Source organism: Nyctereutes procyonoides, unplaced genomic scaffold, assembly GCF_905146905.1.
Source record: "Nyctereutes procyonoides isolate TBG_1078 unplaced genomic scaffold, NYPRO_anot_genome, whole genome shotgun sequence".
Lineage (NCBI taxonomy): Eukaryota > Metazoa > Chordata > Mammalia > Carnivora > Canidae > Nyctereutes > Nyctereutes procyonoides.
Window position 1 is genome coordinate 4,249,369 of NW_026575117.1, and position 72,089 is coordinate 4,321,457.

General features: G+C 41.8%; 1 pseudogene; it reads right to left on the reverse strand.

Moving 5' to 3' along the window:
• Window positions 1-10,038: 10,038 nt before the first annotated feature.
• Window positions 10,039-35,799, reverse strand: LOC129515159 (ras GTPase-activating protein-binding protein 1-like; annotated as a pseudogene).
• Between the last annotated feature and the right edge of the window lie 36,290 nt (window positions 35,800-72,089).

The window sequence follows — 72,089 nt, forward strand, 5'->3', positions numbered from 1 at the left end:
GAAAAGAGTGCATCTGGTTTTTGCAAGCTTCCTCTCCACAGGGAAGGCTAAGAGGAAGGGGTGGTGGAGGAGAATGAGATGAAACAAGCTTCCATGTGCCAGCTCCTGGGTTCATGTTCCACCTCCGCTGGATCTGCGTGCAAATAATCCAAGCCAGATGCCTGGCTACCCTCCCTGCTGCATCTAATTGAATGTGGATTTGTGTTTACTCCATTCACGATCCTTGAGCTCCAGTATTTACAGAGTTCACAGAACAGGCAACCCTTGAAGACCTATAGATTCTCCTGGGTAGCCTCCAAAGTCAGGATGAAGGAAAAAGCATAACTTTAAGAATTGTTTGGGTGCTGAGATTCAATGTGGTTTTATATCCTTAAAAACCTACACTAATTTCATTGAAGAGATGCAGGCTGGCACGTGAATTGTAGTTAATTAATAGGGAAAGTGGATTAACGTATTCAACTTTTCACTTTAAAAATGCTAACATTAGCATTTATGACATTAAGGAGAAAATTATACTATAATTCCACCACCTGCCCTCTTAAAGCTTATTTTACTCTCTGATTTCTTTCAATGTTTACTTAAAATGTGTAGATATTTTTTGCATAAATACTGTCATAGCACATGATTTTGCATTCTATTTTTTTTTTTTTTTTGCTAAATGTTATTTGAGTTGGGAGATTTATCTTAGACCTAATCAAATCTCTTCTATTAGCAATATATATTGTTCTCCCATAAAAGAAAGCTCTTCTAGGGTATACGTTTTTGGTTTTTTTTTCTGGTTTCCTTGAGGTATAGTTGACAAAAGTTGTATCTATTTCAGATAGATATTCTGTACAGTGTGATATTTTGATATATGTATCCATTGTGAAATGACTGTCACAGTGAAGCTAATGAGCACATCCATAGGATGTACATATTGTGATGCAAACAAGCACTTTCTCAACATTTCTACATCTGCTTCTTGTTCATAGAAGAGCCGGGATCTGTTTGAAAGTTGATGCGAATCTTGGTCTTGTACTTGTAGAGGAAAATAAACTATGTGACAAGAAATACTAGGTCACTAATATGCAGATTGTTCCTTTACTTAGATGATATTGAGACAGGAGACAGTGAGATTATGCATCTTGGATTAAATTACATATTTGCATCATAACAGGAAAATAAATCAACTGCTAGTCTCTATGATTACTCAGCTAACTCTGCTTTTAAGGAGAATCGTGTTTCTACAAATAAACTATGTATCTGCGTCCTTTCCAACTCTACAGTCTCTGGATTAACAAAACACTCCTCAGATTTCACCTTCCTCTCAGAAGTTTTATGTTCCTTTGGATTTTGGATGGGGCCAAACTTCTTGGGGCTATTGTGCACTCGGCTAGATGCTGCCAGTCTAATAGGCACCTGGATTCCGGTGAGTAACTGAGTCCAGAGAGGAGGTTTCCTAACTTTGCTCGCTGGAGTCAAGCAGATGAAAGGAATGGCCATAGGAAAGGGTTCAGCAACCCTAAGGCTCTACCTCAGGGTTATGTAGGCCAACCGAATCTCAGTAAAATCCTGTGGTGTATTTAGCGATCACCCATTGAGTGCTTGCTGCATGCTTAACTGTCTACCTTTGAAAAGCTCAGGCTCATGAGGGAAAAGACCATACAAATGAATAATTACAGGTCAACGCATTCAGTCATGTGCCAGGAATATTCCTGGGGAGTGAAATGCCCTGGTGGGAGTGTGAGGGGGCCACTGTGGCAAAGGGGATGAACTACATAGAGATGACTCAGACTTGAGAGGCCAGGACAATGGTTTTGCCCAAACAGATACAGAACGCGAAGAAGTAAGAGGAGGAGCAGGACTTCCTTGGCACTGGGAACAGTGTCTGGCATGACTGCAGGGCATATCCGTGAAAATGTTCACGAGGCCTTCAGATGGATGTGCTGCTCAAGAGGTAGGTCCGGACTGAAATGATAGATTTGAGGCAATTGGCAGGTGGATGATAGTGGATGCTCTAGAAAGAGGTGAGAATGCCAGGGGGAGTATGCAGAGTAAAAAGTGGCTGAGAAGGAATGCTTAGGGGAAACAGAGGGACAGGTATGGTCTGGTCTCTCAGTCCAGGAAAGACGCTGGGACTGTGTTGCTGGACTCCTTTAGTTAGAGTGGAACCCAGTGTGCATGTGTGTGCATGTGTGAATTTATTTAAAATAGCAGAGAAGGGGATGAATATGACTAGTTGAATTTTGTAAATGGTAATTACCATTTAAATCCCTCCCACTGGGGCAGCCCGGGTGGCTCAGCGGTTTAGTGAGTGCCACGTCCGGCTCCCTGCATGGAGCCTGCTTCTCCCTCTGCCTCTCTTTCTCTCTCTCTCTCTCTCTCTGTGTGTGTGTCTCTCATGAATAAATAAATAAAATCTTTTAAAAAAATAAATCCCTCCCACCCCAATGATTATATTTTCTGTGTCATTTGCTCCTTCTAAATATTACCAACACAAGAACCTACTGCAGAGCAAACTGTTGTTGGTTTTCATGGGGTAAAAATGCATCATTTTCTCCCCAATTTCTTGTTTTCAATCACATGGTTTCTGATCCCCCCTTCCCCCACCATGGGTGTTTACCAACAACACCCATGATATAAACAAACATGACATAGTGCTATCCTGAGGTTTTGGTATCTACTTCTACCTCTCCCTGTGAATTCTTCATTCTCATGACTTGTATTAGAGGGTGACCTGGTCACAGTGAATGCTTTGTCCTCTGTAGTGAGCTGGTGTGCCATCTTACTTTGTCAAAGCCCTGCCCACAGTCAATCCCACGGCATTCGCTCATTCCACAAGTATTTCTTGAGTATCCACCCTGTGTGTACATGTGTGTGTGTCTCCTCTGGACTCTCACGCTAACTTATGAGAGCCAAGAGCATATTCAGTGACTGTCTGAGGTTATCAATTATTGTTATCATTATTGGTTATCACAGGCAATATAATAATTGCATCTCAAGACTCTTTTCCTAACATTCCTTCCAATAGATAGGCTTAGCAGCATAATATAGGAATCAGAGAGATGCAACTTGGACTGCCTCCACCATCCCACACCATCACCACCCTCACCACCACCACCACCACCACCAACAACAACAACACAAGCTACATTTATTGAAAACTCCTATAGGCCAAGTACTTTGCAAATACTTTACCCACATTATCCTATTTATATTTCAGTTCCCATATAAAGAAACCAAGACTGAAAGTTTTAATAATTCACGAGAAGACATACCTACTATTTGTGGCACAATAAGGGTAATGAAATGACATGAGTGTCTTAATAAGGTTTACTGAACTGTAGTGTGAAGTGGAGGCAGACTGAGCTCAGGATGAGGTCATGGAATTTCAGAGTGAAAAAAACCCATAGGCAACAAACAAATATTTGTGTGATGCTGAAGGGGGGGTGATTCTAGAGAGGATACTGTGAGGATAAAGCTCTTATCCCCATTTTCTTGGAGACTTCATTATTCCCTAACCCTATATGTCCCATTCATACAGTGAATGGAGATGGTGCTAAGACCCACTGCAGCTTCTAAAGGCTATTTTTCCATGAATTGGCTTGCCTGAGGTCACATCGCTAGAGGATGACATTACAGTGAAATGTTTTCCCTTGACTTTTATTATAGAAATGTCCCACATATAGCTAGAGATGAAAAGGCAGCAAAATGAATGCAACAAAACAAAATGCCGTGAGGGAAAGAATGAGTAAATAAATGATTTTCAACTGTCCTTACTGTTTCCGGGCTAAAGCAGAGGCAAAGCAAAATTATAATAGGAACGCAATGAGCTGCATTTTATTTTTCAAGGGATATTGATTTCAAATGTTCCTGTTCCCAGTTCTTTGGGCAATTGCTGTTTTTGAGTGTCCCAATTGACCACCTTTGTCACCTGGCCCCCAAAATGCTTAAAGGAATCAGCCTCGGGAATGCTTCCATCAAGCAGGGCACTGCCCTCATGGTGACAAAGAGACATATTTAGCACTTGTTTTAACCTTTCTTCTGATTGAAGTAGGTGCTCAAAAGGCTGGGAGGACAAAAGTAATTGCTTTAGGTTTTTCAGCACAGACTGTTACCGCATAGGGGAACGTTGACAGTGTTTGTAGGATACAGAATGATCTCAAGCCCCTGGAATTGCTTAATTGACTTCTCTTCTCTGAAATCACCTACGGGGAATCTCGGTCATCATTGCATCTTAAATATTCCTTAAAGAGGTCATGCTCATCAGGAGATCCCCTATATTCACGCTCTCTCAGACGATTGTCCCCACAGTGCCTTTCCCTCTCCTCACGTATTTTATATTGTAGGCTTTGATTTTCTTTTTTTCTGGGAGGGAGATTGCATAGTCCAAATCCAGGACATTTTTACGTGGATGGCATTATTTTATTTGGTCTCTGGTGCCATTAGGTGCTCACTGTGTAACTCTCATGGTGAGCTAAGTTGGACACTGGGTCTAATTGAAGATAGGAAAGAGACTATGCTGTGTATTTGTGACTAGTATGGACTGGAAGTTACCTTGATAATCTTTTCCAGCTCTTTTTAGGAGCCTTTTTAGGGTGTGAGCTGCCCTCACCCTCCTGTCTCACTGGTTCCAGGCTGCATTTTCCATTTGTACCTCCAGAACTCTTTTCCAGAGCTTATGTGTCTGTGCCCTGAAGGCAGACCTTCACGGGCAGCAGTATCCACCTGCCTTGCCCTCTGGTTTCTACTTCCACCAGTGGGAAGCCCTGGCAGGAGGTCCAGGGGCAGAAGGAGAGAAGGGTTGGGGTGTTTTTCTTCTGACTTACCTCCCTAGTGCCTTTGGTTGACTGGCTTATCCCTTCATGGAAGGCTGTGGGCATTCCCTAGCTCCTCATATGGATTTCTAGGGGCCATGCCTTCCCCTTACTCTTTCACCTAGGAAGGGTACGACTTCCCACTCTCTCTATTATTTTGTTACACTTTTATGTAAAGTCCCCTCACTGGGATCCCTGGGTGGCGCAGTGGTTTGGCGCCTGCCTTTGGCCCAGGGCGCGATCCTGGAGATCCGGGATCGAATCCCACGTCGGGCGCCCGGTGCGTGGAGCCTGCTTCTCCCTCTGCCTGTGTCTCTGCCTCTCTCTCTCTCTCTCTCTCTCTCTCTGTGACTATCATAAATAAATTAAAAAAAAAATAAAGTCCCCTCACTAAACTTTCTTAAACTGCCCTTCCCCCTCCCTTTTTAAAGATTCTGTTTATTTAAGAGAGGGAAAGTGAGAGAGCACAAGCAGGGGAAGGGGCAGAGGGAGAGGGAGAAGCAGGCTCCTGGCTAAGGAGGGAGGCTGATGTGGGGCCCGATCCTAGGACCCCAAGACCATGACTCCAGCCAAAGGTGGATGCCCAACCGACTGAACCATCCAGGCACCCCTTAAGCCACCCTTTTCTGAGGGTGACATCTGTTTCTGCTGAGACTCTGACTGATACAGACACAGAGAAGTAAGCGTTAGCAAAGTATCCCCCAGATTCCCCAATGATCTCAATCTCTTTCCTCCAGCCACTCCCTGTTGGCCAAAGGCTTGCTTAGAAAGCACAGCATTTTAATTTTTTTATAAATTTATTTTGTATTGGTGTTCAATTTGCCAACATATAGAAAAACACCCAGTGCTCATCCCATCAAGTGCCCCCCTCAGTGCCCGTCACCCAGTCACCCCCACCCCCTGCCCACTTCCCCTTCAACCATCCCTAGTTCGTTTCCCAGAGTTAGGAGTCTTTCATGTTCTGTCTCCCTCACTGATATTTCCCGCTCATTTTTTCTCCTTTCCCCCCTATTCCCTTTCACTATTTTTTATATTCCCCAAATGAATGAGACCATATAATGTTTGTCCTTCTCCGATTGACTCATTTCACTCAGCATAATCCCCTCCAGTTCCATCCACGTCGAAGCAAATGGTGGGTATTTGTCGTTTCTAATGGCTGAGTAATATTCCACTGTATACAGAGACCACATCTTTATCCATTCATCTTTCGATTGAAAGCACAGCATTTTCAAAGAGTGATATCCTACGGGGCGGGGCCATCTTCATGGGCAGGCAACTCACAGAGCCTGGCACTCAGAGGGCTCTGGGCTTTTGCCATTTTGAAATTCTTAGAAGCTTTGACTGAGAGGTCCTGCATTCTCATTTTGCATAGGGCTCCGCAGAGTAAGTAGCCAATCCTGTGTGGGAATGTGGAAGGGAGGGGAGGACAAGCTCTTAGCTATTCTTCTTATCCAAAGGAATGTGCTTCATATTTTCTCTCTTATCCCTCACACAAAGCAGAGTACGCTAGTCTGAGTCTAAGGTTGTGGCTGGGAACCACTCTACTCTTGGGAACAGGCAAGGGATCAGGCACAGGACTTTCTTCCCCACTCCCTGCCCCAGCCGCTCTTAACCTAAGGACCAGGTCTGTCTGTCTGTCTGTCTATCATTTTCTCCTTCCCAATGCCCTTTGCATTTATTTTACAAGGCCAAGACTATAAGACAAGAGCCTGGCACTGAGAGCTCTCTCTCAGTTTTACTCCTTCAATGTTCTCAGGTACTCCTCTTTCTTTGGCCTCCTATCCTTGTGGCTAGCTGGAAATCTGGGTGTGGGCCCAGGCAGGAAGGGGAGGAGGCTATTCAAACCCATCTTTGGGCCTTGGGTTTCAGTCCGTTAGCAGAACTATGATTTGGAGTTTCAGCCCTGCTCATAAGTTGGTACTTTGATTTTCTTTGCCATTGTTTCCTGTGAGTTCTAGAATAGAATAGGGAAAGAATATTAATTGGCAAATGGACCAAAATGTGAAAACTCTCCTACCTCTCCTCTACTTCTCATTTCCACTTGAACATTTGGGCATACATCCTTCCAGACAGCCCCCCACCCCCATTAACATTCATATATACAAATTGACACGCACGTTTTAAAAAAATGGAATTTTTAGGTCTATGCTGCACATTTCCTAACTATACCATATTTTCCATTCTTTGAATGTTATGCACGTTCTGGGGAGAATTGCATGGCGTTATCTGCCGGCATGCTGATTCACTCTTCAGCTGTGTACATTGTGTTTTTCAGCCGATTACAAAGTTCAGCTTTATACTTCAATTCTTTACCTGTTAATTTCTTATATCTCTTTAATTAGTTTTTTTAAAATTTAGTTTATAAATATACCCTTTTAAAGCATACACTTAATGAGTTTTGAAAAATATGAAGAATTTTTCTTGCCGTCACTGAGATCATGATATAGAACGTTTTAATGACTCCAGAAAGTTTCTTCATACTTCTTTGCCATCAGGCCCCACTTCTCACCCCCAATCCCTGGCAACCACCAATAATGATTTTTGTCATTAGTATCTTGCCTTTTCTAGAATTTTTTATAAGGGCAATTATATAGTGTGAAACATTTTGAGATTGGCTTTTTTCCACTTAGCAAAATGCTCTTAAGATTCATCCCTTTCATTGTGTATTAAAGTGGTTTATTCATTTTATTGCTGGCTAGTGTTCCAGTGGTGGATGTACCACAGGTGTTTATACACTTGCCAACTGATGGTTGTCTGGGTTATTTCCAGTTTTTGGTGTGAACCTTTGTGCCTTGTCGATGGCTGCTTTTGCTCTACAGTGGCCAAGTTGAGTAGTTGTGACAGAGACCATCTGGCCTTCACATCCAGTAACATATATTATCTTGCGCATTACAGAAAGTTTGCCAACCTTCACGTAGAGTATATTTAAAACAGCTGTTTTAATGTCCATCATTGTTAATACCATTGTGTCTGTCATTTTGGGTCTTTTTTCTATTGATTACTTTTCTTCTGCTTAAGGTCATATTTTCTTGCTCTTTTCATGCCTGGTCAGTTTTTACCTGGCATTGGAATTTTATTTTAATATGTGTTGAATTTTGTTGCATTCTTTATTAGAGTTGGAAGGCATTATGGAATTTGGTCAAGTTACTTGGGATCAGTTGAATTTTTTCAAAATTACTTTTATTTATTTTTTATTTTCATTTTTTAAGATTTTGTTTATTCATGAGAGACACAGAGAGAGAGGCAGAGACACAGGCAGAGGGAGAAGTAGGCTCCATGCAGGGAGCCCGATGTGGAACTCAATCCCGGGACTCCAGGATCACAGCCTGGGCCGAAGGCAGGTGCTAAAGCGCTGAGCCACTCAGGGATCCCCCCAAATTACTTTTAATCTTTGTTAAGGCATGCTCCGAAATTGCCTTTGATGTAGGGAGAATTTAACATCATTACTAAAATCACAGCTTTCTGAAGCCTTAGCCTGATGCCCTTTGTATTATGGGGTCATTTCACTCTGCTTTCAGGGACATGAATGAATCCTAGCCCTGTGTAGAGTGTGGAAATTGTCCAGCCAATTACTTTTTCATTGTTCTTTCCTTAATCTTGGGAAGTTTCCTTTAACTCATGCACAGATCAGTACTCAGCCAGAGTCACAAGGGGGACTTTTCTAAGATCTCTCTGAAGTTTTCTTTCCATGCATCTCTCTTCTCTCAGATATTGCATCCCATCACATCTCATTGACTTGGCTCCTTGGACTCTCATCTCTGGCTCTTTGTTTGGGTTTCTCCTTTCTGTATGGCAACCTGGAAAATCTTCTAGTTGGTCTTCTGTCTCATAGAGCTACACTTTGCTTGTTCTCCAATGTCTTAAGACTGTTATTTCATATATTCTGTGTCATTTGTTATTGTATTATGTGGAGGGTAAGTCCAGTCCCTGTTTTTCCATCATGGCCAGAAGTGGAATTCTAGTGTTGTCCTTCCTTATTGCTCAGTTCTCTTTTTATTTGCTTGGCATTATCCTCCATATGACAGTGGGCAGCTCTGGATTTCACCTTTTCCAATCTAAACCCAGTAGAAATGCTTTCTTAAAAGTTCCATTAGAATTTGCCTCATTTGATTAGGATTCCCACCTTTATGTCATCTGTTCTGCTTCTTGTGTTGTGTTTTAAACGGCTTTTCTCCTGTAATGATCTAATCTCCTAAGTCCCCTCTTTAACTATCGATGTAGCCTTCTTTTTTCTTTCTTAAACTATTAATCTCCAATTTCTTTGAAGTTGATTTGCTATGAATGTAAAATCCCTGCCTAGCTCTCTGAAGATATTTATGCTTCTTCTAGTGACTGTTTCATCTTGTTTTACTTAGTCTGCCTCCTCAAGCATTTAGTTCCTCAATTTGGGGAACTTTTTGACTCTTTAATGGTTTTAGTTTCTTCAAGTGTTTTTATAATAGTTGATTGCTCATTTTTTGTACTTGGTAGTTCCTGTTTGATTTGAGGGAGGTGTCATTCCTTCCTGAAGAGCATGAGATGGATTTTTCACAAACAGGGAGATTTCTTTTACTTGACTAAGGGGTGCGGATGGCAGCTGGATGGATAATAACAACAAATATCTATCTACCTCGCTATCTGATTATCTTCTAGGGATTCTACATTTGATCCAAATCATCTGATTTGGCACTTTTTGCTCCAAAAGACCCTATGCTCCTTTCTACCTTCTCAGCATTGTTCATGTTTGTTCTCTCACGTAAAGGGCTATTATTCTTTCTTTCTATTTGCGAAAATTCTTTTTTTCCCTGCTGTCAAGATGTTTATCAAATCCTGTGTTTCTCACAGACTTTTGAAACACATAAAAAATAAGAAATATTCCAGTGAATGCAGTATACCAAATGTAGGTAATAAGCAGGACACATTCCTTTGGGGAAATGCCTGTTTAAAAAGTCCAGTCTGTATATGCAAAAGTGAAGCAAAGAAATTCAGTCTTTTTCCTCTTCTCTAAAAATCTGTTTTTCTTAAATATCATTCCATGAAATTGGAAGTGAAGGGCTAAAAGGTGAGGAGAGGGAAGGGAGAAGGAGAGAGCACATATCATTTACACAAAAAGTAAAATTGTACAAACTTAAGCAGTATATAGTAGACTAGGGTCATACTCTAGGACATCAAATGCTGGATTTGATGTATAAATATAAGAAATTCACCGTTTGGCTGGAGTTAGAAGATTTGAACTGCTGCCTGAAGATCAGTGAGGAGCAAGTCACTGCCTTGGAATAATTGCCCTTCCCACTCCAAATCCTGGTTTCTGTACTGTGCCTTCATGGAGAGGGCCTCTCATTCCACCACCTGGCCCACCTCCAAGGCTTCAGGTCCCCAAGGTGATTATCTCAATAGTCCCCTGTCCCCTTTCTGGGCAGCTGGACTCTTCTCCTCCTCATTCAGACAGACTTCACCTCTGAACATGATGGGCCTGTTGCTGTGAGGCTCAGAATCATCAAACACGACACACTCCAAATGGGGTAATTTCCAGCCACTGTTAATGTGGAGCTCCATCATAGTCCCATAACTTCAGAAAAAAATCTCTAGGCTTCGATTTGTCCACTTCATGTGGCAGGTTGGTGACTATCAGGGTGTCTTATAGTTCTTTGGGGTTCAAAATCACCTCGCTTACCAACCACAGGGATTGGTCTAGGTCCCTTCTGGAGAGGCATATTTATTTGGTGTTCTTACACTTTTTGATCCTTCTGAGGCCTTTGGGGTGGAATCTGAGCTTCAGACTTAGATTCTAGATGAGGCTGTGAAGTTGGTACCTTAACAACATGAGGTGGTATCCCAGTAACTGCAACAGCTCCACTGGGTGGAAGGTCACAAATGCCCCAGAAAATGTTTTCCAGTCTTTCTGGATGGTCTGAGCCATGTCTGTAGGTGCTGGGGAAGATCTCTTCTATGTATCCTCAGGAGCAGTTTCTTCTAATACTGGCTCAGACTTTTCCTCTTGGATTCAGACTCAGGTTCTTGCTCTGGTTCAGGATCAGGCTCTGATTCAGCAACAGGTTCCTCTAAATGTTCTTCCAAGTCCTTGCTAACAGTCTGATCATAGAAAGTGCCAGAACCATCAAGTACCACCATCAAGTTGATTGTCTTTCTTCAGGTTCCTGGGCCTCTTCCTCAGATTCCTCCTGAGGCTCAGTGAAAAACACCAAAGAACTAGTCTTGGTATCTGAAGATCTCATTGTGGATATAGAACTCATTTGCAACCAGGTCCTTAGGAGCAAGGACAAATGTCTCCATGAGTCTCCTCAAAGCCTGGTCGTTATTAGAGAGCAATCCTGTCACCTCGACTACCACACCATCACTCAGAGTGGCATCAGCATCAATGTGGTGAATCTTAGTGTGGCAATTGGTCAAGTTTTGTGACATCACTTTTCTGTGGATTTCTTTCTGTCCATAAACTGTCTCTACTGGCTTTCCATTTGAATCCAATTCCGCACAGACTTATTTTTTTTTTTTATAAAATGTTCACTACTTCACAGAATTCCAATTTGTACACAAGTGCTCTAAAGGCCTTCTTCTCAAATGTTGCTGTAAACCATTTTATCATATCTAATCTTGTCACTGCGACCCATACCAAATGGTCAAAAGTTTAATTCTTCAATCAACTGGCTACCTGCCAACCTTCAAACGTAATTAGAATACTTGTATACTTAGGTCTCCGATCATTGACTTGCAGCATTTAATACTTATATAACTGGAGAGGGAATATAATGTGCATGAAAATAATTATGTTTGAGCCTTAAAAAAGTAACAATAACTTTGAAAGTGTTAAAGGCAATGAGGATTTTGTATCTCTACAATATCACTCAACCAGTTTAATTTTCTTTCTTTCTTTTTCTTTCTTTCTTTCTTTCTTTCTTTCTTTCTTTCTTTCTTTCTTTCTTTCTTTCTTTCTTCTTTTTTTTTATAAATTAATTTTTATTGGTGTTCAATTTACCAACATACAGAATAACACCCAGTGCTCATCCCGTCAAGTGTCCCCCTCCGTGCCCGTCACCCATTCACCCCCACCCCCCGCCCTCCTCCCCTTCCACCACCCCTAGTTCATTTCCCAGAGTTAGAAGTCTTTATGTTCTGTGTCCCTTTCTGATATCTCCCACACATTTCTTCTCCCTTCCCTTATATTCCCCTTCACTATTATTCATATTCCCCAAATGAGTGAGAACATACACTGTTTGTCCTTCTCCGATTGACTTACTTCACTCAGCATAATACCCTCCAGTTCCATCCACGTTGAAGCAAATGGTGGGTATTTGTCGTTTCTAATGGCTGAGTAATATTCCATTGTATACATAAACCACATCTTCTTTATCCATTCATCTTTCGATGGGCACCGAGGCTCCTTCCACAGTTTGGCTATTGTGGACATGGCTGCTAGAAACATCGGGGTGCAGGTGTCCCGGCGTTTCATTGCATCTGAATCTTCGGGGTAAATCCCTAACAGGGCAATTGCTGGGTCGTAGGGCAGGTCTATTTTTAATTCTTTGAGGAACCTCCACACAGTTTTCCAGAGTGGCTGCACCAGTTCACATTCCCACCAACAGTGTAAGAGGGTTCCCTTTTCTCCACATCCTCTCCAACATTTGTTGTTTCCTGCCTTATTAATTTTCCCCATTCTCACTGGTGTGAGGTGGTATCTCATTGTGGTTTTGATTTGTATTTCCCTGATGGCAAGTGATGCAGAGCATTTTCTCATGTGCATGTTGGCCATGTCTATGTCTTCCTCTGTGAGATTTCTCTTCATGTCTTTTGCCCATTTCATGATTGGATTGTTTGTTTCTTTGGTGTTGAGTTTAATAAGTTCTTTATAGATTTTGGAAACTAGCCCTTTATCTGATATGTTATTTGCAAATATCTTCTCCCATTCTGTAGGTTGTCTTTGAGTTTTGTTGACTGTATCCTTTGCTGTGCAAAAGCTTCTTATCTTGATGAAGTCCCAATAGTTCATTTTTGCTTTTGTTTCTTTTGTTTTCGTGGATGTATCTTGCAAGAAGTTACTGTGGCCAAGTTCAAAAAGGGTGTTGCAGAATAGAGAATCCAGAAATGGACCCTGAACTTTATGGTCAACTAATATTCGACAAAGGAGGAAAGACGATCCACTGGAAGAAAGACAGTCTCTTCAATAAATGGTGCTGGGAAAATTGGTCATCCACATGCAGAAGAATGAAACTAGACCACTCTCTTGCACCATACACAAAGATAAACTCAAAATGGATGAAAGATTTAAATGTGAGACAAGACTCCATCAAAATCCTAGAGGAGAACACAGGCAACATCCGCACAGACTTATAAGAGTTTTTTCCATAAAAGCTGCATAACATGTCTGATGGCTGCCTCAGCAGTGTGTCATACTTTCTCACAAGTGCCTGCCCCTCCGACAGGGGACTAGGCTTTTTATAACCATTGCTTTGGTTAATTTAACCTGCACAGCTGTGCGGGAGCAGAACAAGCTTTGCTCCACAGCTTGGCAGAAGGCAAAATCTCCTCATGCAAGTGTATCCGCCTCTACTTGTGAAAACTCTATACAACCTCCAGGCCTAATACAAGATTCATCTCTTAAAAAAATTCCTCACTACTTTATCTTCTAATTATTATGGCTCTTTTGGTGAATAGTGATTACAAATGTGACTTCAAAGTTATTTCAATGGTAATAATTACTACCATTCTGGGGGCTTCCATTATGTGCTTAAGCCCTGTAGTGAATATGTCACGTATACAACATGATTTAATCCTTATGTAATGGTGTGGGTGTTATTTTTCTGTTTTATAGAAGAAGGAACTACATTTTAGAGCAGGTAGTATTCCATCTCAAAGATCCCTGGACCAAATCTGGATGGTCACTCAAAGCTGGTTGCCATACCACACTCCTACAGTTCCTTTTGCTTAAACCATATCCTTAGCCCCATACATGTGGAATCTGCCAAGACTCTAAATCCCAAGATGGATTTTACTGTCAGCATGGCCATCTCAAGACTTAGAGAAAATGAAAATAGTTTTTCTTCCACTAACAAATAAGATCAAAGATACCTAATTTAAGAGGGCAAATTATTTGAAGTTTTCATAACTTCTTGGAAAGAGAACTGGTACAAGAATTCTAACTCTGGGTCTGGAGGTCTTTGGCACTGCTCCTCCTTATCAGTATGACTTTCTCCTTTGGCTGGCAAGAATAAGGTTGAGCATGTTAATGTTCAGAACACTTGAGTTTAAAGGAATTTTTCACCTCAGCCAAGATTTCTTTAGACTGAACATCTGAATTTGGAGCTAAGTAAAAAGCACAAGGAGAGATAGTTGGCTTAGGTTCATTCCCAGTGAGTCAAAAGTGCTATAAAAAAATAGAAGGATAAAGATAATTATGTTGTGCACGTCAGAGGTAAAGCAAGAGAAAGCACAGGCCAGTATGACATTGTCTAGTTAGCTTGTTCTGCAGGTACCTCCTGGCTCTTCCTTATGGCAAAGGGCTTTACATGCTGCTATCTACAAGCCAAAGCAAGGGCCCAATGCCAAACCAGATTCCATTTCTTCCATTCCACATCTTTCTGGTGAACTAAATTCCCAGGTTAATCAGAGAATGTTGACAACAAATAAAACTATTTAAAAAAATCAGTATTCTTAGAGTGTTTTCTAGTGTACCAGAACACTTGCATATATTTTCAAATTTACTTTTCCCAACGTTATGATGTAGGAATTATTATATTATATTGGAATATATATTATATTGTGTTCATTCTATAATGATGGTATTGAAGCATTTGATGTACCTCACTTTAGGTCATCCAGCTAGAAATTGTTAGGGTTGGGATTTAAACCCAATTCCAAATTGCATCCCTTCCTCAGCATACACACACACACACACACACACACATCCACACGTCACTATTTCCGTCAATGTTTAATCTAGGACTATCTCTAGGAAAAATAATAAAGCAAAAACATTTATTTGATTTTCAACCAATATTTATTAAATTCCAATATGTGCTATGTACTGTTTGAGAAGCTTAGGATAAAACAGTGAACAAAAGAAACAAAAACATCTGCCTCTGGAAACTTACATTCTAGTAGGTAAGGGTAGACCCTAAAAATGAATGGAATAGATAAGAAAATTATAAAGTCTGATAGGAGACAGTAAGTACTATGGAATAAAAGAAGAAGCAGATCAAGATTAAAGGAATTAGGATTATGAGGGCAGAATAGATTACAATATTAAAGAAGATGGTCAGGGTGAGAGACTTCAAGGAGACACTAAATGTCTCTTTGATATTGATGCTAAGGTTTGAAGGATGTGAACATCTGGGGAAATAGTCTTCCAGGAAACTGCTAGAGCATAGGTGTTAACGTGTGAAAATGCCTGACATATTTGAAGAACAGGAAGGCGGCCGGATGGGAGTATGGGAGAGAGACAGTAGTAAAAGGTGAGGTCATAGGTAATGGGGATATGTGGAGCCTCATAGATCATTATATTATGAGGACTTCGATGTTCTTCTGAGTGAGGTGGAGATCTAGATGAGGATTTTGAGTAGAGACATGATGGTATGATCTACATTTAGAGGATTATTTGGGCTTTTCTCTTGGGAATAAGTTTAGGGAAAGAGTGGAAGCTGGGAGATCAGTTAGGAGGCTGTTGTGGTGTATTCATTTCCTAGAGCTGCTGTAACAAAGCACCACAAACTGTCTGGCTTAGCTCAACAGATATTTTATTGTCTCACAGTTCAGGAGCCTAGAGATCTAAAATCAGACTGCTGGTTGGATCATGTTCTCTTGGTAGCCTCTAGTATAGGATCCTTTCTCTGTCTTCCAGCTTCTGGTAGCTCCAGGTCTTTGGCTTATGGTAGCATGACATCATCTCTGCCTCCATCTTCACATAGCTGTCGTCTCTGCATGTCTCATCATCTTCCCTCTGGGTGTGTCTGTCCAGTCATATTGAATTAAACTCCCTCCTAAATGATGTTTTCTTAACTTGATTACACCTGCAATGACCCTATTTCCAGACAAAGTCACATTTGAGGGTACTGGGGGTTAGAGATTAAACATTTTTGTGTGTGTTGGGGGTGCAATTCAACCTGTAACATGCAGTCATTTAAGTAAGAAATGGTGGAGGCTTAGAATAGTCTTTGGGGGGGGAACCAGTGGGTAGTGGTTAGATTTGGGATACATTTTGAAGGTAGAACCCACAGAAACTACTGACAGATCAGATGTAAAGTTATGCGAGAAAAGCCAAAGGTGACTCCCAGGAATCTTGCTGAGCAGCTGGAAGGAGAGAGATATCTGAAAGTGAAACTAGTTTTTGAGGAATGTGGATATTAGAATTTTAGTTTCTGATATGTTGAGCGTGACATATTTACTTAGGGAATCAAAGAGATGTTGAGTGGGAAGCTGAGTAAATGGGTCTAAACTTCAGGCAAGAGATCTAGGCTGAAGGTATAAATATATAAATTTGCTGGTCTTTAGCAAATAGAGGAAATTTAAAGCCCAGAGACTGGAGATCACCCAGGAAGTGAGCATCATTAGAAAAGATGACCCTGGTTGGAGCCCTGGGTCACCCCCACATGGAGATGTGGGTAGAAGAGGAATATAGAGGAGGAATAGAAGAGGTAGAAGAGGAATATAGGAGAGGTAGAAGAGGAATAACCCCATGAAATATAGAGGACAAAGAAGAGCCAGTGAGGCAGGATGAAACCAAGACTGCACATCTTGTGAGCCTGGTGAGAGAGTGCGGCAAGGGATGGGAGTAATCGGCTGTGTTCAAAGGTGCAGGTAGGTCAGGTGAGACAGACTGGGAATTGATCATCAGATCAATTCAGAGAAGAGAATTTTTCATGAGAGAATGGAGAGGAGTTTTCATGACCTTGACAAGAATTGCTAGGGAGTGGTGGTGAGGAAAGTCTTTTAAAAATGGGTTCAAGGGAGAATGGAAAGAGAAGCTTTGGAGACAACAAGTATAGACAACTTTTGGATGACAGGAATGGTAGCAAGGAAGGACAGTGGAGTCAAGGCAGGTTTCCTTCTTGTTTACAGGTCAGAAACACATGCACATGCTTGTGTATTGATGACAATGACCAAGGGAAGTTGATCTCACCTCCTTTCTGATGGTCTCTCTGCTCTCCTGACTCTTCCATATCCCCCCACCCTCATGCATTCTTGCTCCTCTTGGTATCTCTTAGGCTCACTGTCCTGGAGGAAGGTCCCATGATTTGGACAACATACCCCCTTCTTTTTTTGGTTTCAGCATCTTCTGAGCACTTCCCTCTAAGATAGCATCATTATATGGGAGCAACTTAAGTGTTGACTAGTGGATTGATGGATAGAGAAGATGTGGTACACACACACACACACACACACAGAGGAATATTACTCAGCCATAAAAAAGAATGAAATATTGCCATTTGTGACAACCTGGATGGACCTAGAGTCTATTATGCTAGGTGAAGTAAGTCAGAGAAAAACAAACATGATTTTACTTATATGTGGAGTCTATAAAACAAATGAACAAACCAACAACAACAAAAAGAGAGACAAACTCATAAATACAGAGAACAACTGGGCAATTGCCAGAGGAGAGGGGGGTGGGGGGACAGGCAAAATAGATGAAGGAAATGAAGAGGTACAAACTTTCAGTTACATAATAAATTAAGACACAGCGATGAAAAGTACAGTGTAGGGAATATAGTCAATGATATTATAATAGCGTGTGGTGACAGATGGTGACTCCACTTGTGGTGAGCATTGCATAATGTGTAGAATCATCAAGTCACCATGTTGAACACCTGAAACTAACATAACATTATAAGTCAACTATACTTCACCCAAAAATAAAAAAATAAGAAAAAAAGAAATGGCAAGGACAAAATTAATATATGAATGGAGGGGAAAAACATAAACTACTTTGTTCAATTTTATGAAAATAAATTTGAAACCTTGGATTAAATAAGGAATAGAATACGATGAAGTGGTATTATTAGAGGATCTCTGCCTACCTCAAAGCATTTAGGGAATGTCTGATGTCAAATCTTGCAGGTGACAGTGTTTTGCACATTCTGAAACCATATACCCATTTTGTTCATTTTCAGATATGATTTAACAAAATATTTCCCTTATCATCCATTTCACTAAAGTACCCATTATTGGGCACCTGAGTGGCTCAGTTGGTTGAGCATTTGCCTTCGGCTCAAGTCATGGTCCCAGAGTACTGGGATCAAACCCCACATCCGCCTCCCAGCTCAGCATGGAGCCTGCTTCTCCCTCTTCCTCTGCCTGCTGCTCCCCCTGCTTATGATTTCTCTCTCTCTCTCTCTCTGTCAAATAAAGAAATAAAATCTTTAAAAACAAACAAACAAACAAACAAACCCAAAGTACCCATCAACCTCCACGTATGTACTTTGGCATCTCTTTGTCTTTGTTCATACATTTTCTTTTTTTGGGCTGCCTTTCCCTCATTACTCTGTGCCTTTTCCTTGTTCTTCAATACCTCTTATCCATGCAGACTTTTCTGACTCCTCTACCCAACCCCAGGCAGGATTGATTGCTCTTGCCTCTGGACTTCCAAAAGATTTTATAAATTACATCTTATATATGTTTTTCAAGGATGTATCTGGTTTTCCCTTAGAAGATGCCATCTCTGAAGCTGAAGACTATGACTGATGCTTTTTGCTTTCATATCAGACAGTTCACTTCCTGGCACACAGGAGAGGATTTAACAAAATGAGTCACATGATGCTTCTCATAGGGTGTACAGTGTACCTATCTCACCGGGCTGCTGGCTGTTGTATAGTTCTCTTCTGCTCATGGAGTGCTCCTTCCCTGGAAAGATTAATACTAATCCTAATATGGGGTCCATCTCTGCTAATAAACATATTCCCCCCTCCACCACTATTCTGGCTTCTTATGTTGTAGCAGCATTGTGAAAACACATGAAGGTTATTGCTGTTCTTGGGTCCATGGAGAGACCTTTTGCAAAGGTCACAAAGACCAGAGATAGAATGCCAGTGACTCATGTGAAGGTTCTTATATTTTCAGGTATTTTTGGTGGGAGTAGCCTGCCTGCCCCTTTGCAGGTGAGCATAGACTCCCTCTTTCTGCAATTAAAGAACAGATTTTCTTTGTCCTTGATGCAGTCAGCAAATGAGCTTCAGAGCTCAGATAGCAAGACATATAGAGTTTCTGCCTGTTAGTTAAGATGCAATTTCCAAATGCAATTCATAGCTTGAGTGATTTTCACTGTTCAGACCTTCTTCCATTCCAGATGTTGGGGCTGACTGCACTGGGTGACCTTTAAGCCAACCCTGCTAATTAACAAGAAGCAATAGACCAAGCAACCGAAACGGAAGCACTTCAGACCCCCAGAATGTCCACTATCCTTGGAAAGTCTAAAATTAGGCCTTATGTTTGTGTTTTTGAATTATTATAGATCCCTGGTATCCTCAGTTATTCAGCCATTGTCTGTCCAGTTCCTGTGACCCAGGGGGAATAAGGCAAAGGGAGATGCGCATCTGATGGAACAAAAGAGTTTGGGAGGCTGGAGAATAATGTGATCTTTCCATCAAGGATGCATTAGGCTGTGGTCCAGTCACAGTTGTTTCAAAGTATTTTTAGCTAGGGAATTTGGAAGTTGTTAGCATCTATTTATCTTTAGAAATGGAAATTTCTTATGCTGCATTCTCTCTTCTATCTGGAGCCTGCATCACTGAATTATTTCATGCAAGAGACGGCAAATGAGTATTGTAACAGGGAGCACTGGATATGAGGCAAGGGGTTTGGGTTTGAGAACTGATTCTGCCTCTTTCTAGTGAATGATCTTGAACAAGTTGCTTAAATGCTATGAATTTCCATCGCCTCTTCTGTAAGTAACGATAGCTATGCCTGCCCACTACAAAGATTTGTGCTTCCCTGTTTGTGGGCTGTGCTCTGCTGCTCTTGAGAAGCATCATGAGTAAGAAGCTGTGGGCCTTTCCTACTGGGGTATCCTCTATCCATAGACGGCAACATGGGCTCAGGACCTGCTGTGCCCATCCAATAAAGAAGCATGAGTCACTGATCAGAGAGGCCACCCAGGGGGACTAATCTATATTTCTAAACAACCATCATTCTGCCTCCCAATTCACTCATGGGTGCTGGAAAGTGGAATGAGTCAACCAACACCATTTCCTATGATGTTCTCTGTCTTTGGAGGAGTCAGCATTCTTTGTTTGTGAAGAGATCCTTGTCCTTGAGGATCAGTAAAGAGGCAAAATACAGATAGTTGCAGCCCATGAAATGGAGAGGCCACAAAACTGCAGCACAAACTGAGAACATTAGCCAAGGAGCAAGTAGTCATTGGAAAGCATTCATTAAAGAGGTGGGTTTTAGGTCAAGTTTGAAAAAAGACATCATTCTAACTCATAAACTACATGATCTTGTAATCAACCTCTCTGAGCATTGATTTCTTCATATGAAAAATTCAAGTATGAATATATTCTGGTCAGGGTAATGTTGATAAAATATTTGATAATGTTATAATAAAACATAAACAAATCTACAAATTAAGTGAATACGTAAAATTACAAATAAATATTAAATTAGTAAATAAACACAACTGATGGGAACTGTTATTTTTTGGAGTCAAACCACTTTAGTGAGGTTCCCTGGCTGGGTAACAGTCTGTAGGCTGTGCAGGCACTGGGTGACTTGGCGGTTTATCTCTAGAGAATGGAGTTCCAGCTATTGGCTGAAGTTGAGAGATAGGGAAAAATGAAGTCAGAGTTGTGAGCAGGATAACTCAGCCAGGACCTAACAGCAAGGACGAAGACAGAAGACCATTTTTAAGAAAGGGCTAGTAGGCAGGTGGGAAGATGTGAGCTATGGGCAGCTCTGCCAGCCCAGGCCTGAGAGTCTGCTGCCTGGATTTAGTGGAGGATGGACAGGTGGGGCACAGCTGCCTGCTTGCTCTGAGCATCATGGCACCTCCTTTCTGGTGAGGAACAAAGGGGGACCAACTGAAGAGAGAAGCTGGGGCCAGGAAGTTGTGAGACAGGAAAACATTGCAGCCTCGGAATAATAAGAGCAAAAGAGTATGTGGCAGTGAGCCAAGCAAGAAGGCTTGGCTAGAGTGGAGTGGTATATCCTGAAGTGGAAGAGTTCAGATCCCACTGAGTCATGGAACATTGTAGCTATTAAGCAAAGGAAGAGAGAGACCGTGAAAAATCAAGCTTGATGAGGACTATTTCAGTGATTGTGAGAAGAACTGATTAGAGATGCAGGGATGACGGGCAGGCAACGGACTGCAGGTAGGGAAGATATTGCCATCAGTTATAGATATAAATATGACAAATAAGGCATTGAGAACCCAGGCCAGAGTCAGGGCAGGGCAGGCCTCCGGGCAGTTAGATCAGGATCTCTTCTTTGCCTACCCTTGCTTATTCCATTCAGTAAATCTTGCACAGAACAGAGGAAACTAAAATGGTCTCCTTTGGATCTGCCAATCAAACTGAGGCGTGCAGAACTAGGTGGGAAACATAAGGATGAACGCAGGCTCCAGGGGCCTTCTTGTTACCAGGGATCACTCCTCCCTGCGGCCCAGGAGCAGAGACGACTGAACAAAGCATGAGCCCTTTCACCTCCAAAACAGGCAGGGACCCTTTTAACCAAAATCTCTGGCAAGATGCTTGAAAATGCAATGGGAAAGAAGAGAAAGATGGAAGGGAAAAATGGCTCTTTTTCATCAGGAGTTAGATGGCAGAGGAGAATAATTGCAAGATGGAAATAAGGATTGTACCCTCCCTCAGATCAGAGGCATTTTTGGAAACTTCTGAGATGCTGTCAACCCCCGCACATCACTATTTGTTTTTCCTGGGATGTGGGGCAGCTGGGAAGAGATCCAGTATCATCCACCCCCTCACTAGATAGAAAAGTTCTGTTGAAGGAGAGCATGATGAAATGTCAGATTCTCAATAAAGGTACCTAGTGCCATAGAAAAGACAAAATTCTCCCTTCCCCTCTATTCCCTTTCACTATTATTTATATTCCCCAAATGAATGAGACCATATAATGTTTGTCCTTCTCCGACTGACTTATTTCACTCAGCATAATACCCTCCAGTTCCATCCACGTCGAAGCAAATGGTTGGTATTTGTCATTTCTAATGGCTGAGGAATATTCCATTGGAGACAGAACATGAAGACTCCTAACTCTGGAAAACGAACTAGGGGTGGTGGAAGGGGAGGTGGATGGGGTGTGGGGGTGACTGGGTGGCGGGCACTGAGGGGGGCACTTGGCGGGATGAGCACTGGGTGTTATTCTGTATGTTGGCAACTTGAACACCAATAAAAAATAAATTTATTATTAAAAAAAAGACAAAATTATGGTTTGGCATGCTGGATCTCCCCTGGATCCCTCGGGAGTACTGAGACTTGGTCATGCTACATCAGCTCTCTGGATATTGGCTTTTTAAAAATTCATTAAATCATGTTGGAAGACTTCTTCTAATTTTAAAATTCTGTAATTCTGAAATTTATATTATAGAGGGGAAAATACAAGGAGTCAATATTTTCAACTTAAAATTGTGTGCATTTGCCTTGTTTTAATGAACAAATTGGTTTGAGAATCATCATAATTTAATTTTATCTATTGAAGGGAAGGAATCTCACCTATGTCTTTGTTTCTAGACTCCAGGGTACTATTTTTCTGTGACTCACTAAAACAGTAAATGAACCATAGAGTGATTTGATTTTTTTCTTGTTTTGGGTTTTTCATTCTCTATTCTTTTAGAAGTCACATCTTGATTTAAGTTGATTACAAACTACCCCTAAGAATCTTCGTTGAGTCTTAAGTAGCTCTGGATTTCAGCTTAATTATTCCCAAACTGCTTACCTTTCCTTTTAGCTGCTACGACCTAAGTTCAAGTTATTGGCCTTGCTGTTACCATGGTAATGATGGATGACATCATTGAATTCAGAAGCAGGTAATTCCCCCATATAATACATATGTTTTGGAGGTTACTCAAAGAAGATGTGGGCTTTGGGACTAAGCTCTGAAAGATAAATCTGTTTTTCCCACATAACTTTCTACTTTAAAAATAAAATTTATCAAATCTATTGCCATGGCATCCTTCTCTAAGCAACATAGGGTATTTTGCAGAAGTTCAGTCTTCATTCTTGCCCTTATTGGAGAGAAGCTGTCTGTACAAATATATTTTTTTCATTCTAAGAGAAATAAACTCTACTGATTTTGGTGCTTACCATATGCCAGAATCTGTACATAGTGCTTGACATGGATTATGTCATTTAATTCTCACAAAAGCCCTAGAAAGTGAATAATGGTTTAAAAATTATTTCCATGTTACAGATAAACTGAAGTATAGAGATTTTAAGTTACATGCTAAGGTCACATCTAGTAGCTGGTGGTGCTGGGATTCCAGGCATTTTGTTTCCATTGACCAGAGCCAATGTGGTCAATCACCTGCCATACTGCCTCTGAAGAAGGAAGATGCCTGTTACCTGATCTTTCCTTCAGCTCATGGCTTCCTCTTGCTGGAGAATAGAGTATAATAGTGACTTGGAAATAGAGAACCCCCCCTTTTTTAAAAAAGTAGATTAAAAACTCTTCTGAAGGAGATAAAAACCCAGTAATTTGTATCCTGTTTGTGAATTGTTTTCCCTAATCAGGAAGCTCTTACCATAAAAATCTTTGCAAGACAGAACATAGCCGGCTGGTAGTCTCCATGGTGTGTGTATATTTTGCGCAGGGAGTTGGGGGAACATGAAAAGAAGAGATGCTGAGGCTCTTTTGGGAATTTGAGAGTCAATCACATTTACAGCTGCCCACATTAAGCCTCCTTTTCCTGAGTGTTAGACAGGAAAAGAACAGTCTGGAATGCATTGTAGCAAGAATGCTAGACTAGGCTTTAGGAGGTCAACACCAATTCCCAGCTCTGCTGCAGACCCTGTCCATAGCCAAGGAAGGATTAGTTGCTATACATCTTTGAGGCTTAATAAAATGGAGAATGAAATTACTGGTGTATAAGATCCTTTACCACTAGCACCCTCCTCCTTACAGCAAAGGGGACACATGATGAATCTTGAGTAAGGGCAGTATCGAAACCCTGAGCCTCTTTTCTGGCTTCTCTCCTGGTCTCTCTCAAAATGCTTCTCTGGCTAGGAAGTCAGACTCACTCGTGTGTCTATTAATGTTGGAGACCACCTGCTTGTTGTCTCAAAACTTCCGTGAGGCTGACTAAAGACAAGAGTTGCAGTGAAGAGACCAGTGAATTGGAAGCAGAATTCTAGTTTCAATTTCTAGCTTTCCTTCAACAAGGCTACTGTCTCCCAACTCTACAATAGGGAGTTTGACCATATGCTACTGTGAACTTTGTAGAAGATTCTCCTGTGATACCTGCATCTTTGTGTGCTAACAGTTCAGGGAGGTGTGTGAGCTGCATCTTTCAAAATCTCTCTTTAGAAGCATTGAAAAGAGTAGTTCTGATGCTTCAGTTCATTACCCCACTACTTGGATGTGGGTGTCAGTGATCAGTTACTTAAGGGACACATTTCAGAACAAGATGCATGGTAGTCATTCTAGGACCGTCTCCCCTCCGTCCCCCATCTCTTATATGGCCATCTTCTTCAGGCTCTTCACTTGCTTCTTGCCTCTAACTCTTCCCAACTTCTCTTCACTCTCTCTATGTTGCCACTAATCCTCCTTCCTTAAAGACAAATCTGGTCGTGTTGTTTTTATTATTAAAATCTTCCAATAATTCAACATGGTCTATAAGGTAGATGTATTAATTTTCTTGGGTTGCTATAACAAAATGCCATAGACTAGGCAGCCTAAGCAACAGAAGCTGATGTTCTTATAGTTCTGGAGGCTGGAAGTCTGAGATCAGGGTGGAAGCAGGGTTCAATTCTAGTAAGAGCCATCTTCCTGGTTTGTAGATAATTACCTTCTTGATGCTTACATGGCTTTTTCATGGTGTGTATATGTGGGAACATTCCCTCCCCTTCCTCTATTTATAAGGCTACCAATCCTATTAGCTTAGGATCCCACCTTTATGACCTCATTTAATCTTAATTGCTTCCCAAAGTCCCTATGGGCAAATACAACCACACTGGGTGTTAGAGCTTTAACATATGAATTTGAGGGAGACACAATTCAGTCCACAGCTGTAGGGTTCAAACTCTAACAAAAAAGAGGGTCTTTAGCAATAAAAGGGCCCTTTACTATCCATTTTACCTGAGCTGTACCTCCTGCCACTTCCTTTTTTACACTGAAATGTTCTCCATTTTTGCAACCCACTATTATTTATTCCTTATCCGTATGTGTTACCTGGATTATTTTCTCATCTCTAAAATGGGAATTAGAAATACCTATATTCCATGATAGTTATAAATTTAGCAGGAGTTGGTAAGTTATTATTTTAAGAACTGAATTTAGAATTCCTTTTAAAGAGTGGGAGCTCTCATTATTTAAGAGGCAGAGTATTGTGGATGGAGTTAGTTTGAGGATGAGGCCTCTAGGCATAGGCTTCGGGTCAGAATCAGATTAGTATTACTTAAGAAATGAAGAAGGGTTTAGGGAGTTGGAGACATGTAATAAAGGAAGGAGAAGGTATTAAAGGAGAGAGAAGAGGCATCAACACCAGGTAGGATGACCAATTCTTATCTGCTTGGGACAGAGGGATTGCTCTGAACACCAGGCTTTCAGTGCTTAAAATAGAGAAATCCTAGGCAAACCGGGACATGTTGGCCACCTAATACCATGCTGGGAAGCAAGAGTCCAAGTGGAAAAGAAAGCACATGAAAGAGGATATTGATAGAGTAGAGAGAAATAATCTATTTCTACTATTTTATAACCATAATGAAATAATGGGTCTAGACAATGATCATCAATGGTAGGTAAGCTTATTAAATGGAAGGTTGTTGAGGAGAGACTTTGTAATGTTTGGATCAAGCTGACAATACCTGAACCCAATGATTTTTTTAAACATCACAAAAACCAGTTTCTAGATATTATGAGTTCCCAGTATGATGCAGTCAGATGTACACAACGTTATGTAGAAAGTAATCTTGACCTCTCAAAAAAAAAAATTGGAATCTAATCACACCTCTAGATCTCTAAATTTCCTCAAAATATAGGGGCTAAGGGACCACATTAATGCTACTAAGAATCAAACTTTAACTTTAAAGAGAGAGAGAGAGAGAGAGAAACCAAGAAACAAACTCTTAACTCTAGAAAACAAACTACTGGTTACCAGAGGGGAGGTGAGTAGGGGGATGGGTGAAATAGATGATGGGGATTAAGGAGTGCTCTTGTGATGAGCAGGGGGGGGGATGGGGGAGGGAGAGGGGATGCATGGAAGTGTTAAACCACTGTATTGTACACCTGAAGCTAATTACACTGTATGTTAACTATACAGGGATTTAACATAAAATAACATAAAATAAATAAATTAGCTTTACAGATTCAGAAAATGGGAAACTGCAGGACAAATGACCCAGTTATTCAATAAGTAAATGTAAAGACAAAAAAGAGATAATCTCAAAACTAAAAGATTTAGGAAACATTGGAACCAAAAGTAATATGTGGACTTTTTAGATCTTGATTTACATAAACTATAAAAGAAAATCATAATTGGGGAAACTTGGAGAGAAGTTGGATATTTGATGACATTAAGGAATTACCTTTCACTGTGGCAATGTTACTGTGGTAATATAACAAAAGAAGTCTTTATCTTTTAGAGAAATATGTATTATAGCAGTTAACTAGTGCTATGTAACAAATCACTACACATTCAGGGGCTTAAAACAATGCACACTTATGATCTCAATTTCTGTAGGTCACAGCTCAGCTGGGTTCTCTGCAAGGCTGTGTCAGGCTACCCACCAGGGCAGGGGGCTCATTTGAGGCTCCCCTGGGGAAGGGCCTGTTTCTAAGCTTGTGTGATTGCTGGTGGAATTCAGTTCCTTAGAAGCTACCAGATTGAGGGTCTTAGTTTCTTGCTGGTTGTCAGCTAGAGGCCACCTTCAGTTCTTTGCCCTATGGCCCTTCCCGTAGGGAAGCTCATGACATGGCAGCTGGCTTCTGCAAAGCCAGCAAGGGAGAGTCTCCTAGAAAAATGGATATTGCAACCTTATGCTACTTGATCATGTGCATTCTCTCACTTCTGCTGTGTTTTATTGATTAGAAGTAAGTCACACGTCCTGCCCACACTCAAGTAAGGGGGATTATACAAGGGTGTGAGCACCAAGAAATGGGAATCATGGGAACCACCTTAGAGTCTGTTGGCCACATGTACTGAGTAAAGTATAATATATCTATGAAAATAGTATTATTTCTAGTAATAATACTATGTTTGGAATTTGCTCTAAAATAATCCGGTGGTGGTAGGAAGGGATAGAAATTGATTAAATAAATAAATTAAACCATGAATGGTGAGTGCAATGTGAAGGTCTGCTACCCTCTATTCTTATGCATCTGGTTTGCTAGTTCTCATAATAAAATGCAACACAATATCACATACATTATTTAGAAGAAGGAACTGAGAACCAGGAAGGATTAGAAAAAACGAGCTCCTCAAGAATCCTTGGAGATACTGAGAAGGGCTCTGATTTTCCTGATACTCTTAAAAAGGATATTCAAACCAAGATGGATTTCAATGTTAAAAGACAAGGTTTCAGCGAGCTGGAGCACTTAGGGACAGTCATAGGCTGACTTTCAGGCTGTACAGGCTTAGAGGGATCTATCATAGCAGGTGGCATTTGATAGGTGTTAATAAATGGCCACTCTTATTACTGGTAATATTACTAGTATCCTACAAGGTGCCCAACAGGGGGCACAGAAGTGGACCTACATAGATCCTCTTGTTGTCAGAGGCTTTGTACTTGCTCATTTTCTTTCTCTCTCTGCCAATCCGCATGCCATATGTTGCTTTTATATCACTCTTAGGAGTTATAGGACATTAGAGTGTAAAAACTAGTACTGATTACTTGTTAAAATACAAGAAAGAGTGCTTCCACTCTCCCGTAAGTGATATTTAATCTCTCCTCCATCTCTGACATTCTTACCAAGACACAAAGTGCCAGAGATAAAGGTTAGTGATAACCTCTGTTCCCACACTAACACTGTCCTCTCAGACCCTAGAAGAGCAGCAGAGGGGATCCAGATGCCCAAGCTAGCCTTCAATACTGTCAATACAAAATGCTTTAATTAGTGGCAAAAACCTACCAGTAGTGGAGGAACTGTTACAGATGTTCCCGAGAAAGCCAGAATTAGGGGAGGGGAGGAAATGGAGTGTGGCCTTGCTTCATCACAGAAATCCCTCTCAGACTGGCAGGAACTCAGACACGGTGATTAGAGGAAGTGTGTGCTGGAGTGTTTGTAATCCCTGCAGCTGCCTTAACTCACTCCACTTATCTCTTAGCAGGTGAGGAGAAAGAGGATGCTCTGTCCCAGAGTCTTGCACATCCTGGAGTTGATGTGCTTCCGGAAATGAACTGGGTGTTGAGAAAGTGATCCAAGTGAGAAGGAATCGGATGCATAATCATCGGTGTTTCCCCACAGAGCTTAATTCCTTAAAGTAAGAACCAGAGAGTCAGATGCTGGGAAACCAAGAGGCTGCATTCCCACTTTGAGAAACAAAGCTGCAAGAACCTAGGGCATTGGGGAGCTAAATCCCATAGAAATCTTCAATCTGGGATTTCAGATTGCTTAATCATGTGTGGAAAAATGGATAGTCTCCAATGATCTAGAAATAATTATTTAATGATTAACTGTGTTTGTAAATTAAATGTTCAACCTGAGGATAGGAGACAATTTGATGAAGACTTCACAGTGTCCACTCTTACATTCTCATCCCTCACAACACACACACGTACACACACACATACACACACAATATTTTTAAGGTTGAAATAATGTGCACAACCAAAATAATAGCTGTCATGTATGTGCCTCTTGGAGATCAAGACCTCATATGTTACTTCATTTAATCCTCAGATAGTATGGCAAAATAGCAGTAAAATGATAAATGATTCCCGTTTTACACAACAGGAAACAGATTTGCAGTCTGGGGCAATAGGTCTGAGACGAACGACTCTGATGGAGTGTTTGTAAGTATTATCTGAAGGAAGTTCATGAGTGAGGTCATCCAGCTCCTAAGTTGGAAATTCTGAACTTGGCTCCAGGACTATCTTCCTAGCTTATATTATGACTTGCAAGCATCTCTTATTTCGTCATTTCCATGTTCAGAATGGATGGGGACCTCATAAGAAAGGGGAAGGTGTACCTAAAATCCTCAGCCTTCCCACAAAAACATGTGAGCACTCGTGAGCCTAGCAAATCCAGGTCATGGACAATTGGGGTGGTGCTCTAATCCATGACTTGATGGGATTTTCCTGTAACTGGATTGAGAGAGGCATCCAGCTGGGGAGAAGATGATTAGTTAATTGGTAGCAAAAATAGGACAAAAAAGATATAAACTCTTAGCATATAAACACCTTGTCCACTGCCCCGAGCAAAGTCCTTTCTCATGCACACCTCATGTTCCTCATATCGCCCTTCATATCAAGTGTTTTCCTTTGATCTCCCTAAAATAATGTAATCAGTTTATGCCCCAGGATAGGTAAGAATATATGGGGACAGAGAGACATCTATGATAAGCTTTGGTCAGGGCCTCTCACATTCTATGAAGTTTCTGGGCTTCATTTGATCCCTACAGACTTTGGCAGGGCATCTATTTTGGCCCAACTCACCTTTTTTTTTTTTATTTTTTAAAGTGTCTTTGGACCCCCTCAGTGGTCCCAGTTTGGTTTCTTCAGGGTCTTGTTCTTAATCTGATGATTAAGAAAGGCATGAGGTCAAAGTTGATAAGATTTAGCTTTCCTGGAGGTCTGGCATATGGAAACATGAGAACCAAAGGTCTTGAGATTCCACAGGTAAAATTCCCAGTGACAAACTAATGAGCATTAGGATAGACATTTGGAGCAAGAGTTTCACCCAGAACTTCTTAGGTCACACCATGAAAGTGTCTGTTTATTTTTTTATTTTATTTTTATTTACTTATGATAGTCACAGAGAGAGAGAGAGAGAGAGAGAGGCAGAGACATAGGCAGAGGGAGAAGCAGGCTCCATGCACCGGGAGCCCGATGTGGGATTCGATCCCGGGTCTCCAGGATTGCGCCCTGGGCCAAAGGCAGGCGCCAAACCGCTGCGCCACCCAGGGATCCCGAAAGCGTCTGTTTAATTACAACATTACTCTTCTCGTGACTAAGAACGATCTTTCACCTGGTGATTTTTCAGTCCAAGAGAAAGAAGTTATGGAGAACGCCGTGAATTAGGAGTCAAGACAGATAGGTCTAGTCCAGACTCTACTCCTAACTAGCTGTGTGACTGAAGGGCTGTGAGTTAACTTCCATAGCCCTTAGTTTCCTACTTTGTCAGGTGAGTGGATTTCACTACATACCTTTAAAATGGCCACATTCTCAAATTCTTAATTGTTGGAGACAATGGATGGAAATTGCAGAAACTGGCTTTCTCTAAAAAGGTCACGGGTACTTTGAAACCATCTGTTTTCCACCTTGCCTCATTCCTCCTCTGGTAACTATATGTTGGGCTCCTTTGCCCCCTCCTCTATGGGTAGGCTGTTAGGAGAAGATCTGTGGGGTGAGGACCCACGAATCACCCTGAGCTGGCCGACAGCTCTGTTAACAAGCAGCCATACAAGTGTAGCAGTGTCCCCCATCCTAGAAGCCCTCCATAACAGGGTCCCTGCCTGCATAACTACTGGGCACAACTGCTCTTCCCCTAACACACAGCAATATTTAATAGGGATCTAAATGTTCTATTTGATGAAGACCAATTCACTTCCAGATGATTCTGACTACACAAAACTCCTTCCTATTCATTAACAAGAACATGTTCTGCCCCAGAAATCCTTTTATATCTACCTGAAGCCATCAACTTTCAAATACAAGCTTGGGCTAGCGCTCTGGCAAGGCTAATAGAAGAGACATGCTTTTGCATAAACAGGAGCTTATATTTGGAAGGAATACATTAACCTTTCCCAATGCAAATGATAGATACTTCCAACAATCTCATGATAGTCTGAGCCCTTAAAGGAGCAAAGGACAAAAACTGCCCCCAAAGTATGCTCTTTACACTGCAAGATAACCTTAAGGCTGAGAAAAAAAGTCCCATAATGCCTGTTTCACTTCCTCATTTTATTCATGAAGAATCTATCAGACTATGAGCCTCAAACAAAATTTTTGGGAAATTTTTTTGAATTCAAAGATAAGGATTGTGCAAGCCCTAATTCTGGAGGAATTATGAGAGCAGATAAATATGCTTATTAAGAAATAAAAAGGGACCCATCTTTTCTGCAAAATTGGTAATAGAATAGTTTCCAGGCATATAAGTTTGCTTGAATGGAGTATTGAAGAAAATTAATTATTGATATATTCTGCCAAATTGTAATTAAGGTCCAAATATTCTGATATGAACATAACTCTCAAATTCTGGTGAAGCCAACCATTTGCTGTCAGAGTAGGCCACACTTACACTCATTTACACATTCCAGAAGATCCACTTTATTGACTTGTCTTTCATTGACCCTCCCTCTTAACTCTTCCCTCATGAATTTCTAATAGTGACGGAAAATGCAGGATATTGTGGCATCTGATTGCCAGGATTCTCTCCCTCATTGAAGAGAGGACAGGCATATGTAAGGGTATTCATGTATTCAGCTCAGGCTGGGCAAATGTCCCCACTGTCTTCTGTGTGTAAAAAAGAAAATGGATGACCACCATATCTTGGACATCACTGAACAGAATATAAATAGAAGCTGCAGGCTCAGATAAATTTTTATTATCGTATGTGACTATAGATTAGATGAGAGTCTCTCAAAATATGGTTCTCAAGCCAGGCCAGCAGCAGCAGCTTTACCCAGGAACCTACGAAAAAATGCAAATTTTCAGTCCCTGCCCGCTAAATCAAAAAGTCTTGCAGTGAGACCTACAGTTGTTAACAAGCCTGCCAAGTAATCCTCCTGTATACAAAAGTTTGAGAACCACTGACTTAGACCACATTCCCACCAGAGAGATCCTACCCCCAGAGAGAAGACTCCTTATATGGTAGAAAATTAGGATCCCTAAAGAGAGACCAGCATGCCAGATTGTAGTTTTCAAAGGGCTAATGTTAGTGATCTTTGGTCAAATTCAGGAGTATGCAGATACCTAATCAAATTGATCTGAGAAGACGTGTGAGATATCTGGTTTCAGTATGTAGCTTCTAGTGGGTCATGGCATTTGGTTTTGACTGAAGGTCAATGTGGGTTAATTCAGAAAACCAAATCAGTGGCTAAGGGATTTGGGAGCTGGGGAATTCCTCTGGGGCAAAGAATTGAAGCCTTAGACATTGAGTTAGGGCTTAGAGAATAGGATTGACCAGGTTTCCAGTCCCATCTTATACTACTCATGAGAATTAATTCGAAATGGATTAGTGATTTAAATGTAGGACCTAAAACTATAAAACTAGAAGAAAATATAGAGAAAAAGCTCTGTGACATTAGTCTTGGCTGTGATTTCTTTTTGGATATCACACCAACAGCAACAAAAGCAAAATAAAAAAAATGAGTGAGACTACATCAAATGCAAAAGCTTCTGTGTAGAAAAAGAAATAACAGAATGAAAAGGCAATCTATGGAGTGAGGGAAAATATTTGCAAATCATGAATCTGATAAGGGGATAATATCCAACATGTATAAAGAATGCAGACAATTCAATAGCAAAGAAATAAATAATCCAATAAAAACTGGGCAAAGAACCTGAATAAGTAACTCTAGGAAACAAACTGAGTGTTGCTGAAGAGGTGGGTGGGAGGATGGGGTAACTGGGTGACGGGCATTAAGGAGGGCACATGAAGTGATGAGCACTGGGTGTTATATGCAACTGATGAATTATTGAAAGCCACATCCGAAATTAATGATATACTATATATTGCCAAATTGAATTTAAATTAAAGACTGTACTAAAAATTAGGAAGTCCGGAAATAAATACGATATGGCTCTTGCCTAGCAGAATTTCAAAATTATTTAGTGAGACACGCTATGAACAAATACAATATATACTCCAAACACCCACATCAACACATAAATATTGAGCAGGCAATACAGAGAAACAGGTGTGATTCACTCCTAGAAGGGTGTCCAGGGTACATATTTCCTGTGATGCTGCCTTCCTTGGGTCATGTATCCCTTTGAGAATCTGATGAAAGCTCAGGATCCTATCCACAGAAAAGCAAACATATGAAAAGTGTACATATTCATCAAGGCTCAAAATTTTTGTAAAAATACCATTTCTGGTTATTGATAAACTCTCTTGAAATCCAACTTCCAGACTTCCTGGTTAAAAACTTTTGGTTTTGAAGAAGTTGATAGGTAGTCGTTCACACACACAAAAAGGGAACTGGGTGTTCCTAGAGGGCTTTGTGAGAATCCTGTGGTTGATGGAGTCTGTGCTTTCCCCGTGACTCACTTTAACCAACAGAATGTGATAGAAGTGATTCTATCCCAGGTCGGGACCTAAGCCTTAAAAAGGCAAGGTAACATTGATTGTCCTTGGGGGAGCACAGAGCTGTTAAAAGTTTCCTTTTCCAGTTAGATTTGGAGAGCCCAAGTGGGGAGAGAGAAGAGAGAGATGGCCAGCTCTACCAACATCCCAGATAAGCCCAATTCTCCATCCATCCTTGTCAAGGCATATGAATGACCCATCTTGGATGTTCCCACCAGTCAAGATGCCAGATGACTAGTCTTGCAGGATTGATGTGGAGCATAAATGCCCAGCTGCAGACCTAGGGAATCCATAAAGTCATGAGAGGTAGTAAAACCACTAAGTTTTGGGGGTGATTTGTTATGCAGCAACGGATTTCAGAAACAAATGACTACAACAAAAGCAGGGAACTGGGGATTAACAAATTGCATACAGGGACTAATGTGATGATCAACTGGTCCAGAACAGTTTCCAGAACAATACGGAAATCTGTGGAGAAGTGGGGCAGTAGGAATGAGGAATGCCAAGTGTATGCTAGGTTTTGAGAGGTACAGAAAATTATTATGTTCCAGGCATCTCTCATGTCTGGAAGTAGGATGCATGCCACTTTCTAATAGGCTCATCTTTGGGGTATAGTGAAGTAGAGGGCCAAGGAAGAGAAAGAACAATTACAGTTTCCATTCACCCACACCCAACTGATTCATGTATAGAATGTGGGACATCTACCCAAACACGCTTGTAGCTTAGAGAGAGCGTTGCTGTGTGATCCCTGAGAAGAAAGAAAACATCTGATGTCTCTTTACATCCCTCATTTTCACTTGTTAAGCATCTCCTTATGTCCTTCATTTTCACTTGTTCATTCATATAATTATCAGGAAAAGATCTTCCAGCTTTTATTTTTTTTTAATTTTTTTATTGGAGTTCAATTTGCCAACATTTAGCATAACACCCAGTGCTCATCCCGCCAAGTGTCCCCCTCAGTGCCCGTCACCTAGTCACCCCCACCCCCGGCCACCTCCCCTTCCACTACCCCTTGTTCTTTTCCCAGTGTTAGGTGTCTCTCATGTTTTTAGAAAATGAGAGAAGTATTCCTCTTTGGAGTAAGTTACCAAGACATCAGTTTCCCCCATTGGGGCCTCAAGAGAGAGTGAGAGAAGGGCAGAGACAAGAGTCGCCTCCACTTTCACCTTGAACAGGACTTGTGTCAGCTACTTTCACAGGCCAAAGGGGCACTTCCAAAACTGGTATTCAGACTGGTCAATTTGGCCACACCAGGGCTAGAAATATTGCCAATTTGAGGTTGGAAGGGACAGTGCCTGGGATGATATAAAACTAAATACAAGGCCAGAAATTCTTGGATAACATTTCTAACACCCTGCCCAAACCACAGTTTCTGAGAAGCCTATGGAGTAGTGACAAAAGTCTCAGCCTCAGTGATACTGGAATTTTATTCTAGTTCCACTATGGATCCTCAGCAAGGTTGTGGGCAAGTCATTCTTGTCTCAGAGCTTTAGTTGTCTTATTGTTAAATTAGGAAAATGTATTTTTCACACACAACCTGAGACCAGTGATAAAATTCCAATTGGTAAAATTAAGAAATTGTGTTTTTCTAAACACAACTTGGGACTGGTGTTTCTCAAACTTCGATAAGCAAACAGATCATCTGGGGATCTTGTTAAAATTTTAGATTCTGATTCACCAAGTCTGGAAAGGGAATTGAGATTCTTCATTTCTAACCACCTCCCAGTTTATACCAATGTTGTTAGTTCATGGGCTGCACTTCAAGTAGCAAAGGACAAATTGATCCCCCAAAGGCCATCTTTCAGGTATGTGCTTCTGATTCCATTGGCTCTTTGACCCCAGTATCCATAAACGTTCCCTTTCCTCACTACTTCCTCTGAAATACAAGAATTTCATTGGGTAAAGATACCCATGGCATTTCCGGTGTTTGTCAGATGTTTGTCAAAAATATGAAGCCAAGCTATACGCTCTGACCACATGCAAATGTGTGGTTCTTAACCTGATCTGGACCATGAGTCTGATGTGTGGCAAGAGGCGCAATGTTTGGATGGTCTCCCAGGCAGTCAAAACATAGGACTGCAAGAAGAATCCAAACCCAGAAACAACAGAAACAACAATGGGAAAATTATCCTTCAGCAAATCAACTCAGTAGAGCAACACCCCACACTGGAAGTTATCCTTTTACCGACGTGCATGCGAATGACTTTTGACACACTTTTGCTAACACCACTTTAATGCAGACATATGGGAGGATGTCGAAGTAGAAAGCTGCCCTTTCAGATGACAGCAATTATTATTACATTTCCAGGAACTCCTTTCTCTGTTCCCATAGCAACCGGGACCGAATTAGCTTTACTGGCACTGAGCGGGCATGGTTTGGAGAGGCAGCAGTGAGACCATCCTCAAGTAGGAAGAACCAGTTGGCTGCATCGTCTGCCATTTCACCCCTAGGTTCACACTGTTCACTCTGTATTCGACTTATTAGAATTTGTGGGGATCATAACACTGTTTTCTAGTCCAGGCCATAGATATTCTGGTTTTATAGAAATATAAATCTTTCATTATATAAACATGAGTATAAAGGGTCCGGATCCAGGGGCTGGGGTTTTCCTTCCTAAAGGCCTCTGTCAGAGTAGAGGCTATAAAAGAAAGGAGGTGCTCATCATGCTTCATAGAGAAAGGGTAGGGAGACTGCTGCCCATAGGGATGGCGCGATGTGGCCCACCATACCCATGGTTGGTCTACCCATACCAAGAACCACTCGTGCGGAGGTGGGACAGAGTGGAGAGAGGGTAGAGACAAGCCAACCCGCTCCAAGGGGCTTTTCTGTGGTGTCACCTTCACTGCATTAGCCGCACTGGTGTAGACGGAATACAAATCTCTCTCCCTTATTTTCTCGCTTTATTGAACGCCCATATTTTTTTATTTTTTTATTTTATTTTATTTTATTTTATTTTATTTTATTTATTTTATCTTATCTTATCTTATCTTATTTTACTTTATTTTATTTTATTTTATTTTATTTTATTTATTATTATTATTATTATTATTATTTTTGTGGAGCGTGAAGGGCTTCCTGGCCTCTGAGAGTCCCTGTTCCTGGTGTAATGCACTTGAGAAGGGAGATCCTGCCCTGGTGACAACTGAGAACTGAAGTCTGAAGACTGTTCAGACTTTGGCTTCACAACTGAAGAGCTGCGCGAGCTTTATGGATCACTTCCTCTTTCGTGGTCTACAAAACAGAAGGCTAAGAATAGATCCTGCTAGAGTACCTCCTTAGAGGTAGTAATATCCCTGACTATAAAGCAGAAAATATTAGTTAAGGGGGATGATGAGGTCAGAGTATTCGTTCTTTTGGATGAAGAAATGTTGGAAAAGATGCCATGTCACCCCCTCTGTCTGTCCTTACCAAAATTCCTCCCTCCACTCCCACTTACACAGCAAAAACTCCCCTGTCGTCCAACAGGATCAGACCACTAAGGAGGACGTGAATGTGTGTGGGTTGAGGGGTAACTGAAGAGCATATGGACCCCAGATTAGAATGCCCTGCTGCATTTAGATGTTTGGAAAATCAATTACCGACATGTAAATGTGGCTTGGGAATTTTGAATGGTTTGAGTACAGAGCATAGACGCCTTTAGTTGGGCTTCTTTGATCACTCATGGAGACAGCTGGTTTCCTGTCTCTTTCATTCCTGGCTCAGCATGGATCTAGGAGGAGCTGTCTAACTTTCTCCCCCAAGTCTTAAATGGGTTCGTGCAGGTTCTGGAAACTCAATTTCACTGTTACCCTGTATTTGGGGGTCCATGATTTGAAACCGATGTAAGCTGAACATCCTCCTAACGAGGAACTCAGGATAGATGGGAAACCAAAATGACTTGTTCCGCAACAAACTAAAAAAAGGAGAATAACAGGGTTCAGTCGAATTCCCTGTGGGCATCATTCTTCATATTTTCATGTTCACCGCCTGGCCCAGCACAGTGAGTAAACTGCTGGCTGAGGCTGCGACATGGCCATCCCCGGGTCGTGGATCCCTCTGAGCATCTGTGGAAAGCTTGGGATCCTATCTCCAGAAAAGTGTACTGTGAAAAGGGTGCCTCTGGAGAGCAGCTACAGCTCTGCTCTCAAGTGTGGGGGCTGTGATTGCATTTGGTCCTCACTGCAGCTTTCAAGGCTGTGTTCTTTCCTTTGGCCTCAAGGGACTTCAGGATACTCAAAAAAACTAGGTCACAAATTGCTTCCATCTCTTAGAAGAAAAGAGTTAAAGGACACTGTTGCTCTTTCTGCTCCTCTTACCCGGAGATAACGGTGACTATGTGTTACTTCAGAAGAGTAATTATGAATGTGTGAAAATCTATGGTGATGCAATGCCAGTGCACATTAGTCCCAAACCCCTTAGCAGAGCTGAAGCTTATGGCCTACCTGCAGCCAAAAGCTGCCGGAATGATAATGAAATTTAATCACCGTCATCCTGTGAGTCAGAGGCAAATAAGCTGGCAGCCCCAGGAGGGATCCAGGTGCTCATGGCCTGTCTTGGGCAAAGAAAAGAGAGCTCCTCGGTAGCTGTGGGGTGGGGCAGGGCTTCTCCAGCTCCTCTTCCTCCCATGGATGCTCACAGGTTCCAGCACCCACCCCAACGATAACGACAACGAGCTTCAAGGAGCTCTTTCCTGATGTGGCCAATGCAACACCTGCTAACCCTTGAGATTTTGATGAATTTCAGTTCCCCGGCCCAGTAGAACCCTGGTGGGAGGAAGGTTTCCTGTGTGGAGACATGAGGCTGAAGAAGGAAGCAGGTGGTCGAGTGGTTTAAGAGCCTCCCCCTCCCCCTCGCCCCATTTCCCTTCCTACCCTGCAGTGCCAAACCTCGCTGCAGAGCCGAGAGCCCAGGACCCTCTAGGGAGCGTGTTCCTGGTGCCCAGCCAGGAACACCATCTTTGTGATTAGCTCTCAACACCCATCTATTCCTGTGCTCCTAAAGGGCCCCCAGAAGGTCAGGCAAGTGGGGGTGCCATGTCTAGGGGTCCGATGCGGGTGTCTGTGCATGAGCACATGGAGCTGTGCTGTCTGGAAAGCCAGGTTGCCATCTGCGGCAGGGAGAAAGATGTAGCAGACTCCGCGGACCACAGAGCCGGGCCACTGGGTTTTGGTGAATCAGGTAGGGAAGAGGCGTGTCATGATAGCCTGGCACCTGACCGAGCTACCTTTGATTCCAGGGATGCTCCGAGGGTGGAAGGGAGAGAGATGAGCAAGAATTCTAAACTACTTGGAAACTACATGATCTTTACTTATTTTTTTTGAGGGGGGGTATGTTTATTTTATTGTTTCATTTTTTTTGCATTTGTTTTTATTGAAGTTTGATTTGCCAACATATAGTATAACACCCAGTGCTCATTCCATCACGTGTCCCCCTCAGTGCCCATCACCCAGTCACCCCAACCGCCCGCCCACCTCCCCTTCTGCAACCCTTTGTTTCCCAGAGTCAGGAGTGACCTCATGGTCTGTCTCCCTCTCTAATTTTTCCCACTCAGCTCCCCTCCTTTCCCTTATAATCCCTGTCACTACTTCTTATATTCCATGCATGAGTGAAACCATCTGATGATTGTCCTTCTCCAACTGATCTTTAAACAGCCTCAACCTAATGCCCCCAGTAGAGGGGAGGAGAGATGGATTAATCACCTCTCCTACTTTTGTGGGAGACATTTGAGGGCAGTGATGTTCCTGATCTATATGGGTGACTAAGAGGGTTCCAGAAGGTCTTTTTCGAAGTTAAAGTGCCCCCTGGAAATGGTGAACCTGTTTTGTCATCTTCCCATTAGTACTATTAGGCCAGGCCAGTCTATGGTGGATGGTAGGGTGTGCTGAAGGTAATGCCAAGTCTGGCTTTGGAAATAATATAGCAAATGGGACAGACAGGTCCCCTGCCCCATTCTACAAAACTGTCCTGCTTTGGAATGCTCTAAGCCAAACCAAAATAAAGTTTTAATGGAAATCTCATAGGATACTGAGTTCAAGAGATTTCTTGGCCAGTTTGAATGCAGCCACATGCTTTTCTGCAACCAAATAAGGTGTAAAAGATGCAGGATTGGAGCAGAGCTAAAACCCTTACTGTATCCAATATCCCATGAACTCCTCCCATGTGCCCACTACAAACTCTCACCATCACCAAAAAGTGAACTCATCAGAAGGAATTGGCACATACTTAGTATTTCCTTCTCCCTCCTTTTCTTTCTCTTGAAGAATCATGAAATTATAGAACTTAAGGGTCGAATTGGGCCCCTGGAAGAAAAATGGTAGCAACAGTGGAGTATATGCCTTCCTGTCTGTGGAAAGAAAATGGGTGTCCCTGCGTCAGAAAGGCAAGCTGAAGTCATCATTGCCAGTTTTCAGAAAGGAAGTCAGAGAATGTTAGAAGAAAGATATGGTCCCTTTGTACCTCTAGGACCAGTTACAACATTTTTCCCAACCCCACAATCTCTTATTGATCTTTTCCCCTGAATGGTGTTTCCTCCTCTCCAACCTGTATTCTCTCATCCTCTGCCCTGCTCTAAAATCTGCTGTCAGGCCCTCCTTGCACAGATTAGACTAGAACCTGTGTATTACAAGGCTACTCCCCACAGAAGGCTTTGGAATGCAACCTTGCTTCAGTCCTGGGGAGCTCACTACCTGAGCAGATCCATATGTGGGCACGGGTACCCCATGGACATCCTCCCCACCCCACCCAAATCCTCCCCATTCCAGACTTGCCATGAGTAGTGCAGCCAAACCCTGAGTCCAGCGTGGGCCTCTTTCCTTATCAAGAGTTGATGAAGGCAGAAGGCAGAAAAATGATGTTGACTTTTTGACCAATTCTCTTAGGCTGACGAGCAATTCTTGAAACTTTGGTAAACATTGCTTCTTCTTTGGCACCTTCCACACAAAAGGAAAATTGCTGATTGGAAGGTCTCCATTTTTCAAAGGCTGGAAATATTTTATTTATTTTTATATTTTGTAAAGATTGTATTTGTTTATTCATGAGAGACAGAGAGAGAGAGAGAGAGAGAGAGAGAGAGAGAAGCAGGATCCCTGTGGGAGCCCAATGTGGGACTCGATCCCAGAACCCCAGGATCACAACCTGAGCCAAAAGCAGACGCTCAACCACTGAGCCACTCAGGTGCCCTGGAAATGTTCTTTTAAAATTATGTTAAACATGTATTTGAAGAGTCCTAGGAATTCACATCTCTAAAGAGACAAATAGCCCCTGTCTCATCTCTTGTCTTGCAAGGCTGTACACACTGCCCGCCTTTCCTGTCCTTGTATGTCATCTCTCCATGGAATCTCGGGAGTCAAGGCCAGGGCACTCTTTGGAAGCACTTAGCAAGCCTACCCTTCAAGCAAATTGCGTCAATGGAAAGTCTATCAGTGAAGCAAGGGAGGTGAGTCCTGGGGAGAATCAAACGCAGTTCTCGGGACTTCTTGCTCCGGGTGGAGCTGTCAGAGTGCAGCACGTTGCTTTGTTCAGTACCCAAGGCATTTGCTCTTCCCTTCACTGTTGTCACAATCTTTAGCACACTTTGTAGTCATGAACTTTACAGACACGAGCACTGGTGTTATTCAAGGAGTTCACCGACATTGCCCTAATCCTTATCACCATGCCTTCTAGGATTCTTACCCATCCACCACAGTGACGCCTTTGCTCCCTCCTCATATTATTTCACGACAGCCACATGAGGCACACACCGAACCTCCGATGTGCGTTCATATTAGTACCTATTGGCTGTGCCCCCCCCAATGATAAGACATCATTCCAGCCCCCAAAGAGATGCTGCTCAGTTAGAGGAGTCCAACATAGCAAAACGACAACGCAGTGAGTACAATAGAAGCAGATACTCTATCACGTGGTGGCTAGAGGACAAATCAGTTAACTGTGTGTGTGCACATGAAGAGGGTCAGAAGGAACAGGCTGGGGGGGTAGGCAGAGTGGGGATGTTGGCCAGAGAAAACCATTAGATGGGGTATGAGTTGAAGTTTGAGGGTTAAAAAAGTTGTCAGACAAGGAAGAAGGAACAGCATGTGCAAAGGAGTTTAAAAAGCCTTTTGGATGTTCAGGAAACCACACAAAAAAACCATAGCATCGCTGGAGGGTATGTGTGATGTGGGATGGATAGGTGGCACCATCTACCCCGGAAGGCAAAGGGAGGTGGTAACCAGTGTAGGAAGGAATGTGTACGCCGTGTTAAGATCTCAATCTACCTGGAATATCATGGTCTGAGTTAAGCAGGTGAGAGAATAATTTAAAGATTCATTTATTTGTATTTTTAGAGTGAGTGGTGAGGAGGGGCAGAGGGAGATGGAGAGAGAGAGAGAGAGTCCTAAGAAGACTCTGCACTGAGCACAGTGCCAAGGTGGGGCTCAAACATGACCCTGAGGTCATCACCATGAGCTGATGCTCATGAGGTAAGAGTTGGATGCTCACCTGACTGCACTACTCAGGGGCACTGAGAATAATTTAGAAAAAAGAGTTGTACTAATATATATCAGTCTGTGACAAGTTTCCTGTGAACCAGTGGTTCTCAAGGGATAATTCCCGGACCAGCAATATCAGCACCCTCTGAGAACTTTCTAGAAAGGCAGATTTTTTTATGCCCCACACCAGACTTGCTGAATCAGAACCCCTGTGAGTGGTTCCAGTATGCCCTGGAATTTGAGGACCGCTGGTCTAAATCAGTCAGTTCCTGTTAAAGTTTGTAGGGGGCAGGCAGATGAATGAGGCAAGGAGAGACATCACAAAGAACACAGACCTCATGTCATTTGCTCGATTAAAGACTGGATTATGGAAATCTGACTGTAAGTGCTTCTAGAATCAGGCAAGATGGTTTCCTGAGGGAAGAGTAATTTGCATGATGCGTGTAGTTCAGACGCAGACGGAGGGGAGCACTTAGTAAATAAAGCCACAGGTGAAGAGATAAATAAATGTTCAGGGAATAAATAAGCCAACACTTGAGACAAAACTTGATGGAGCCCCTGTTAGGAGCAATGCCCTCTCCCGGATGTAAGAGAAATGAGACTCAAATAGGCCTTCAAGGAAATGAACCAGTGAAGAACAGTCCAGTCCCTCCGACTCCTGTCATCCTATCCTCTCTTGTTATTCTTACTCAGATGCAGTGGAAAATTTCTGGCTATTACCCTAATCCTTTGGAATAAAATAGAATGGATTTAGGCCATGGAATCTTTGGTGCCAGTTCTTGGCCTGGGGGTGGAGGAGGGCGGACCCAGGAGGCTCGGGCTGTTCTCCATGTGAGAGACCTTGCACGTGGGGGTGGCCGGTGGCAGCAGCTGCTGCCAAGAACATCATTATTTTATAGAAATGGAACCTATTTCCTACAGGGATTAATCAAGACAAAAGCAATCTAAATCCCATTAAAACACACTTGATCGATTCTCCCCTCTGTGTTCTCTCATCTTGGGGGAGATGAACTGCCTCAGGTCCCTCTCCATCCTTCCCTCCCTAAGCTGTGCCAGTTCCTCTTCCCTTTTCTTGGTCAGCCATGGGGGAGGCTTGGTCTCCTAAAGTCAGGAGTTTCCTGATCTCGGTGAGGGCTGGAGGTGAGACTGGAGAAGGAGATCATCACCTGGAGGCTCCCCTGGCCATAGTAGGGGGCATGAGAGGAACTATAGAAGGGAGCCATCCCCGTGGTCCCTCAGATGACTCATTTGCTTTTTTTTTTTTTTTTTTTTAATGCAGGGAGTCCTCCACAGTCATTAACCTCATACCATAAGTCCTTCTCTTTTTTTCTTGTCCAAATCTAATTCAAGACATGGTCCAGGTGTAGTAGGGAATATACAGTTTAAATAAAGAAGACAGGACCTTGCCCCTAGAAGATTACCGTGCAATACATGAAGGGACTTATAAATATGCCGACCCTAGACTGAGGCCCAGTATAGTAAACACTAAACAGAAGCGTAAAGGAATGCTATTGGGGCAGAGAGAAACAAATGCCTTGTAATGCTTGGAAAACTTAAGGAGGACTTCCTGGAAGAGGTGGCATTAGAGCTGGTCTGAAAAGTAGGGATTGGGGAAATAAGAATGGAGAGTGTGAAGAGGGGAAAAGGGCATCCAGTTGAAGGGAATAACATGAAAAGTCACAGTCATGACAACCTACAGCATGTTTAGGGGAAATCAGTAGTGTGATAGGATAACATGGGCGGAAGAGAAAGGGGGAATGAGGTATGAATGGGCGGCTGGATTCGGATTGGGAAAGATCTTGAATCCTATGGGTTTACTTGCTTGCTGGAAGCAAGCATTAGTACTAAACTCTTAATGATTTACTCATGAGACTATAAACACATTTTGTATGTTTTTTTGCACTGAAACCTAGAGGTTGGGCTCCAGAAGAGTATTCTTTAGCTCTATAAAATTCCATTTAGTCGATGCTCCTCATTCCAGCCCAAACATTCCAGTTACCTCTGTAATCAAAGTCCTCTGTTCCCTCCCTCAAAAAGCTCAGAGGGGAAAAAAAGCATAGGGGTGTGGGGGCTTCAGTTTATCACTTTCCTGTTCCTCTTGCTATAGGAAGAGGACTGCTTTTGGTTTGTTAATTTGCTTCAGAGAAGCAAATTGGTCCCCAGCTGCTGCAAAACAAGAACGTGATTCCTAGAAATGAAACCATTATAACAAGATTTCATTATATGGAGTTTGAGCAGTAATCTGACCTTCCTCCTCATTTCTATCAGCTGAGTCTCCAGCCCCCCGGGATTCACAGTTTCCATGTGACATTCCTTCCACGTGTGCATGGTCTGGTTGCTAAGCCACAGGGAGAGCATGACCTAATGCTGTTTTCAAAAAGATCAATTATTGTTTATCTACTCATATCTGTGCCCTTTTAAAACATAATACAAACAATTCTTTCTCTACCAGATTCTGAATGAGGGCCATTCGGTCCCTACAGACATACCCCACTGCAGCCGAGAACAACTTTAAATGGCAGACTGAGGGATTGTTTGAACTTCACTAGAGATTTTCCGCTGTGTGTGGACCTACGTCTGTATAGATTTAACAGGAAGCCCATAAGACAGGGTGGATATAATCAAATACAAATGGGGGTGTAGGTCCTTAGAGATGCTACTATTAGGATGTATATGATGTCATGCTATAAAAAATATGTCATGACTTAGTAGTAGTGGTAGTAGGGTGTGTGTGTGTGTGTGTGTGTGTGTGTGTGTGTGTGTGTGTGACAATCATCAAAAAGTGGGCGTATAGTAACCAGAATTGGAAATTCCAAGAAGTTGAGAAGGATTTCAGGACTTTCTTGAGAAACGTGTAGAATAAAGAATCTTGGATCCATCCTTTGAGGCTTCTGGGAAGCTTCAAAAAAGATGGTTCTCAAACTTGGCTGAACATTAGACATCTGGGAAACTCTCATGAAGCCCTATGCATACCCAAAAGTACACTGGAGGTACAGGTGTAAATTGGTACAGCCACTTTTGAAAAGCTCTTGGCAGTATCTACTGAAGCAGTACCTGGGCGTCCACTACGATTCAGCAGTTCCGTTCCTGGGTAGGCACCCCAAAGAAATGCGCATATGTGTTCAGCAAAAGAGACATGTCCAGGAATGATCAGGGCAGCTTTACTGTGATAGGCCAAAGCTCAAAACCAACCCAGTACCTGTTGCCATAATACTGAAGAGCGGTGAAAATGAACCAGTGATACACATGGGCATGTTTGACTCCTGCAAACACCACGCTGAGTGAAAGAAGCCAGACACACAGAATGCATATTGTGCAATTCTACATAAAAAAAGCAAAAACGCTTCAGGTTTTCTGAAGAGTTCTGCTTCAAGACTACAGTAGAGAAATCCTGCCTGAGTTTCTAGCCTGTTGGCTTGCCCTGCAGATTTTGGATTTGACAGCCTCTACAATCAATTCCTTAACATTAATTTCCATCTCCTACGGAGAGAGAAAGAGAGAGGATATTAGTGGGATATTAGTCAGGGTTCTTAGAGATATATAATACACACACACACACACGCACACACACACACGTGTATACGAACCCTCCTAAGACCTGGGCTCAGAACTGACACATTGTCACTATTACACAAAACAAGTCACACAGCCAAACCCAAAGTCAAAGACAGGAGAATTCTCTTAGCTCACAGTCAGGGCATGGCAAAGGCACGGATGCAAGAGGGAAAACTAATTGAGGCCAATAGTACAACCTCCCGTGCCAGGGAAGTTTCTTTGTGAAGAAGCAACACTTCATCGACACCTTGGAGACAAGTATCAGCCATCGCGGAAAAGAGAGGGAGGAGAACATTTCTACTCAGTCAATGCACGTAGCGTAGGCAAAGGCTTGAGGAGATGAAGAGTGGGCTACGTGTTCAGAGACCAGTGATCACGACCAGGGAGGTGGGAAATGATGCTGGAGATGCCACAGGGCTGGTATCAGACTTCAGATTTTATCATAACTGTGAATACAAGCTGTGGCAGTGTTTCGAGCACGTTGACGGTGTGATAAATTCGCATTTTACAAATGTTTACTCTAGCTGTTATATGGAAATCATAGAGCAGGAGATCATGATTATTTAAGAAGTAGTTGTAGTATTCCAGGCAAAGGGCAAAACATTTTTTAGGCTGATTTGGTGGTAGTGAAGGAGAGAATACAGAAAAAATATACATGTTGTGGATAAAATTAATAGAACCTGGCACTCCTGGATTGGAGACGTCATTTGCCAAGAGAGAAAACATTAGAGGAGACCCGAGTTTTGGAGAGATCACTAAATACAACTTTCATCTAATTACTAAGAATTACTCGAGGGACAATAAAAAAGCCATTTTAATCAAGAACGCCATTTATTTACAAGTATTAAACAAACAAGAGGTGATACTAGCACACTACTCACTTGGATAAAAGCTAAGCTTATTTTTCACCTTTATGAAACTCATCCTAGAAAATTACTTTTTAATATGTATTTTGAGATCAGTTAGTATAAATGAGCTTAGGCTAATTTAATAATTTGTTGAGGATGCATAATGAGCTAGAGTCTTGTGCTAAATAACTGTTTCAACCAAATGAGCATATCCAAAGGCCATGAAAGTTGGTAGCATGGTTGGAAAATACCTTTGTGAGGTAGTGAGGCAATGGACTTCAATATGATCATTAACACCAGGGCTCTAAAGTGAATTGTTCTCAGCTGTTTCCATGACAGCCATTAGAACATTTACAGGAAAATGCTTTAAGGTAGGCATGTGTCATAGAGTATATCCATTATTAAAAAGACTGGTAGAAAAACAGAAATGTAAAAAAAAAAAAGTGCTAAAAGAAAAGAAAGACTTTGGCTGTGCTTTCTAATTATCTCTGATTGCCTACACTATCCACGTGCTTCCCTTGAAAAATAAGCCCCTGGCCACATGATTTCTTTCCTTCTTGTTTGGGAACTTTAAGCGATGTTACCTATTCAGTAGAAATGGAATCTTTTCAGTTTTAATCCTGCTAATAATACATGTTGTGCACTGACATATTTGCATAAATATTCAACTTTGGAAGGCTTCAAGTAAATTTATGCATTTCCATTTTTAGGAAGTGAACACCCAAGAGCAGTTCCCACACATGAAAATTAAAGGAGGACGAGATAAACGGGTAGATTTAAGTACAGTGTGGGTGGGGGAAACCTTGCTTGGCAATGGAGTAGCAAGCAACTAGCTCTTCATGTTCGACTTTAAATAGGTTGGAAATCATTGCAAAAACAATGGATACATCCATATTTGGCTTAGGGGCATATGTATATACACAACTTTCAAAATGTATGGTTCTGAGATTTTGGGAACCCACAGTACTTCCAACAACATTCTAGAACTGCGATAGGAATTGCCTTTGGGTAGAGCTCCCTCTTGGCCTAAATGTCTCTGACAGTTCTGGAGGAACACCTCTGGGATCTCTCTCTCGAGAGAACCTCCCCAGTGGGCAGTTGGCTGACAGCCTCCAGCTGCATTACCTCCAGGTTCCTCTGCAGCTCTGAGCCAAAGACACGTCCCTAAGCTGTGCTGGGCTGATGCCTAGACATGGTGGAGGACTTGGTTATTGCTGTGCAATGTGGAAATCCCCTGGTGAGTGTCTGCTCTGGAGCTCCATGTTGGGCTGGCTGAGACCTCAGGGCTGCATCTCTGTCTGGGGTTCCTCCTCCCCAACCTGCTGTCCTTCCCTCTTTATTTTCACAGGGACTGAACCTGCACTGTGGTCTAAAGATCTCCTTGCCCACCTCTCCCCCTTCCCTAGCTTTCTCGGACACTGGCCTCCAATAAATACATTGCACTTTTACCTTCCTTTTGGCATCTACTTTCCAAAGAACCTGACCTGGAGCAATCCCTAATCCGTTTGGCGTCCAAATTCCATCTTTTGTTATTTACTATCACCGTTTGAGACCTGCCTTAAGCCTGCATTTAGTGGAGTTTGATTCATTTTAAAGACATAGGGATGAAAACTATGAATCCCAGGTACAGAGCTAGGCTTGCTAAATATACCAAGATGAGTAAGAAGACACCATGTCTACTTCCAGCCATCCAAGAAGTTGGGAGGGGTAAGAATAAAGGGATGACTAGCTGAAGCACAGGGGATTCGGGGGGCAGTGAAATTTTCTATATAAAACCGTTCTTAACTACCATTAGTAATAGCATGTCAATATTGATTTATTAACGATGTTACAAATACCAGGCATTATTCTATTGTAGGATGTAGTAAGGGAAACTGGACGCAGGGGTGGAGGTGAAAGAGGTAGACATATGGATCTCCCTGTGCCATTGGCTCAATTATTCTATAAATCTAAAGCTGTACTAAAAACAATCAAATCTACTAATTCTTTAAAAAAAAAAATCCCCTGGCCATTTCTACCAACCTGATCACAGACTTCATTATATCTCATCCCTCATCTCATCTCACCTTCTGCTCTATGACCTGTTCATTTATTCTTTTGTGTGTATGTTTTATTCAAATTCAATTAGTCAATATAAAGTACATGCTTAATTTCAGATGTAGTGTTCAATGATTTATCAGCTGCATGTAACACCCAGTGCCCATCATGCCCATCAGTTGAATTATGTACTTTGAACCTTTATCTTTTAAAAGCCATGCCCAAAGACTTTTAGCATCCTTCCCTGAATATTTATTATTTTTTAAAAATCAAGACTGTTGCCTTCCTAAGAAACATATTGGTACCTACTGAAAAAGGTTTTCTTTCTTTTTTTTTTTTTAAAGAATTTTATTTATTTATTCATGAGAGACATAGAGAGAGAGGCAGAGACACAGGCAGAGGGAGAAACAGGCTCCATGCAGGGAGGCTGATATGGGACTTGATCCTGGGACTCCAGGATCATGCCCTGAGCCTAAGGCAGATGCTTAACCGCTGAGCCATCCAGGCATCCCTGAAAAAGGTTTTCCACCCACCTAGAGATCTATGGTAATAGTCTCCTCTGACAGACCCATAAAGTGTGACTGCATCGTGTTTAGGGTCAAATAACACTGAATCTGTCATCAAATGTGCAGAAGGAGGAGATGTGATGACTAGATACGGTTTACCTATTGAAAGATGTGTTAATTGTTAAACATGTTCTGACTCTCAATTTTTTCCCCTCTGGTCACCCTTCTTTGCGGTTCTTTTTTTATTGATAAAAGAATTCACATAAACACACAGACCTGCACTGTTACGTCACAATAATGCTTGAAACTTACAATATGGGGATCCCTGGGTGGCGCAGCGGTTTGGCGCCTGCCTTTGGCCCAGGGCGCGATCCTGGAGACCCGGGATCGAGTCCCACGTCGGGCTCCCGGTGCATGGAGCCTGCTTCTCCCTCTGCCTGTGTCTCTGCGCCTCTCTCTCTCTCTCTCTCTGTGACTATCATAAATAAATAAAAAAAATTTTAAAAAAAGAAACTTACAATATGGATTAATCTTAAATTAACTATAGGTAGTAAGCCCAGAGGACGGGTCTCCCAAACCACCCTTCGGTGGAGGATTTAGTGAAGCGTTTTGCTCTAGTTTCATTTTATGTGTAAGCTTATTCAAACTGTTCTCTCAAGGTTTGTCTTTTAAACTATCATGTTGGGTATTTAGATCCTTTTTTTTTTTTTTTGCATTTAGTATTTCCCATTGTCTTAAATTCCTAAATCTTCAAGGCATTTTAGATTCTGTTCATCTTGAAAACTTGGATTCATTTCAAATATGAATTTGCTGTGTTGGATGTTCTGGTCATAATAAGTTGGGCCAAAAGACATGGTCATAATCTGTTGGGATCTGGTATGCCTGTTTTGGTCATTCGACACACCAAAATGTCACTTAAATTGTTCAGGCAGCGTCTGGTTGGTTGCAGGATGCAAAAGTAATAATGTCTGCGACGTGTGTAGACTCAATTTTGCAAGAGTCATTAAAAAAAAGGCAAAATGATAAAAAAAAAAAGGACCAACCCTCACCATGGAATGATAACAAAAGACATTTTGGTAAAGTATAACTATATCCCACAACATATAAATAACACAGAGTGGGAACTGCTTCGAAATATATTAATCACAACTCTCAATAGTGTGGATAAGGGAAATATTTCTTCTTCCCCTTCCCCTTCCCCTTCTCCTTCTCCTTCCTCCTCTTCCTCCTCCTCCTCCTCCTCCTTCTTCTTCTTTCTTCTTCTTCTTCTTCTTCTTCCTCCTCCTCCTCCTCCTCCTCCTCCTCCTCCTCACTGGTGTGAAGAAATTCCTGTGTCATATTTTCCTCTGCTCACAGGTCGTGAGGTGCCTGTTTCCTTTAAAAAATCGATATACTATCCACCGCAGATAAATATTTGTTCCTGTACATCAAATTTAGCTGAAGTTCCAATTTTGAATGAAAATGACCCAACCAACTCAGTTTTTATTATGGACTGAATGTTTGTGCCCCCTCTCCCTGCCTCCCTAGATTATATATTGAAGTCTTAACCTTCAGTGTGATGCTGTTAGATGGGGCTTCTGTGAGGTAATTAGGTTCAGATAAGGTCATGAGGGTGGTGCCTTCAAGGTGGGATTATTGTTATTAATTAATTAATGTCTTGGGAAGGCTTTGCATGCTATTTACATCAATCTGAAACTTGCCATTTTCCTTTAAGTATAATTGGAGTTTCTCTCTCCGTTTTGTCCAGCTACTGTTTCTTTCTTTATGCTTTGGAAGGAATGATTTCTAGTTTGATTGAAAGTGGAAAGACTTCCTTGGATTTTGTTTCCTTAGATGTTAAAGCAAATTTGTAGGTTCTGATCTCTTGGTCTTGCTTTAATGTTCTTCAATTTTCAATGAGATCACGTAATCATTCTCTTTGGTCCTGATTCAATAATAATTTGGTCCTTATTCCTGTTATCTAATAGAAGCAAGCTCCTAGTGAGCCAGGGTGGAAGCTTTGTAACAGGTCGTGGTGGTATCAATAGTGACCCTGAAGCCATCTCTCACAGTGCAGCTGGCTTTGATTCAGCCCTGGGCTGCTGACAAGGAGTGAGATGCTGGCCTCTGAGACTGCAGGATCCCAGTGTTTGTTTTCTCTGACCAGCCTGGAGCTTCAACCCTTTATCTCTGCACCAGACCTAGTTTTGCTCTTTAAGGATTCCAGCACACTACGCCAATCCTGCTCCTGGGGGAAATAAATGGATTTTTGGGGGGCAGGGGGTGCCTATGAATTTTCTGGCAAAGAGGGGCACCTATGTGGCTCAGTGGTTGAGCATCCGCCTTTTGCTCAGGTTGTGATCCTAGAGTCCTAGGATCTAGTCCCACATCGGGCTCCCCACAGGGAGCCTGCTTCTCCCTCTGCCTATGTCTCTAACTCTCTCTGTCTTTCTCATGAATAAGTAAATAAAATCTTAAAAAAATTTTTTTTGGCAAAGAGATTTTGGAAATATGGTTTTTTAAAGAAAGAACTTTCTCCCTCTTAGTTAATAGTCTACTTGCAAATTGATGTCCTTACCTTGATTCACTGTAGGTTGGCCACAGTATATCATTACTTTTCCCCAAATTACTGTGACTCAAATGCCAAAAAATGTATGAGTTTCCTCATGTTAAACAGGAGGAGTTTAAGACACTACATGAGTCATCCAAGAGTACACAGGAAGTCCACACCTGCTGCTCCTTGGAGCAGCCAGCACCTTCGGGAGAATGAATGCATGTTTTGAGCTCCTACTAAATGCTCTCCTGAATGTCAGGCTCTTTGGGGTAGACAGAGAATGAGAGATGGCCTGTGACAGAAGTAGAGTTAAGGATATAATGTGGAAATCAGCTAGCTGATAATGTACCATGTGTTAAGGAGTGCTGAAAGTTACAGGACTTAAAAATAAGATTTTAAAAAGGGAAGTGATTCACCAGTAAAGACAGCTTCATGGAGGAGGTTCTATGGCACAGTCAAAAGGGTACAAGACTTGGGATCAGATGATAGAAATATGATTCTCTGTTATTACCGATTAATTCAAGGAACTTGGGCAAGTTATTTAAAGTCTTTGAGCTCATATCTTCAAAATATAGCAAATAATACCTACCTCTCAAGGTCGTGAGAATTAAATCTGACAATTAGTGTAATGTATGCTCTGAATTGAACCTGATTAGGTAGTATAAGAAGCAGGCTAGAAATACAGACTTTTGGGGAGCTGGATATTGGTCCCTGTGACTGGTCCCATATGAGCAATTATTAGCCATTTCCCTTTTGTCTAACTTAGTGTTTCCCCTAGTATGGTCCATGGACCACCAGCATCAGAATTACCGGAGAGTGCTTGTAAAAAATAGACACAGATAGGGGTGCCTGGGTGGCTTAGTTGGTTGGGCATCCAACTCTTGGTTTCAGCTCAGGTCATGATCTCAGGGTCATGAGATTGAGCCCTGTATTGGGCTCCACGCTTAGCAAAGAATATGCTTGTCCTTCTCCTGCTTGTAAAAAATAGACACAGATACAAATACAACCCCAGACCTACAGAATCTGCAGGTTTAACAAGCACCACAGGTGGTGCTGATGTAAATTATCTGGATACAGCCCAGCTGAATGGCTTCCAGAACAGGCTAGCTAGCCAATTCCCACTTAAGCAGAAGGTGAATCAGTGGGACCTACGTTATTTATACAGGGTCTTAGGCCATTCCTGACTAATCAGAAAATTGTACTTACCTCCTCTTATCCTAACCCATGTTCTTCTGAATATAATCTAAGAACTTCCAGTCTTACATGCCTTGAGCAGAAGCAATTATGCCCAACTGTGACCCTCTTCCTCCTCCTCTTTGTTCACCTTGTTATCAAGCCTAATCTCTGGGGATCACCTTTGATTTCTCTTTTTTTCCCCACACTCTCTTTACAAAATCTCCCTGCTGATTGGCTGTAATTTCATGAGTGTTCTTTCTTTTCAGTGCCAATCAAGTACATTCTTTTCTCTTGGTTTCCATTATCATTGCCATAGTTCCCTTCGGGAGTGCTAAAGTAGGGCAATGACAGTGGTTGGTTGGTTTTATTATCTAAGCTATGTTATTATTTCTTCATTTGCTATGATATTTTAGAAAAGTATATTTGAAAAAAACACAGGCCCTATCTTGTGACATAATATGTAAATTACATTACGTCGCTCTAAACCCCTTGAGAGAGTGATAATGCTGCTGTCCTTCATGCAGGAGGCCTTCCCTCATCTGTTCTTCATCTCTCCCTCTCACTCCTACTGCTTTTGCTCAAATCCAGTCCTGCCAAACTGTCTGCAGAACCCTGGTGGCCGTGCTGCTGCTTATCTCCACATCTCTAGATAAATGCTTCCTCCTTACCCGTGTCTATTCAGCAGAGACACTGCTCATTCAACAATCAGTTTAAATATCTCCATCTCTGTGAAGAATTTCCCATCTCTGAAGCTTCTTCCCCTCCACTATTAAATGCTTTCCTCATGAATCCAATAAATATTTATTGAGCACCCCTCTGGCAAACACTATTTTGGGTGCTAGGGATCATAAGTACACAAAGCAGAAACAAATCTATTTGCTATTAAAGCTTATATTCTATGGGGAATGGAGTGGGGTGGATGCTGAGAAGAGCAAAATAATGAGTTGTATGGTGGTAAGTGCTCTATGGGATAAGAGAGCAGCAATGGGGAATAGAGGACTGGGATAGGGCGTTGTGAAAGGGCCTCACTGAGAAGTTGATATTTGAGCAAAGACCTAAAAGGGACAACGTAATAAACCATAGAGATGCATTTGAGAGAAGAGGGGTTCCAGGGAACAGTAAGGTCTCACAAGTCCAGGGAAGAGGGAGGTAACTAGTGTGGCTCAAGTAGTGAGACATGTAGGAGATGCAGTCCTGGGGTCCAGATCTTGGAGTACTGCTTAGCCCCTGAAGAATTTTGGCTTCTACTCTGAGTGATATCTGAAGGCTTTGGACAATTTTGCAGAGAGGAGTGACATGATCTGACTTAGCATTTGAACAGAATCACTTTTGCTGGAATTCAGGCAGTAGACCATGGCGTGGGATGGTGGCCAGAAAAGCAGGAAATCTGATGATAGCTCCTCTGTGCACATGTGTGCACGCATTTGTGTGTGTATATGATATAAAAACGGATACATATCTCTGCATTCATGTTTGCCACACCCATTAAAATATGTTTACGCGTCTCTTTCCTTCTGAGTTCTTTAATTATAGGTCATTCATCTTATGCACAAAGATGTTCAGTGAATGCAAGAGAAAAGTAAGAGAGAGAGAAGGAAAGCAAGGGGGAAGACAGGGAGGAAAGGAGAAGGACAAATGGAATAAAATGAAATAGAACAAAATGGAAGGAAATTGAGATATTACAGTCTGATGGTCAAGAATTTGTGCTCTGGAGCCAGAGTAGCTGGGTTTAAATATGGTGTGGTGGTCATGTAATAGCTTTGTGATCATGGCACATTATTTCACTCCCCTGTAGTTTAGTTTTCTCATCTGTAAAACGAAAAAAATAATAATACTTCCTTCATAGGAGGATTATGAGGATGAAAAGAACTGAATGTGCTGAGCACTTAGAAGAGTACCTGGACCGTAATGTCTCAATAACCTCTAACTCTTATCATCTCTTCTTAAGGCCTTGATCTCAGAAGCAGCAGAGTATAGTAGAAAGAATGTGGACGTTTCCATCAAATAAACTTCATGTTGAATCTCCTCTTTGACATTTACTCATTGAGGAGTAATTCTTACCCTTCCTGATGTTTTTTCTTAAAAATTATAAAAGTGGGGGGCAATAATTAAGAACCTCTCACGAAGTTTTGATGTGAATAGTAAATGACATAAAGCATATGGATGTGCCCAACAGAACCTGCTGTGCTGCAGGGCTTCATATTCCTGAGACCTGCTATTGTTTCTTTGCTTATTCACCATGCAGTTCTGATATTTAGGAACAAAATGACAATTGTGGTAATGAATTTCCTTGTCTTGTCCACTTACAGCAATGATATCGATAGATATATTATTTTCCTGCCTCAACAAGGAGGAATAAATGTGATATTATATTTTCTCATTTATATTCTCTAAGGTGCTTCTGTGTTCAACAATTTGTGGCAGAGGGAATTCATGGTGCAGCTACACAAGATTAATTTAAGCCTATTCGTTCTTCTTTTTTTTTTTTTTTTTTTTTTTTTTTTGCTGCTTCCATGGTCTAAGAAGCCATTCTCCAAACTATTAAAAAAAAAAAAAAAAACTAAAGCCTAGAAATTTCCCTAAGGGCTTACAACCTTGGCTTTCCATCAGTGTAAGGAGAGCTCTAGAACTTTCCAGGAAAGCAGTCACTCTTGCAATGGAAGAATGCAGACATTGGCCTGGTTTGGGTGGGATTTGGGCATGAAAGGAGCGGAACAGAGATTAGAGAAAGGAAGGTGAAATCGCCTTAAAATGGAAATGAGCATGGAGGGCCACTCTGAGAGGCGCTGGAAGGCCTGAGAAGTAGCTTGGGGGAGGGGACATGTTGGTGGGGAAGGAGACAGGCAGCTTAGCACTCCTCACGTCATCTCCAGGCTCTGCCTCTCTGCCCCCAGCCTCCTGCCACCGTCCAGCCACCAGGTCTAGAGAGTCCTTTCTCCAGCAGCATCCTGATGCTTTGGGCTCTGAGGAACTTCAGGCAGGGTGTGGAGTGATGAATAGTTTTGAAAAGAATACTGATATGATCTGAAAATAAAGAGACCCCGCATTCTAGTTCTGGTTCTGGTTTTGTAAGAAACTAACATTGAGCTTGGGGCAAATGGTTTCATCTCTTGGAACTCAGCTTCCTTCTCTCTAGAATGAAGAGGTTGGAGCCAGCGATGTCTGGCGTTCCCTCCAGATTGAAGTGTCCTTGTTTCTGCTGTTATTCTCTTAACCTCCTCTCCGAGCAGCCTTCTGGATGTAAGACTTGTGGTGGTTCCACCCAAAAGGAGGATATTCCTTGTCCGGGGGGCCCAAGCCTCCAAACTGGCTCCAGCCTCCTCTGGGAAGGAAAGAGTCCTATTTACATCAAATTATCATTTCACAAGTTCATTCAGGGACAGGTTTCAATATTCTTCAAACAAACAAACAAATAGACAAAAACAAAAAACAAAACAAAAAACTCCCAAGGATTAAACTGCTGTTTGTTCTAAACTATTAGTTGGAGTGAAATCCACCAAATCTTACTTCTTATTTGGTCCCCAGCTAAGCAGTGTGAGTGTGACATATTAAAATAGACCTTTCACATATTTTGGATATTTAAACAAAGAGTAACTTTTTTTCCCCTCTTCTTTTTTTCCCCTCCCAATAGAAATATGGCTTTGATTCTTTTTGACATTATGCAAATGAAACTGAAAAAAAAAAACTATTTCCTAAAAGCTGCCTTGGATCTGAGATTACCTCTCAGAAACTGGGACCAGGATGAGTAAATATGAGCATCCAGAGTGAGGACCTTAATAGGAAATGTTTGGCAACCTCGACTGCAGCAGCCTGTCACCTGGTCCTCTAAATCAGGTTGCAGGTAGGTTGTGGAGATTCTCTGCCCAGGGTGGTGATAGCTGTTAGTTCCCACTGCCTCTGCTCTGTTGGGACTCATATCCTCTCTCTTTGCTCACGGTTCCCTGTCTCTAGTCTTCCTCCCTCCCGTCCATCCTCTCTGCTATCCCAAGTCATTTGCTTATACTCATAGACCCCCTGTGTGAATGGAAAAGCCCTCGAGAATGGTTAGGGAGCATCACACGCCCTGTGCTCACAACCCCACAGTAACTCCCCTAAATCACAAAACCCACAGTCCTTACCATGATGTTTAGGTTTCTACAAGATCAAGCACAAAGCTAGCTTTCCAGATTGTCCTGTAGCTCCCCTCCAAGAGCCTTTGCTCCCAATCATACAGTAAATTCTCAAGACCATACACCATCTTGCATGTTCACTTTTTCCTTATCAGAGCCTAGAATTTTTTTCTCCACCTGTATCTAGTTTACCCCTTCTTCAAAGCTTAGCTCAAATCTTTCCTTCTCCAAAAAGCTCTCTTGATGGCCCTGGACAAAACGATTATTCCTTGTTCTTCATTTCCAAACCGCATTTAACATGTCTTCATTTTAACATGTCTTAGAATTACTTTTACCCATTTTTCTTTTTCTTTACTGAAAAGTCAGTGAACTCCCTCACAATAAGGGTGAGAGTATCCTTGGGGCATTCCCATAACCCACGGGACTTAGCACAATGTCTAGATCACAGTGGAAAGTTGGAAGATATTTATTGAAATTGAGGGCTATTCCTTAATTCCAACTGACTCTGTTGCATGACACCCACATTAAAGAAGTATGAGAAGGAGAAGGAATAATGAATGGAGATTAGCCCTGGTTCCTGTTGGGAGTGCTTGGAACAGGTTGAGCCGATTTCTGGGGGGGGGGGGGGGGGGGGAGGTGTTAAGGAGACAGGGCTCATCATTGGGTGAGGCCATCAGAGCAGTGGGTGTTCTCAAGGGCAGGGAAAGGAAAGGTGGATGTTGACGGAGCAATATGGCATGGTCAAGGTGGACAGGGACATCTTGAGGGGTTTGGGAGAACAGGTCAAGTCTCCGCCAAGCTGGAGTGGAGGGCTGCCCTAGTAAAGAAGAGTTTGGAAAGGAAAAGCAAGTCAGATCCGTAGAAACGGGGCTGAACCCGTATCATTTGGAAGGAGGGGCGGTGGATTTGGTGGTCATGCTCCCGACTCACATCTGTCAGGCCGGCCAACATGGGCTTAATGACTGAGCGGGACAGGATTTCACGTGACAGGCCTCAATGATTAGAGCTGGAAGCCACTGGGAGAAGGGACTGGTAGGCGTGATCAAGTCCGGCTCTTTCCAAGGTACATTATCAGCTTAAATTTCAACCTATCAAGTTTTAAGCTGTCTTCTAGGAGCTGCCTGCAACTCCTGTGGTATTAATAGAAAATTTTCCACGAAAAAACAAAACAAACAAAACTCTCAAGGATTGTGTTAAAAATTTAGAACTTTCTGCTTCATACTCCTCGCTGCTCCATGGAAAAGAAAGAAGTAGAGGATTGCTTTTCTGTGAATTTTTAGCCCATATTATAACTGCTTATCCCTAAGCTTTTGCTTTTCTCTTACTGCAGATGACCTGATGCTTTCTGCCAGTGCAGCTACTTAGCCTAGCCGAAGGGACAAGTGTGGGCTTGCATCCTGGCTCCGTCCATTATCTGTGGATCTGCGTAAATGTCTTAATCACCACAAAACTAACTTTTCTTATCTGGCACATGTGGACGATATTCAACTCATAAGATTGCTGCGAAGACTAAAAACATAAAAGGTTCCCTTGTGGATATTGTGACTACTACTGCGAGAGGCTCCACGCAGTCCTGCTTTTAAGTAACTGATGCAAAATAAGCACTTGACTAGAGGACACTTTATGTACGTATGTATTTTTTTAAAGATTTTCTTTATTTATTTGAGAGAGACAGAGAGAGAGCACGAGGGAGAAGCAGACTCCTACCCAAGCAGAGAGGCTCGATCCCAGGACCCTGCAACCATGACCTGAGCCAAAAGCAGACACTTAGCAAACTGAGCCACCCAGGTGCCCCCAGAGGACCCTTTTAAAATATCACCGTTCAACAACCAATGTCTCCTGCTCAAATATTATATAATATACCTATTATCGTGCCAGCTTCCTGGGCTCCACTTTCTACAACAAATGCAATTATAAAGCCTACGAGGCTTCTAAAAGGTTAAAACCAGTCCTTATAATTATTTCCTAATTCTAAATTTTGGTAATATCTCTTGTCCAGGCAATGGCTTTAAAAAACAAATTTCTAAAAAAAATAAAAATAAAAAAATAAAAATAAATAAAAAACAAATTTCTGCATACAGGAAGGAATACATGTTCATTATGGGCAATGTAGAAATACAAAAAAGTAGAGGTGCTTGGCTGGCTCAGTCGAAAGAGCTTATGATTCTTGACCTCTGGGTGGTGAATTCAAGCCCCACGTGGGATGTAGAGATTACTTAAATAAATAAAACTCACCTGGGTGGCTGGGACACCTGGGTGGCTCAGCGGTTGAACATCTGCCTTTGGCTCAGGTCGTGATCCTGGTCTTGGGATCGAGTCCCACATCGGGCTCCCTGTGAGGAGCCCGCTTCTCCCTCTGCCTATGTCCCTGCCTCTCTCTGTGTGTCTCTCATGAATAAATAAATAAAATCTTCAAAACAAATAAATCAATAAATAAAGCTTAAAGACAAGGAAATGCAGGAATAAAGTAAAAGTGAGAAAAGAATACGATAAAAATATTTCACGTTAATATTTTGACATGCTTTTTACTATTCTTTTCTCCTTGACTATTCTTTTTTATATTCTTATATCCTGCTTTTCCCATTTCCTTAACAATTTTTTCCTACAGTACGACAGTCAATGAATGCAAATATCGTACCATGAGAACAGACCATTTAATTAATCATTACTTGGCACATTTGGATCAGTTTTTCATCTTTATAAGTGAAATCCAAATGTTAACTGAGGGAATTTAAGTAAGATTTTTCTTAACTTTCTCTCCCTGTTCTCACACCCCATGGAAGTAAAAAGCCCTAGTGTCAGATAAGTTTCCAAGGAGATCACATCCTCGCGGCTGGCCAGCTTTGGCTCTCTGCTCTGACTTATACCAAGTGAGTTTAATTTCTGGATAGCTTTGTCCTCTCCTCCCTCTGCGTGCCTGCCCCACTCCAAGCTTTCACCCTGGCATGGAGCACAGACACGATAAACCCCGTCGCGCTTTTCTGATGTGTCATAGCAGATCTAAAGGAGGCCTCGCTGGATCTCTTAGTGCTTCCTCCAGAGATAGGATTCAGATTGGGACCGATTTCAAATCCATTTGGTTGCCAGATTTTATTTTCTGAACACAACACCAAGGGGAGATGTAGTGGCCACATGAGGCCTAGGTCTCTGAATTACGTGTCAGAAGACCTCGTACGAGTGATGCTGTGTGGCATATTTTTAAACGTATGGAAACATGTTGCCAGGTTCCTTTCCAGAAATGTAATGTCAATTTAGACTCCCACCAGCAGGGTGTGGGAATGACCATCACACAACCAGGACCTTGCAAGAAGCTGAAGCTCCTATTACGTATGTTTCTACACTCAGTCCCAAGGAGCTGTCCCTGCTGTCATGAACAGGACCCTGTGTCTTTTAGCCTTGCACATCCACTGTACTCTGGGCATCCCACTATTCAAGAGCTAATCACAGGGCACAAGAATGACTTGTGTATGTGTCCATCTTCTTTTTTAATTTTTTTTTTGAGATTTTGTGTATTTATTGATGAGAGGCACAGAGAGAGAGAAAGGCAGGAACACAGGCAGATGGAGAAGCAGGCTCCATGTGGGGATCCCCATGCGGGACTCGATCCCAGAACCCCAGGATCACACCCTGAGCCATAGGCAGACGCTCAACCACTGAACCACCCAGGTGCCCCCATCTTCTTCTTTAAATCGCTCTGTCAAGATTAAGGTTGAGCCTTGCTCTCCTCCATGACTTTAGCACCAGTAACAGGTCCCTGGCGCCGGGCAGATGGGCAGTGCACGTGGCTGCCAGATGTAAAGACCAGGTTGATTGATGAGTGAATTAGCTGCATCTGAGCCCTCAGGGGTCTCCAGCTGACATAGGCTTGCTTGTCCTTGGCCTGATGAGTCCAAGCTAGCGTTCTCCCCTGACCACCTGTGATGCCTGGGGCCCAGCTGCTTTCTACTGTACCCTCACACCTACTCATGCTTCTTCCTTCACTTGGAGCATCCTTTCTCCAATTTTCCACCTGGAAGTTTCCTTCTCGTCTCTCAAGGCTCAGTTCAGAGTTCACCCTCATGTTCCCTGCCCTAACATCTCCCAGGAAGAATTAGCCTCTTTCTTTAAGGTCTAAGAACTCGTGATCTCTATGGCTTTTAGAGTATTCCCGTATTGCACTGAATTTATCTATTCAGTTGCATTTCTCTTGCCATTGACCAGTGGTTTTCAAATTACAGGTCACAACCCATTAGTGTCTTGAAATAATGTTAGTTGGAGCATTCATTGTGTAAAAAGCAATCAAACAATTGAGATAGAATAGACTAGAACAGGAATATAGTCGTGTGGAGAAGAACAGATAATACCAGAGTACACTACCCACTTACTATAGATTAAGTGTTGTTTGATGAAATTTGACTGTGTTGTATGTGCATTCTTATCTGTGTGGGGTACAGGGTTGGATACAAAATGTAATTCTTACTTTGGTGCTTAAAACCCACCCCTCTAACTCTGAGTTTTGAGGGTAGGGACTCTATCTTATTTACCTTTGTACTCCCAGATCCTTGACTGGAACCTCGTCTTAGCACATGGTGAGCAATCCAAAATTTTAACATGCAATGAATGAATGAAGGACAAGTCAATAAATATACACAATCTCCTTTACACCAAAAGGAAGTTTCTCCATTAAGAGCAAAATATCAATGAAATAAAGGCTTGAGGCTGTATTTGATGAGATTTTAGTGAATAAAATGCCAACTAACAATCTGGTCCCGTTAGTAAAATGTCTGTCTCCAAATATACAACTGATACCATCAGCAATTCTATCGAATAACTGACAACCTCATTTTTAAAGTTCAAGAAATCCTATTGGTATTTTGAAAATTCAGTAAAATGATATGTGAGAGTCTTCAGTCCTGGCACTGGAAGGAAGTTCATTTATATAAGCTGTTCTGACCCTGCTTGGTTCAAATCCTGGTCTTGCTACTTATTGATTTCCATAAGTCTGTGTTATTTCATACCTAAAATGAAGGACAGGGCACCTGGGTGGCTCACTCTGTTGAGCATGGGACTCTTGATTTTGACTCAGGTCATGATCTCAGAGTTATGGGATCTGCCCTGGGTGTGGAGCCTGCTTTGGATTCTCTCTCCCCCTCTCCTCTTCCCTGCCCCCACTCATACATGTGCTCTCTTTCTCTCTCAAAAATTAAATTAAATTAAATTAAATTAAATAATAAAATAAAATAAAGGACAAAGTAGTTACACCACCAGCCCCAAATGCTTACTTTAATTGTAGACACTATGGGTGTGCACCAGCTATGGACTGTTAGTGATGTTAACTCTGTGTTAGCTATTGGTGGCAGAGACTGCTGATTGCCCACCCAATAGCAGTTCTTTCCTTTGTCCTTATTCACAGAACCACATTTTTATTTGGGGCAGCCCTATAACTAAATAAAACATTATACCCTCAGTTTCTTTGAAAGTATGTCATCTTTTAGGAGAACTTCAGGAACACTCTTCAAGAGAGGATATTTTCTGGACCTTGCCTTTTCCTCTTTCATTCTGCCTGTAATTTAAATATGGTGGCCGTGGTTGAGCCACCAGCCTGAAGCACCTCAAGGCAACCCTGAGCGCGAAGGCCATGGACAAACGAAGGCAGGTCAAAACTACAGAAGGAACTCGAGTCTCTTGGCTTCAGCTTTGGGCCACCATCTCCAAAGTTCTCTTACATGAGAGCAAATTTTAACTCTTTTTTTTTGTAAGATTTTATTTTTTTATTCATGGGAGACACAGAGAGAGAGAGAGAGAGGTGGAGACACAGGCAGAGGAGAAGCAGGCTTAATGCAAGGAGCCCGATGTGGGACTTGATCCTGGATCCCGGGATCATGCCCTGAGCTGAAGGCAGACGCTCAACCGTTGAGCCACCCAGGTATCCCTAAGCTCTATCTTATTTAAGTCACTTTCAACGAGTTTGAAAAACAAGGGAATTTATTTTATTGCCTCCTGAGAAACAGGTGGTCCTCTTGCTCCCCAAGGTCCTTTGCAAAGGGGTGGTAGGCGTGATGATCCCCACATGTAATTTGCCACTATGTTCATTAGCCATGATTCATTTAACCTCTGCTTCTAGAATCATCTATCCTCTTTTCTCCTTCCTGAAGAATTTGTCCCCTCCTGTCCATTCATTCTTACTCGCAGTTGAAGTACCTTGAATTCAACCTTGGAAATGCCATTTCTCAAAAGCCTCTGTTTTACAAGATAACAAGAGCTGATGTTATCATCATGAGTAATAGAAAACACTGTGCACCTCGTCACTAATGATGCTGCAATCTTCTAGTGTCTTCTCAGCCCCCACCTTCCCTCCTAGACAGCGGGAAGGCCATCAAAGCCTGAATTGGAAACTTTACTATGCTGCAGAAAAATCTTGTTTCTGCTCAGGGGCAGCATGGAGTAGGACACAGAGTCTGGCTCTTCTGTTATTTTTTTTAAATTTTTTTTAAATTTGTTTATTTATGATAGTCACAGAGAGAGAGAGGCAGAGACACAGGCAGAGGGAGAAGCAGGCTCCATGCACCCGGAGCCCGACGTGGGATTCGATCCCGGGTCTCCAGGATCGCGCCCTGGGCCAAAGGCAGGCGCTAAACCACTACGCCACCCAGGGATCCCAGGCTCTTCTGTTATTGATTGTGTCACCTAAAAGGAAATGATTTTGTAAAACCAATCTTACAAAGAATATGTATGTGTGTGTGTGTGTATATATAATATTTAAAATTATAATATTTATATTTTATATTTATATATTTATAAAATATTTAAATACTGTAATTAAAAATATAAAATTTTAAGTTATAATATATATTTACATATAAAATACATTATATATAAATTAACATAATAATATATAAAAATATTAGTTACAATAGTATATATTATTTAATGTATGATATTTTAAATATTATTTATTATATAATATTATTTAAATATTATATATAATTTAAAATATTATAGATTTAAATATTTAAAATATCATTTAAAAAGTATTACAGGAGTAATACATGCTCATTGTACAAAAATATGAAAAATAAAAGCTACTTTTTCCCCCAAGGCTATTTGTACTTACTAGAAACATACACTTTTAGGTCTTTTTACTATTCATGAATTTGTAAATATATAAATGTGTACATGAGTGCCTCAGTGAGGGGTCTATTATACATATAATTTTGCTATTTTCTGGCCTATTTAACAATACGTCTTGGGCATCCTTCCAAATCAGTGCAGATAATTTACTTTTCCCTTTTAGTAACTTAATGGTATCCCATTGTATGGATATACCATAAATTATGAACTTATTTTCCAATGATGGAAAATTGGATTTTTTTCAGTTTGTTTTATTCTTAAAATTTTTATCTTATTTTATTGTTTCTTTAGAGAGAGAGAGAGAGAATGCATGTGTGCAAGCTGAGGGAGGAGGGACAGAGTGAGAAGCACAGAGAGAATGTTAAGCGGGTTCCACGCCTAGCTCAGAGCCCTACGCGGGATGCCATCTCAGCACCCTGAGCTGAAAACAAGAGTCAGACGCTCAACCGACTGAGCCACCAGGTGCCTTTCAGTTTGTTTTAAATTAACAAAGATATTTGCCATGCACTTGACAAAGTCGAGTTGTCTTTGACAAACAACCAAAGAAAAAGACAAACAACCCAAAAGAAAAGGATATAACACAAAATCAAAAGAAAAAGGACACCATGTGTCCAACTGACATTTTTACAAGTCACTAAACCTCTGTAAATTAAAGCACTCTTGATGGGATATCCTTTTTCCTCATCAAGTTGGAAAATAAATTACAACATATAATTAATGCTGTGGGACGAAAGTTACATTCATTCATTATCAAGGAGTATTAATTTTGTTCAACCCTTTTTGAAGGATAACCTGGCCAAATCTACCAAAATTTTAATTGGCCATAGTTTTGGGCCTCCAATTCCAGTCTTAGGTGCTCTTGCTCAGGTGGGCAGAAATGTATATCCAATGATGCATATTGCAGTTTATGATTGAGAGAGCTATCTGTGAAATCTGAATTGTCATCACATCTGTTAGAGGGGAATAATAATACCACTAATAATGCTTACGAAGCCAGTTGTTGTGGATTGGAGACAGAGCCCTTGAGTGTCCTGGGAGGGTGCCCAAGCACAGCCAGTGCTCAGTAAATGACAGCTAGGAGAGCCTCAGGAAATCCAATCCGTTCCCGTCTCACTTGGAGACCTAGGCTGCGTGACTTCATTGCCATCAAGCTGTGGAGGATTCAGGTCACATGAAGCCCCTCTGATTCCTGCCTCATACACACTCAACTTGTTTTATCTACCAGAAGGATATCCCAGCCATCAGAATTCAACACCTCTAGAGTATTTCAGAGGGTGGAAGTTTAGAAGTAGGCTTGGTTGGAAGATGCTTTCATGACAAATATTTTCATGCAGTCAAAGAAGCTTTCCACCCCCACTGTGTCCAGGACTGCTTGGGGACAGATAGTTCCCGGGAAGAGGCTGTGACCAGGAATGAGCACAGCGCTCATGAAGATGATCTGAAACGTCACAACCGTCCCTGCAGGTAAACCATGTGCTCCATTTCCAGATGAGGGAGCCATCTTTGACAGGTGACAAGGTGTGGAGACATCACACACCAAATGCCAGTGGAAGAGCTGAGATTCCAACTCAAATTTGTTTGACTGTAGAGCTGGTACTAGAATTTTCCACGTGAGTCAATAGACACGAATTGTGGCAGTAAAAGGAAGAGAGCTCAAAAAATTCACATCCCCCAAACTAACATGCCCCATATGAGAAGCAGCCCCTCATGGGTCAGAAGGCCAACACTATAACCCTGGTTCTGCAAACTGCCAGTTGGGGGATGGGGAAGTCACTTAACCCTAGTGAACCTTTTTCCTTTCTATAAAACAAAGATAATGCTTTACTACCTATTTCACAAATTGTTGGGAACAGAAATGAGTCAGGGCTTAATGAGATTGTGAAAAAACAAAAAGTGGAAAACAAACCAACCCTCCAGAAGGAAACTGGATCAGATTCTTACTTCAATTCTTTGAAAAGAAATCACATTCAATCTTCTCATTACTATTGATTGGGCTACGATGCACAAAGAGGAGGTGCCAGGATTAATAAAAAAAAAATATTGGTTTTTCTCTTATCAATTTCCCATAGTGTTTCACATAGAACTGGAATTCCCTAGTATGTTAATAGGCACGAGATGAAGGGAGAAAAACAAAAAACAAAAACCCTTGGCCCAAAGAGTTCATAAAAACAACAACAACAACAACAAAACCACAAAACTAGCCAAAGGGGTATCTGAGTGGCTCAGTCAGTTGAGTGTCTGCCTTCGGTTCAGGTCATGATCCCAGAGTCCGGGGATTGGGCCCCACATTGGGGTCCCTGCTTAGCAGGGGGTCTGCTTCTCCCTCTCCCTCTGCCTCTCCTCCATGCTTGTGGTCTCTCTCTCTCTTGAATAAATAAATAAAATCTTTAAAAAAAAACCTTGCCAAAAAATAAATTTAAATAGTTTTCTTATTTCTCTTTAAATAGACTTTTCACAATACTGCTCTATGTGGAAAATCTGTAAGAGAGGGCTATAATATGCAGCCTCTCCGAATTTTACTCCGGTTATAGATGCCTTTTCCATGGAACACTACAAAGGTCTATGTTATATAGAACACAGGCTACAAAATGCTATTATAAAGAATCTTCCTGGGAAGATTTTGCTTCAAATTGTAGCAACTCAAATATTCCTTCTAAAAGTTTTATAAGAGAGGGGTAATGTTTTTGATGATTCAAAGCTACTTGTGCCAAGGACAAGGTGGTTCATGTACCAGGGGAAGAAGAGACTCAGGAGGTGTCTTGAAGGATAAGTCGATAGATATTTGCCAAGTGGACCATCTCTAGTATTTATTTGAGATAATTTAATGTGTAATGACATCATCTTCAGAGAAATTTCACTTACAATCAGTGGAGATTTTATGGCAGATTTAATCCAATGAACATGGATTGCATTCCAGTCATGGGGATGAACAGAAATCATGAAAACACGGTGACCGTCTTAGAGCAGTTGATAATCCAACGATGAGAAAGATATAAAAATTCACAAAGAAAACGAGTCTTATGTATGTATTAGAAGTATAAGGTGCCATGGAAAAGCACAGAGGAGAGAGATTTTGACTTTTCTTTAGTTGAGTGAGTTAGGGGAAGGATCTAGGGATGATGACTTCCCGTGGTGGAGGTCGATGGGATTCCATTATCTTTCTCACTCCAGACTGGTGGTGAAAGTGGCATGAATGAGGGCTGGGCGAGGGTAATCATATGTTATTATCCTTCAGATGACACATTTGTACCCCTTTACTTTCTTTCACCAAGACTTCATTGACGGAATTCACAGGGGAAGAGATATAGGAAACAAAAAGGCCTTTTCATCAGTATTTGGAATTGAAGACCAGTAAAGAGGAAGATTATTAGACAGAGTTGTGTTAGAGTCTCTCCGTTTCAGTTTACTGATAGGAGGGAAAAGGGTTCTGTCAATCTCATTTACTGTGCCCTGAAATTTTTGGAGTGTTTTATGCTTTTCAAATTAGCTTTGATTACTCAGGAAAAAAAGTATTGCCCCCTTCCTTTGTGTAGTGTCTTCTGGGTTAGGAACACGAAACAGTCCTGGGAGTTTGCGCTGCATGGAATCCAGTCTCACTATCTTCGTTTACAGAGACAAAACTGAGGTTTGGAGAGAAAAGTGATTTGCCAAAGAGTCCTGTGTGTAGACTGAGGGCAGGGGTGTGGGGGGTGGGAAGAGGGGCTGTGTTTCAGGTGCCTCCCATGACTCTTCCTTGGCCATCCACCTCCTAGAGGTGAGCAGAGGAGTCCATGGGCAGAGGGCAAGTGCTCACCTGGAACCTGTGCCCCATGGCCTTGTGGCTAAGCCAACCCATGAGTCCCCAGAGCCCCACACTTTCTCCCAAATGGGCCAAAGCCTGGCTCCAGGGCCTGTGGGGGTCCTGAAATGTCCATCCTTCTGACAGTGGCCGTGCTGCAGGTGCACTTGCCACTAGGCCTAAAGGGGAGCTGTTTACCGCAGGAGGGTATCCGCTTGGGACGTGTGACCTGGGTGTTCACCTGCACATATTGAGCCCCTTGATGGTGCCGGGAGAGGAAAGGGGAGCCGGGCTTCAGAGTGAGGCTTGGGGACTGCTGGTCCCCACACTCTCCCATTCCAATTCAATCCTGAATTGTCAAGGTCAAGGTCCGAGGACAGAACACATTTGATTTTACAGTGTGTAAGCTTGACTTACAGTAAGTATGTAGGCCAGCCATTCTCAAAGTTGTGGGCCTCAGGACCCCTTTACAGTCTTAAAAATTTGTGAAGACCCCTCCCCCCACAGAAGTTTTTTTTTTAATGTGGATAATATCTATTTATATTTATCACTTCAGAAGTTAAAACTAAAAATGGTATTTAAAACACAATTCTAGATATTAAAATATTTATTTATTTAAAATAACAATTAAAAAATAAAATAACAATTAGAAACCCATCCCTGTGAAGATAACATTTTTTAAGATAACATTTTTAAATGAAACATACCATATTTTTCAGAAAAAAAAGGGGAGAAGGATGGTATTATTTTACATTTTTACAAATCTCCTGATTGCTGGATTTAAAAGAAGGCAGCTGGATTCTCCTGTTTCAGTATTCAATGTGTGGTAATAAGTAGTCTTGATCAAGGCATCTGCAAAGACTATGGCCTCACATTAGTTGGATAAAAGGAGGAATATTTAAAAACCCTTTCATTTAATTGTTGCTCTTCTTTGCTTTTACACCCAGACTTGGTAAGTGGTAACTTCCTAAAGGGTTTTTGCGTGTAAATCTGAAACAGTATCAAGGACATTTTAGTAGTTTGTTACATTAAAATCCACCAGTCATTCTTGAGTTTTGGGTGTAAATCTGAAACTGTATCAAGGAAATTTTAGTAGTTTGTTAACATTAAAATCCACCAGTCATTCTTGAGGTTTTTTTTTTCCCCCATGCATAATTTTGGTCTTTTGGAAAATAATAGCACGCTGAGTTGTGTGGATCTTCCAAACATTGACATATGTCCTTATACAATATTTTAAAAATCTTTGAATATCACCAGTCATGTCATCAAAAAGTCATGATGATTATTGGAAAAATCTATAAGCTCATGGATGATACAGTTTTCTAAAATTTTAATTTTCAGTGAGAAGCTCCAATTTTACCTTTGGTAACAGGTATTGTCAGTTGTTTTTCATGAGTTGGGCTCAGCTCGTTCATTATTTGAGAAAATGCCCATCGAATACCTGTGTCTGCAGGGCTGTAGTTTGGGTGTCAGTCATTTCTTCAGATGAAAAAAAAAAAAGTTGACTTCTGGACTGTTACTGAGAGAGAAATCCTGGGCAAATCTTCTAGCACCTAAGGGTGAATCGAAGTTCTACACTGACCTTGTGGTCACTACATTCTTCACCCACAGAAAATAAAAAGCCAATTTCTCTTTAAAATGTTCCTGATAAAAACAGGAGGCAGTAAAATCATGAATTTTCTTGAATTCTAACCCTTCCATGGATCCCTTTTAAATATGCTGTGAGAAGTGGAAAACCCTCTGCTGCACACCAAAATGCAGGGGTGGCTCCTGGGGGACAGCATTTGTAGCATTGTGTGAAAAGGAGGGTGAACCCTGGCCCTTTTCCATGAAACATACTTTTTACCTGAAAAAATGACTGCCATTTGATTTTTTTTTTTGCCTTAAGCCATGAAAATACACGTTAAGGGTTGTATCTGTTCCGTTGCCAATGATTATTTACAAAAAAAATCAGACAATATACAATATAATTAAGTGGGCATATATTTACTACATAGTGTACGTATTAATATTCGGTTTGTACAGATTCCGACCCCCTGTGGATGTCTTTATCAGATGACGATGGGATACCTTGGTCTCCATTTGGCCCAAAGTGAAGTCATTGTCTGGGAGATTGGGCTTCAAGGGAGTTCCTGGAAGAGGGGGTGGAGGGGGCTCAAGCCACGGGGAGAGCCGTGCCCATGGTAACCACACTCCAGAGGGAGCCTCGCTCTTGTCATCCTTCACAGGCCCCTTAGGATACTGTAAAGCTGACATTTCTAAATCAAATTTGGTGGAATTCTGAAAACAGGAGTAAGGCGCAGCGCTCCAAGCAGCCCTCGTCCAGGCGCATGTTACCCTGCCCCAGCTACAGAGCTCTCCCCAGACCAACCTGCTGCCCTGTGTTCCTACCCATGATCCTCCCTGCACCCACAGCTTCATGACTGGTGTCCCTTCCCCTCTCCTCTCTGCCTTCTCTCAATTCCTTACTGCTAAAACCTTTGTTCAGATATACACCATCCCTTACTTGCCTCCTGGGTTTGACTCTGGCTCTGGTTCTCCCAGGGGCATCTTTTTACACAGATCTGATCATGTCACTCCCCAGGTTCACAAGCTACAGCAGCCCTGCACACTGCAGGGACCAACCTGCGTTCCTTAGCTGCGGTTTCTGATCATTGCTTGGGGCCAGAGAAGAACCCACTGCTCTTTTTTTTTTCTTTGTATTTTAAATTTTTATTATTTTTATTTTTATTTTTATTTATTTTTATTTATTTTTTATAAATTTATTTTTTATTGTTATTCAATTTGCCAACATATAGAATAACACCCAGTGCTCTATGCCACCTTACCTCGTGGTCTAACAGTGTGCTTGCTCTTTCCCGAATGCACGGGTGGTCCAATGTCCTCTGCCTTTCCGTAGGATGTTTCCTGTCTAGGAATATTTTTCTACTCAGATGACACATTTGAAAACATCCATTTTTTCAGAACTCAGTGCGAGAGTCACATCCCTGTAGGCTGTGATATTGTGACATAATAAGAAATATTTATTTGGTCTTTGCCCCTGCTTCCTGACATGGAGCTCCTAAATCCCTTGGAGTTTCCCAAGGGATAAGAGCATCTTTTGTTCTAATGAGGGGACTTTTTGCAAGTCTCTGGATAGCTTCAGGTCACCAGAAAGACCACGCCATGATTAGAAGCTTAGAATGTTCAACCTCACCTCCCCTACCTCCAGGGAAGGAGAGACAGTATAGAGACAGAGTCAATAATCAGTGATGTCTAATAGGCTGGAATCTCCATTAAATCCCTAAATGATGGAGTTCAGGGAGCCTCTGGGTTGGGGATCGTATCCACATGCTGGAAGGGTGGTGCATCCCAGCTCCAGGGGGATAGAGGCTCCTGAGCTCAGGATGCTTCTGGACCTTGCTCTATGTCTCTTCATCTGGCTGTTCACTTGTATCCTCAGTAATAAATTGATAAAGTAAATAAAGAAAGTAAAGCACTTTATTGACTTCTGTGAGATGTTCTAGCAAACTATCAAACCTGAGGAGGAGCTTGTGGGGGACCCCGTGTGGCTTATAGTCAGTCATTCAGTTAGAAGTGCTCGTGGCAGTGTGGGACTCAAAACTGGTACATGAAGTGGGGGACATTTTATGGGACTGAACCTTTAGCCTGTAGGGTCTGTACTAACTCTCAGGAGTTAATGTCAGAACTGAATCGACTTGAAGGACACCTAGTTGACTGGAGAGTTGGAGAATTGGTTGATGTGGGGAGAAAAAACCTCACCCATTTGGTGTTAGAAATACTGAGAATGGAGACAGATCATTGGTACGAACAACTGGCCATCATCTTGACTGTACTGGTCTCCAACTGCTTTATGCATCCCCGTGGATCCTTATTAGTCTGGTTGATCCTGTCCTAACTAGATTGTGGGATCCTTGATTTGCACAGGATATTTGTTTTTTTTTTTTGTTTGTTTGTTTGTTTGCTTGTTTTGTAATCCTTGTACTAGCACCTGTTAAGTATACAGCAAAATGGTTTTAAATAAATAGTTTCAAGTACTTTTCTGATTTTTATGGAGCTTTAGGCTAAAGAGAAGAAAGAATATCTAAATGACATGCAGAAGGAAATTGGAGAAAAACTTGAACTACTCTTTAATGTTGCCAGATTTCCCCATGTATGTACCTCTCTCTTTACACAGGCAGTTAGAGATTTCATCTTGCAGCCCAGAGGTGTTTAAGTTATGTGGGGCATGGCCTTGAGCCTGTGGTATATGTCAACAATCTACATAAATGACAGATTTGGTATTACTTTGTTTTTTAAAGTTTCAGTGACTTTGCTTAGAGAAGACTTGGCATTGAGGCATTCTGCTGGGGATGGGGATTGAGGAGAACCTGAGAGGGCCAGTGGGGACCCAGTGTACACGGAGGTGGATGGGGGAAATGCCTGATGATCCAGACTGTTTTTGTAAAAGAAAGTGTCTGCTTTCCCTTAACAAGGTGAATAGGTGATTCGAGGAAGAATTAATGGTTAATTTTATGGAATAAATGAGGGAATGTATTTAGGTGGAGAATGAGACAGAAACACAAATGTTGCCAACTACCACCTACCAGGTTAGAACGGGAATGAATCAGTTCTGTATGCTGATCTTAAGTGT